Source organism: Capsicum annuum, chromosome 11, assembly GCF_002878395.1.
Source record: "Capsicum annuum cultivar UCD-10X-F1 chromosome 11, UCD10Xv1.1, whole genome shotgun sequence".
Taxonomy (NCBI): domain Eukaryota; kingdom Viridiplantae; phylum Streptophyta; class Magnoliopsida; order Solanales; family Solanaceae; genus Capsicum; species Capsicum annuum.
The window spans coordinates 119,018,969-119,091,057 of NC_061121.1; the positions used below are offsets into that span (position 1 = coordinate 119,018,969).

At 36.1% G+C, this 72,089-nt stretch overlaps 1 protein-coding gene across 2 annotated transcripts; it reads left to right on the plus strand.

The window, feature by feature from the left end:
* The first annotated feature begins 18,451 nt into the window (after positions 1–18,451).
* LOC107847528 (sodium/proton antiporter 1) lies at positions 18,452–36,354 on the plus strand. Of its 2 annotated transcripts, XM_016691827.2 has the most exons (10): positions 18,452–18,864; positions 19,744–19,920; positions 20,014–20,142; positions 25,238–25,414; positions 26,663–26,769; positions 29,066–29,186; positions 34,348–34,409; positions 34,506–34,808; positions 35,603–35,897; positions 35,977–36,354. In XM_016691827.2, the coding sequence occupies exons 1-10, from the start codon at positions 18,673–18,675 to the stop codon at positions 36,094–36,096; spliced, it is 1,683 nt and encodes a 560-aa protein (XP_016547313.2). In that variant the 5' UTR covers positions 18,452–18,672; the 3' UTR covers positions 36,097–36,354. The 2 variants fall into 2 exon arrangements, with proteins under 2 accessions (XP_016547313.2, XP_016547314.2); XM_016691828.2 differs by lacking the exons at positions 26,663–26,769; positions 29,066–29,186 and having other exon boundaries at positions 18,496–18,864.
* The last annotated feature ends 35,735 nt before the right edge of the window (positions 36,355–72,089 follow it).

Genomic DNA, 72,089 nt, shown 5'->3' on the forward strand with positions numbered 1-72,089 from the left:
AAAACTAGCCTGCATCGCGGTGAGGTGCAAACTTTGGAAAATCAAGTCCCATTATAAAAGGAACACGTTAAATCAATTGAAAACACCTTGCACGACTTTGAAACGTGGAAAAGGGTAGTAAAAACTTCAATTAGGGTTTTTATTCTTTTACTTTAGATTTTTAATATATTGTATCTTGTATTCAATTAACTTTATTACGACTATGTCCATGAGAGGATAATAGACCATTTTTGGGGTTAAGGCCAAGAACATGTTTACTTTCACTTTGAATTGAGTTTGTTTGGATTTCTTATCATATTTGATTGTTTTTTTATCCCTTTTTTTAACTATTTTAAGGATTTTCGACCCTTAAAAAACATATTTTGTCGACCTTGTGAACTCGGGAGGGGGAATAGGAAGATAGAATGTGGGAATAAATTGAACAAGATTCTTATTCTTTTATGAAATAAATAATTTGAATTAGCATCTAGGATCGGAATATACCTAGAAGCCTTGCTTGGTTCACATGTAGGATGATATCTTAATGCATATAAATAGATTATTACATCCCCGCTCAACGATGCAGTTGTAATGACTAGTTAGGAGAACGTTAGAGGCCGGGAGACCATGATCATACGATAAACCCTATGAATCAACAACAAAGATAAGTAATCTAATGAATGAATTTCAATAGAGTGGTATTATTGTTCATAGTGCTTTAACCCCGGGTTTCCATCCATTGATTGTCCAAGCACTTTACTTTTACCCATTATTTACTTTACATTTAGTTATCATCATCAAAATCTCTTGGTTTTGAATTGTATCAATTTAATCTCAATTGTTAAACTAGAACTGGATAGTTGTTAACATAAGCCAGTGTGGGATCGATATTGGGCTTTATTTAAGGACATTGTATTACTTGGTGAGACCACATACACTTGTGTGTGCGCTTGGGCGCAACAGTGAGGGACTGCAAAAGTTGAAGAAAAACTCAAAATTTAAAATCTTTGAATTTTCCTTTAATTTTTACATCCCTATAGCTTATACTCAGTATCAACAAGTCCAATATGAAAACATACTACTATAATTATTTTTGAATACAAATACCATGCAAACTTTATGGATTCCCTTACCGTTTCAATTTTGAACTTCTATTTCAATCATGATCATATAGTTTAATTTGAGAACAATGTACCACTTTAGAATTTTAGGCTAATTCAAGGCTTCTATATACAATTTTTTTTATTTCTATATATTTTTCATGAAAATATACATACCAACTCACGTATTCAAGATTAGCGTAAGATAAAACTATTAAGAGCGAAAAATATTACCATTTTTTGAAGAACCAGAAGTGAAATATGAAAAAGTGAAGTGAAACCCAAGCTTGAATGTGTACTTAGTGATTTTGGATAAGTTGGTACTGAGAACAACTAACGTTTTAGCCTTTACTCAAGTGTAGGGAAGTGAGGTAGTTTGAATTTTAAGAGGAAAGAAGGAATTTTGAGTTTTTGTAGGGTTCTTGACCATATGGGGCTTAAATAAGCAAGAGGGGTTGGTTTAGGTTTAGGTAGGGTCGAGGTGGGCCCATATTTCTAAAGAAAACTAGGCCCAAAAAATTGCCACTTATGGCACCACCTATGGACCGTAGGTGGGCCACTTTTTCAGCCTTTTTCCTGTTCTCTAGACTAGTTTTTCTGACACTTATTGAACTACTTAAGAAGTCGTAAGTGGTATTTATGTCCTCATTATTGTGTTCACAAGTTCAAGTCCAGAAAATTCCTCAAAAGTCCTAGAAATTCCATCTTTTCATTTAACGCACAACTTACCTAGCCCACGTGGGATTTATGACCTTCATGAGTTGGTCACAAAGTCCCCTTACTTGGAATATCATGAATAAAGCAGTGTTTTACAATATTCCAGGTTGTTTCTCATTCTACTGTACCTACAAAACTGAAAAACAAATGTGAACACTAAAATAGGGGGTTGCTTCTAACCCAGCGCTTAATCTAATGTCACAACACGACGTGTCTAAGTTAGTTACTCAGACTTCACTAACAAGTCCATGGGTTGCCTCCCATGCAGCTCTTGATTTAACGTCATAGCACGACGTGGGTATCTTGACTACTTAGAATTCATCAAGGTACCCAAAGGAATAACCTCCAGGATCATCAATACAATGGATAATTAACACCACCCTCATGTCAGTTGGCTGCTCCATAGTTCATTGGGCATTGAATGTGACTTCTTCATTATTAACTCTAAACATGAGCTCCCCTTTTTCCATATCTACCATCGCTCTACCTATGGACATGAAAAGTATTACCGATATGATGGGCATTTTGAAGTGGACCTCACAATCCAAAACTATGAAGTCAGTCAGAAAAATGAAGTTATCATCTTTTACCAACGCATATGATATGTCTATTGGTTCTTTACTGTGTGGTATGCCATCAATAACTACATAGTAGTTGGCACTAGAGGGATTAAGCCCAATTACTTAAATGCAGCCGGCGACATCAAATTGATGTTGGCTCCCAAGTCACATAATATTTTGGCAAATCTGAATGTCCCTATAATAATGGGATCATGAATGTGCCAGGATCACCCATCTTCTGGGCTAGAGACTTATAAGTGACTGCAATGCAATGGTGCAATCCACCAACTTCCTTAAAACTAGCTTCTCATTTCTTTTTCACCAATTCTTTCATAAACCTGGCATACCCAGGCATCTGCTCTAAAGCCTCAAGGAGAGAGATGTTCAAACTCAAATCTTTCAGCATCTCAATGAATCTCTTGAACTTCCTTTCCTCTTTTTTCTATTTCAGTCTTTGAGGAAAAGGTGAGGGAGATCATGGAATTTGATTCACTATGAACTCACAAACCTTTCCCTTACCTTTATCCTCACCAACACTAACACCAACGCCTGTCGCCCTATCTGACTCCATGGCAAGTGTCTCATCAACTATAGTACTATCATTCTTTGACACATCCACAGTAAGATACGGGGGACCAATAGTAGACTTACCACTTCAAGTGATAATAGCGAGATAATGAACATCATTCCTTGGATTCTAAAGTGTGTTTCTCGGAAGTGTACCCCACTTCTTCTGATTTAAAGTAGCAGACATTTGCCCCAAATGTGTCTCCAACTGCTTGACTACAGTTACATGGGAGTCAACCTTCTGTGTCAGACCTAAGATATCAAACTTAATGACACAACCTAACTGGGGGCCTTTTGATAGTAGGCGAACCAAGTCCGACCAGGATCGGAGACCATCCCGGTAACCCAACCAACCTCCAGCCGCCTGCCCTGACTAGGCTAAATTTCGAGCATGAAACAAGGTTGTGTAACAGCCACATGAGGACATTAAGATAGGATCAAAATCATGACCGACCCAACCAAGTCCAACCATCTCATACCAACAATCCAACCATACCAAACCAAACTAATACCAAACAAAGGCTATAAACCAGGCCATAACCAAATAAGTTCCAAAACATAATATGATTAATCCCAAAATGAAATATGATGGAACAGTGAGAAATCATATCGAATGATGTCATCCCCAATTCCAATGCCAATATTAAGGACGACAACAATACTGATCTCACTCATTCCAACCCATAGCATTACCACAAAGCCTCGAGCTAAAAGAGTAAGAATATCTGGTTGGGACATGCCTCCAACCATATCCAAAACCAATATCCAGAAATAAACCAAAATGTCTAAAAATGTCTATAACATGAAATGGAGCCTTTCGGTATATTGGAAGCTCTCCACTTCATTCCAACATCTATCCCTGATTTAATTAGTATGTAGGAGGAGTAGAATGGCTGGTTTCTCCATAGCATGGGAATACAGCCGCTAGTAGAAGGGTTAGCGGGTGAACACAAGTATGATGTCAGGATAAGGATAAAATAATATCATTTATAAAATCAAGTAAAACCATTCATATGTACATAACCATACATATATATATATATAACCAAGTAGGGAAAGGGAATCGGGTTTAGCATGCATTTAAAACCTTTACCTAGGTTGTGTAGCTTTGCAGTCCTAAACTACCCACAGGCTATATGGGTTCAGCTCCCCCTGTTGAAAAAAACCCAATGCGTGAAGCCTCACGGCTAGGGAAGAAAACCTGGGATGAATAGTACATCCCCTAAAATATAGTGTGACATCATACACACAGTCACGAAGACCAACCTCACATCGACAAATATGAGTTTCCAGTTTTGGTTCCCCCGAGACCTCCACCTTCCACAGCTTTGCTACACATCCTGCCATTATTGCCCAATTAAAACCATTACCAAGCAACAAACCAATCCATTTACCATTTATTAACCAAGGCTATTTAGTAGTGGTATCGTCATACCAACCATACTTACAAGTACTATCCATAGCCAACTATATATAGGTTTAAGGGAACTTCCAAGTGCCCTTCCATTTAACATATTAAACTACTTAGGGGATTCCATGTACCCAAAAAAACATAAAATTTTGCCATTTACCTTTCCAAACCATTTAAACCATGCATAATTCCTTTACCAAGTTTTAAAACAAGCAAGTGTTCTATTAAAACTACTCCATTTTAATGAAAGAATTATTATAGGCATTTTGTCAATTATATTGGGGGCATAAAATAACCAAAACCAATTCCAATTACCATTAAACCATTCCCATGAAATCCAACTATTCAAAACCACCATTAATGCACATAAAGCATAATTAAAACCATGGAAAACCATAATCAATCATTTAATATCAAAACCCTCAATTCATATTTAAAAACAGACATCATACAATTAATAAAGTCATGAAAACATTCATAAAACCGTGCTTCTAGTTAGAATTAACAATGAAGGAAGAGAACATGCTTTAGACAAAGATGATGATAGAAAGAAATCACCAAGACAGGCCCTAAATTAATCTGCTACATGAAACGTTAGCTTCCCTTGCCCAAAAGTTTTTGAAAGAATTATAGAGTGTAAAGAAGAGTTTCTAAGTGTTAATGAATGGAATAATAGGGTAAATAACCTTCCAAGTAGGTTATAAGTCGTGGGACCTTATTAGAATAAGTGGGAAAAAGTCCAAAATACCCCCACTTAAGTTGCACCAAAATCCCATCATAGGGGTACGACTGGCCCTCATGAGTCGTACCCTTCCAATAAAAGTGGTACCCTCCTCTTGTATCCTAGCCTCAACCTAGGGACCCAACACTATCAAGCATACGACTCATCCAACCAAGTTATATCCAAGGCATACAATTCTTACCCTTCATTCGTATCCCTAGTAGATTTAAACCCAAGGAAGATTTAGACATAGTTCACCATACGAGTTGCTCGTACAACTCGTACCTTGGTTCATAGATCATGGTGAGCCACTCATACTCAAATCAAACCTAAGTAACTAAGTCTAAGATTAAGCTAAGGAACCAAATGATCTGTAACCACCAATGCCACTGGTACCCTTAAGTCGTATCTATTCCAATAACCAAAATTCCTTCCACCAACCAACATTGCTCATACGACTGGACCTCATCTTTCATACCCCAACATACAACTCGTACCCTTGAGTTGTATTAGGTTCAGAGACCAGAATTCTAGGAAATTTTCTAAGATCCAGAAACCAAGGTATTTTAGTCTCCCCCACTAGGAACAATTCCTTCCAAAATGACGGACAAGGTAGGGGTAATCATACGCATGAGTCATTTGTATTATCAAATATATTTCAATCTTTAAACAAGTTTGAAAACAAAGAGCCAAATATATTAATCTTTCATTTACCAACTCTGAAAATAAAGATATGTTGAAGACACATACCTTCCGCAAAAATCCTTGAAGCAGAAAACAAATGCAGATATTTCAACTTTATATCTTCCTCCGCTTCCCATGTATTATCTTTCACCTTATAGTTCTACCACAGAACCTTAACGAAAGCCACATCCTTGGCCCATAACCAACAAACCTACCTATCTAAGATCTCAACGAGACCTTTTAAAAATATAGAGAGTCTAAGATACTTAATCCTTTTAAGGGAACAATCGAAAAAGGATCACCAATGTACTTCTTCAACATAGAAACATGAAAGACCGGATGAACCAAGCTCAAGCTAGAAGGCAACTCCAGCTCATAAGAAATATTACTAACTTTCTACAAAATCTTATAAGGACCAATATACCAGGGAATGATCTTCCCCTTCTTACCAAACTACACTACCCCTTTTAGGGGAGATACCTTAAGAAAAACCTTATCCCCAACCTCAAACTCTATATCTCTAAGCCTAACATCTTCATTGGACTTTTGGTGACTTTAGGCAGCCTTAAGCCTCACCCAAATCACCTTCACCTTCTCTATAGCCTGGTAAAACAAGTCGGGACCAAACATGTCCGCCTCACCAAGCTCAAACCAACCAATAGGAGATCTACACCTCCTACCATACAATGCCTTAAAAGGGCCATACCAATACTAGAATGATGGCTATTATTGTAAGAAAACTCCACCAAAGGTAGATGCTCAACCCAATTGCCACCAAAATCAATCACATAACCCCAAAGAATATCCTCCAATATCTAAATAGTTCTTTCCGAATGACCATCTGTCTGCAGGTGGAAAGCAGTACTCAGGCTAACCTTAGTTCCCAATCCTTTTCTAAAAGATTGCCAGAAGTGAGATGTAAACTGCGTGCTAGGATCATAAATAATTGAAATAGGCACCCCATCTATCTTCACAATCTCCTGAAGATACAGACTCATACAATTCTCCACCGAGAAAGTAGTCTATACTAGTAAAAATTGAGCAGAATTAGTCATCCTATCCATGATGACCCAAATCAAATTATATTGATTCTAAGATCGAAAAAGACCAGTAACAAAGTCCAAATTAATCACTTCCCACTTTCATTCAGGCAAGTCAATTTCTTGATACAACCCTCCTGGCCTCATGTGCTCAACCTTAACCTATTGACACACCATACACTTGGCTACAAAATCAGCCACATCCCTCTTCATGCCATTCCACCAATAGATCTCCTTGAGATCATAATATATCTTAGTCGAGCTGCGATAAACAACATAGCATAACTCATGCGCCTTAACCAAAATCCTTTCTCGCAAACCAATAACATCAAGAACAAACAACCTCCCTTAGTACCGTAAAGTACCATCACCACTGATCTCAAACACCACTACCTTTTGCCCACCAACGTCACTCTTGATATTCATCAAGATAGGATCTAGCACTTGATTCTCCATAATCTCCGCACTAAGAGATAATCAAACCACTTCTTGCACCACCATACCACCATTCTTAGAGTCCAAGAGGCAAACTTCGTGATTACCCAAGCGGTGAATATTCTTCACAAATTCTTACTTTCCTTCCTCCACATAAGCTAAAGTCTCTATGGATAACTTTCTAAGAGCATCAGCAACCACGTTAGTCTTACCTGGGTGGTAGTGGAGACTCATATCATAGTTCTTGAGAAGCTTAAGCCATCTCCTATACCTAAGGTTAAGCTCCCTCTGAGTGAACACATACTGTACACTCTTATGATTAGAAAAGATATCCACGTGAACACCATACAAATAATACCACCATATTTTCAAAGCAAACACAATCGTTAACAACTCCAAATCATTAGTAGGATAATTTCTCTCACGCACTTTCAATTGTTAAGAAGCATAGGCAATCACCTTTCCATGCTACATCAACATACAATCGAACCTTACTCGAGATGCATCACAATAAACCATGAACCCATCATTGCCTTTTGGAAAATTTAGAATTGGAGTCGAAGTTAACTTATCCTTTAACTTCTTAAAACTCCCATCACAAGCATCTGACAAAGAAAACTTAACTTTTTTCTGAGTTAACTTAGTCAAACAAGAAGCTATCAATGAAAATCTTTCCATATACCACCTATAATACCCAGCTACACCCAAGAAGCTATAAAATTTGGATGGAGTTATGGGTCTAGGACACCTCTTCATCACAGTAACCTTTTGTGGATCCACCATGATCCCTTTACTAAAAATAATATGACCCAAGAAAGTTACAACATTCAACCAACTACACCCCCAAATATGTTTGATAAAATGCCTTTAATAATATTTTTAATATTATATTGGTTTTTCAATGGAACTTTTACATGGTTTAAATTTGGTAATGGAACCTTAAATTATTTGAATGGTTTAAATGGATTCGAAAGGCCTTGCTGGCCACAGTTTGTTTAATTGGAAATCATGAGGGTTACATAGAATCCCTTAAACCTATATATAGTTGTCTATGGATAAAACTTGAAAGTATAGTCGGTATAATAATAGCACTGCTAATGGCCTTGGTTAATAAATGGTAAATAGATTGTTTGGCGGCTTGGTAATGGTTTTAGTTGGTCAATAATGGTGGGGTATGTAGCAATGACGTGGAAGGTGGATGTCCCAAGGTGACCAAAACTAGAAACTCATATTTGCAGATGTGAGGTTTGGTCTTAGTGACAGTGTAACTAATGTCACACGTTATATTTGGGGGATGTATAGTCATTCTAGGTTTTCTTCCCTGGTCGTGCGGCTTTACGTACTAGGGCCCTTTCAGCGGGGAAGATGAACTCACATATCCTATGGGTGGTTTAGTACGACAAAGTTACACAGCCTAGGTAAGGGTTTTAATGGCATGCTAAACCTAATTTTCTTTCCCAGTATGAATATATATATATATATATATATGTATGATTTGTGTGCATATGGATGGTTTTACTTGGTTTTATAAATGACATTATTTTATTCTTATCTTGAGTTCACGCTAGCGATCACTCGCTAACCCTTCTTTGGGCGGCTGTATACCCACACTATATAGGAAATAATTATTCTACTCCTCCTACATAATGATTGACTCAGGGATAGTTGTTGGATTAAAATAGTGAGCTTTCATCTTTACAAAAGGCTCCATTTCATGTTATGGATATTTTCAGATATTTTGATTTATTTCTGGATATTGGTTTTGGCTATGGTTAGGGTATGTCCCAACTAGATATTCTTACTCTTTTGGTTAGAGGCTTTGTGGTACTGCTATGGGTTAGAATGGGCTAGATCAGTATTGGTGTCGGTCTTAATATTGACATAAAAATTGGGGCAGACATCATTGGACATAATTTCTCACTATTCCATTGTATTTTATTTTGGGATTAATATTATTATTTTTTGAATCTCATTTGGTTTTAGCATGGTTTATGGACCTTGGTGTGGTATTGGTTTGGCTTGGTGGTTTTGTTGGTGGGATTTGGTGGATTGGATAACTTAGTAGGGTTGGTCTAGTAATAGACCTATTCTAAAGTCAATCCTGGTCTATTTATGCTATCTTGTTATATGTTTAAAATTCAATTAAATCAAGGTATGCTGATGGTGGTTGGGTTGGATAATAGGGTATGGTCCCCAATCCTAGTTAGACTTGGGATGCCCATTACAATAAGGCCTATGGTTGGGGTGTGTCTAGTTTGTATTGGAGATTTAGGTTCATGGTCAATTGGGAATCCACAAAGACGTGTCGAATAGAGTCTCTTTGGGGGGTATGTAGCCTATCACACTCATAATAGAAAAGATATAAGGCAGTTAGGAATGTTTTACTTTCTTGGTATTTTATTTTCAAGCTTGGAGTCTAAGTCCTGGAATTCTTCTCTAATCTTTGGTTGCTCACTTTTCATATCATGGCTCGATGATCTGGAACATAAAAAAAGTCTTTAGTCCCATCTGGTGACAATATTGATGGGTTATATCCTATGTCTAGAGTTCGTTTTGATCTCAGGGTCCTATCCTCAATAGTTTTGAAGTTCCTCCGATTGCTATTAGTCCTCCTTAGGGTGAGGTTACTAATGCAAAATTTTGCCAGTCTATTCATACTATTGCTAAATTAGTTAATGGTTAGCTGAGCGGGATGCGTCTGGTGGATTGTCTACTGAGGCCATAAGGGTTACTCAATTTATGAAACTAAATCCTCGTACTTTTACTAGTGTGAAGGTAGAGGGGGATCCTCAGGGTTTCTTGGATGGAATGGAAAAAATAACCAGGGTAATGCAGGCTACTAATATAGAAGGTGTAAACTTTACAGATTATCAGCTCAAGGATGTTGTGTACCAATAGTATGAAAAGTGGGATAGAGATAGAGGTGATGTGGAGGAGATGCCTTCTCTAGTGCTTTTTTAGATATTTTCTTTTCTTAAAAGCTGAGAGAAGCAAAAATGGAGGAGTTTGTGAATCTTAAGCAAGGGAGAATGTCTGTCAAGAAATATGCCTTAAAGTTTCATCAATTGTCAAGGTATACTCCTGATTTGGTAATTGACATGAGAGCAAGCATGAGAAAGTTTGTTTTTGGGTTGAATCATAATTTGATCATAGAAAGCAAGTCTACTTTACTGATTAAAGATATGGATATTTTTAGGTTGAATATTTATATGCAACAAGTATAGGATGAGAAAAGAAAATAGGCAGAGTCTGAAGATCGACAGTCTAAGAGGAGAGGGATTTCTGATCAGAGAGGTGCTCAGACTCAGGGTAGTTAGGATGGCGGAAAATTGGAAAAAAATAAAGTAGAGAGTTCTGGATCCTTCTCTACTACTAGTGCTTATTATCCAAAGTAGTCGGTTGACAGGCGTCATCATGGTGGTGATAATTTTTGGGCATAGGGTGCCTAATCTCAGGCGAGTAGGGGTCAATCGATTTCTTTATGCTCTCTTTTTCAGTTTTGTGGTCATTCTCATTAGTGTTATTGTGATGAAGGAAGGGATAAATGCTTCAAGTATGGCCAGGTAGACCATCGTCTCAGAGATTATCTAGTTAATAAGGTTGCTACAGGAGCAAATAAGGTACTAGTGGCTTCATCTTCTCCTCCTGCACCCAGTGGTGCCGCTTCTTCTTCTGTTATTGCTCCTTTTTTTAGTGTTGGTCGAAATAGGTTGTATGCTTTGGCATCTTGATAAGAATCTGTGGCATCACCTAATTTCGTTACTAGTATATTATAACTTTTTTCTCATGACGTGTATTGTCTACTTGATCTGGGGTCCACTCTTTCTTATGTGACCCCATTTGTGGCTGTATGTATTGGTTTTGATCTGAAGGATATTTTGGATCCTTTTTTATTTCTACCCCGGTAGGTGACTCGGTTATTGTTGAAAGAGTCTATAGGGGGTGTGGTATCTATTGGTGGTAGGCAGACTTTGATGGATTTATTTGAACTTGATATGGTAAATTTTGATATTATTCTGGGAATGGATTGGTTACACTTTTGTTACGCGTCCTTGGATTGTCGGACCTATAAGGTTGCCTTTAGGTTCCTTGGTAAACTAATTATAGAGTGGGGGGGTGGTTCCCTAGCTCATAGGGAAGGTTTATTTCTTATCTTAGAGCTTAGAGGTTAATCTCTAAAGGTTGCCTTTATCACTTGGTCCGAGTTAAAGATTCTAACTCGGAAGGTCCTTCTTTACAGTCAGTCCCGGTGGTAAATGATTTTCCTGAGGTCTTTCCAGATGATCATCTTGATGTTTCTCCAGATAGGGAAATGGAGTTTGGTATTGATTTGGTTTCGGACACTTGTCCAATATCTATTCCTCCATATAGAATAGCTCCGAATGAGTTGAGAAAACTCAAGGAGCAACTTAAGGATCTTCTGGATAAGGGGTTTATTCATCCTAGTGTATCCCCGTGGGTGCACCGATGTTGTTTGTGTGCAAGAACGATGGTTCCCTTCAGATGTGCATTGAATACAGGCAGTTGAATAAGGTGACGATCAAGAACAAGTATCCTCTCCTGAAGATAGATAATTTTTTTGATTAGTTGTAAGGTGCCAAGTTCTTTTCTAAGATTGATCTTCGTTCTAAGATTAGGGAGGTGGATATCCCTAAGATGGCTTTTCGTACTCGGTATAGGCATTTTGAGTTTTTGGTAATGTCGTTTGGATTGACTAATGCCCCGGTGGCATTTATGGACTTGATGAATAGGTTTTTCAGGCAGTTCTTGGATCTCTTCTTTATTGTATTTATTGATGACATTCTATTTTATTCCAAAAGTGAGGGGGATTATGCTAATCACCTCTGTGTGGTATTGCAAACCTTGAAAGAACAATAGTTATATGCCAAGTTCTCCAAGTGTGATTTTTGGGTGAACGTTGTGACTTTTCTTGGTCATATTATTCCTAGCGAGGAAACAATGGTGGATCCGCAGAAGGTGGCTGTGGTTAAGAGGTGGCCCAACCCGCAACTCCAGTCGATATTCAGAGCTTCTTGGGCTTGGCTTGGTATTATAAACGGTTTATGGAAGACTTTTTGTCGATAGCTGCTCCTTTGACTAAGTTGACACAAAAAAGGTTAAGTTTTTTTTTTTAGATACTTTTGATGGGAGTTTCGAGAAGTTGAAAGATAGGCTGACTTTGTCTCTAATTATAACTTTGCTGAAAGGAAATAATGGGCTGATGGTCTATTGTAATTCATCTCAAATAGGTTTGGGTTGTATTTTGATGCAGCATGGGAAGGTACATGAGAGGAATTATCATACTCATGATTTGGAGCTGTTGGCGGTTGTGTTTGCTTTGAAAATATGGCGGCATTATTTATATAGTGTATACGTAGACATTTTTTCTCATCATAAGAGTCTACAGTAAGTGTTCACTTAGAAGGAGCTCAATCTCAAGCAAAGAAGATGGTTGGAGCTTCTCAAGGACTATGACATGAGTCTTCACTATCGTCCAGATAAGTTTAACGTGGTTGCTGATGCTCTTAGCAGGTTATCCATGGGGAGTTTAGCTCATGTGGAGGAAGGAAAATAGGAGTTGGTGAAGTATATTCACCGCTTAGCTAATCTTAGAGTTTGTCTTTTAGACTCCAAGGATGGAGATATAATGGTACAAGAAATGGTTCGATCATCTCTTGGTGCAGATATTAAGAATAAGTAAGTGCTAAATCCTCTCTTGATGAAAATCAAGGGTGATGTTGGTTTGCAAAAGGTGATGGTGTTTGAGATCAGTGGTGACGGTACGTTATGGTACCAAGGAAGGTTGTGTGTTCCTGATGTAGATGGTTTGCGACAAAGGATTTTAGCTGAGGCGCATAAGTCACGCTATATTGTATATCTCGGCTCAACAAAGATGTATCATAATCTCAAGAATATGTATTAGTGGAAAGGTATAAAGAGGGATGTGGCTGATTTTTTGGCCAAGTGTTTGGTGTGTCAACAAGTTAAAGTTGAGCACATGAAACCTCATAGATTATATCAAGAGATTATTTTCCCCTAATAGAAATGAGAGGTAATAAATATGGATTTTGTTATCGGTCTTCCTCGATCTCAAAATTAATATGATTTGATTTGGGTTATCGTGGATAGAATGATAAAGTTTGTCACTTCTTGCCAATGAGGACTACCTTCTTGGCGGAGGATTATGTGAAGTTATATATTCAGGAGATTCTGAAGCAGCATGGGGTACCTGTTTTGATTATTTTTTATCGTGGTACACAGTTTACGTCTTATTTTTTATGGTGCTTTCAGAAGGGATTGGGTACTAACGTGAGTTTGAGTACTGTTTTTAATTTACAGATGAATGAACAAGTAGAGAGAACTATTTAGATGTTGGAGGATATGATTCAAGTATGTGTGGTTGATTATGGTGGCAATTGGGTTGAGCATCTACCTTTGGTAGAGGTTGCTTGCAACAATAGCTATCATTCTAGTATTGGTATGGCTCCTTTTGAGGCATTGTATGGTAGGAGGTGTTGATCTCCTATTGGTTGGTTTTGAGCTTGGTGAGGCAGATATGTTCGGTCTGGATTTGGTCTATCAAATTATGGAAAAGGTGAAGGTGATTTAGGATAGGCTTATGGCTGCCCAAAGTCACTAAAAGTCCTATACAAATATTAGGTATAGAGACTTGGAGTTTAAGGTTGGAGATAAGGTTTTCCTCATGGTATCTCCCATGAAGGGAGTAGTATGATTTGGTAAGAAGGGAAAGCTCAGTCCACGGTGTGTTGGTCCTTATGAAATTCTGCGAAGGGTTGGTAATAATTCTTATCAGTTGGAGTTACCTTTTATTTTGAGCTCGGTTCATCCGGTATTTCATGTGTCTATGTTGAGGAAGTGTCTTGGTGATCCTTCTTCGATTGTTCCTTTGGAGGATTGGGTATCTCAGACTCTCTGTCTTATGAAGAGGTCCCGATTAAGATCTTGGATAGGCAGGTTCTTAGGTTGCGAACCAAGGATGTGGCTTCGGTTAAGGTTCTATAGCGGAATCACAAGGTGGAAGAAGCTACATTAGAAGCGGAGGAGGACATAAAGTCTAAGTACTCACATCTGTTTTCTGCTTTTGGGATTCATACGGAAGGTATTGTCTTCAACACATCTTTATTTTCTGATTTTGTTAAAGGAAAGATCAATATCTTTGCCTCTTTGTTTTCAAACTTTGTTAAATATTAAAAATATATTTGATCATGTAAATGACTCGTGTGTGTTGTTACCCCAACCTTATCCGTTATTTGGGGGTGAATGTTCCTAATGGGAGAGACTGAAACACCCTGATTTCTGGACCTTAGAAAATTTTCTGAAATTCTGGTCTCTAGACTCAATACTACTTATGGTACGAGCTGTATATTGGTGTACAAGTGGTATGGTCCAATCGTAACCAGTGTTGGTTAATGGGATGGATTTTAGTCACTGGAATAGGTACGACTTGTGTGGTACGAGTCGTATTGACGGATACAGATTGTTCGGTTCATTCACTTAACCTTAGACTTGGTAACTTAAGTTGGATCTGAGTACGAGTGGCTCACCAGGAGTTGTAAGTTAGGGTATGAGTCGTACCCAGGACTCATATGGTGGACAATATTCAAACCTTCTGTGATTCTATCTTGCCAAGGATACGGGTGAAGAGTACGGATCGTATATTGTTAATACGACTTGGGTAGGATGAGTTATACATTGGGCAGTGTTGGGTCCAAGGGTTAAGGCTGAGGATACGAGTGGTAGATACTACTTGTATCAAAGGGTACGACTCATGAGGTTCAATCGTACCCTGTGATGGAATTTTGTGCAACTTAAGTGGGGGTATTCTGGATATTTCTTCACTTACCCTAATAAGGTTCCACGACTTCTAACTCACTTGGGAGGCTATTTATCCTATTATTCTATTCATTAACACTTAGAAACTCTTTCTAAACACTCTATAATTCTCTTAAAAGCTTTTAGGCAAGGAAGCTATAGTTTAAACTAGAGGACTAAATTGGGGGTCTTGTTGGTGGTTTCTCTCCGTATACTTTATCAATTAAGGCATGTTCTCTTCTTTCATTGTTAGTTTTAATTAAAGGCATGATTTTATATAACGTTTTTATGATTTGAATGCTGCATCATTTTGGATTTTCAAATATGATTTGGGGTTTATTGTTATAAATGATTTGTTATAGTTTTTTCATGTTTTAATTACACTTTATATGCATTAATGGTGGTTTTGGATAATTGGTTTCAGGGGAATGGTTCTTTAGTAATGGATTTTGGTTTTCAAAATACTATGCCCCCAATGTGTTTGATAAAATGCCTTTAACAATGTTTTCACTATTATATTGGTTTTCAATGAAACTTACTCATGGTTTAAATTTGGTAATGGAATCCTAAATGATATGAATGGTTTAAATGGTTTTAAGTGGATTGGAAAGGCCTTGGTGGCCAAGGTTTTGGTTAATTGGAAATCATGGAGGGTACATGGAATCCCTTAAACATATATATGGTTGGCTATGGACAAAACTTGCAAGTATAGTTGGTATGACGATACCACTACTAATGGACTTGGTTAATTAATGGTAAATAAATTGGTTGGTTGCTTGGTAATGGTTTTAAGTAGGCAATAATAGCGGGGTGTGTAGTAAAGCCGTGGAAGGTGGAGGTCCCAGGGGGACCAAAACTGGAAACTCATATTTGCCAATATGAGGTTTGGTCTTGGTGACCGTGTACTTGATGTCACACTTTATATATCCCAAGTTTTCTTCCCTGATCGTGTAGCTTCACGCACTAGGGCCCTTTCAATAGGGGGAGCTGAACCCATATCGTCCATGGGTGGTTTAGGACGGCAAAGCTACCAACCCAGGTAAAGATTTTAATGGCACGCTAAACCCGGTTCCCTTTTCCTGGCATGCATATATATATTATAGTTTGTGTGTATATGGATGGTTTTACTTGGTTTTATAAATGGCATTATTTTATTCTTATCTTTTGTTTATGCTAGCGATCACTCGCTAACCCATCTTTGGGCGGCTGTGTACCCACGCTATGCAGGAACCAGACGTTCTAATCCTCCTACATAGTGATTGACTCGGGGATCGCTGTTGGATTGAAGTGGTTAGCTTCCATCTTTCTGGAAGGCACCATTTTATGTTATGGATATTTTCAGACATTTTGATTTATTTTTGGATATTAGTTTTGGCTATGGTTGGGGGCATGCCCCAACCGAATATTTATACTCTTTTGGTTAGAGGTTTTGTGGTATTGCTATGGCTTGGAATGGGTGGGATCGGTATTGGTGTTGGCCTTAATATTGACATTGGAATTGGGGCCGACATCATTGGAGATAATTTTTCACTGTTCCATCGTATTTCATTTTGGGATTAGTAATATTATGTTTTGGATCTCATTTGGTTTTAGCCTGGTTTATAGCCCTTGGTTCGGTATTTATTTGGCTTGGTCGTTTGGTTGGTGGGGTTTGGTGGACGGGATGACTTAGTAGGGTTGGTCTAGTAATGGACATATTCTAAAGTCAGTCCTTGTCCAGTTATGCTATCTCGTTATATATTTGGAATTCAGTCGACTCAAGGTATGCTGATGGTGGTTGGGTTGGGTAACAAGGGGTGGTCCCCGGTCCTGATTGGACTTGAGATGTCCATTACGATAAGGCCCCCAGTCGGGTCATGTCACAATCCCAACGGTGGTATCTTAGTTTAGTGAGGATCATTCCTTGATTGGGAGATTGACGACATAACTCACGAGATCTCCTTATATCGATCCCAGTTCTTTGTCTAGCTTGTCTACACTGGTAATGATTTTTGACCTAACATCAATCAACCTTGATCCTAGTTACAAACTTCAAACACGTGACACCATTAGAGTACTGTTGAGGGTAGCCTTTTTCAGAGGGCAGAGTAACCTTTTTATACTGCATCACTAGCTTTTTTGCCCATTAAATAAGCCTTGCACGAGAAAAAAAGGCATCTCATCTTCACTTGTAAGCTTACACCGTTGAAAAGCTTTGTAATAGAAAGAATTCACTATCTTCATATTTCTTGTTAGTCTGACTTGTCATCATTTTTACTCGTGTTCTTATTCTTGTTCTTTGTAGAATTTATGCTCTCTCATTTATTATTGTTTTATGAATTTAGCCCGAAAAGAAAAAGTTTGATCATCATAATACACTTTTCTTTAACCCCATTTTTTCGAATTTAAATGTTATGATGTTTTTGGCACACCAATATGTTACACAAGATTTTGGGCCAGCACTGCTCCATATATTTGACTTATTTTGCCAAATACTCCGCATCTCTTCGTTCATTTTTATTTATCTATTATTAATTAAACACATAACTCAAAAATAATAAATAATAGTATAAATAAATAATAAGATAATGTTATTATATTATTTTAAATACAATATAATAAATTTAATATTTTAAAAAATACATTAGATAATAAATAGTATTTAATAGCAAATATAAATTAGAAATAAAAGGATATTAATACATATCTTAAGAAATAATAAATAATATATTAATTTTACTATATTACTTATTTTTTAAATATACTAAATTTATTATTTTAGAAAATGCATTTGATTACAAATAGTACTTAATAATAAAATTTGGGTTGATTCGCCTATCTTGTGTATCTTTAATTTCTCTTGAGTAATAAAAACACAAAATTGGTTTACAAAAATATTCAATAATAAGTGTAAAATAGACATAACAGGTAAATTGTGCATCTATTTTTATAAGTATAGATGGACGGACAGTATATATTTTAACTAAAAATAGAATTCCCTTGTGTCATTTTTTGAATTTCGTAAAGGATAATTTGACACTCACGCATGCAGTTTTGTAGTTAGGAGCGGACCCACATGTTAGGGTGGGATGCACGTGCACCCAGTAAATTCAGAAAAAATTGTGTATACATACATGCATATACCTTAACAAACTATTATATAAATTATGTGCATCTTAAAGAATATAATAGTACTTTGGATGCGCTGGTTTTCAATGTTATTTCCCGCAAATGTGACTTGGGATTGAATCCAAGTTCAAGTCTCCGTTTTTTTATTTTTTATGTTATTAATTTTTAACAGGTAAAGTAATAGTGTGGAATCAAACTTGCAACCTCTTTACTTACACAACAACACATCATTAACCACCGGATTACTTCACTAATTTTTCTATAAAAAGTTAAGATTTATATATTACCCTAAAACTTATATTTAACCTATATATTTATACTTTCATCATTACTTTAAGTTTTTACTAATCAATCAAGCACGAGACTATCCCTCGATACTCAAGACTTAGGATAAATGTGCACCCACACTCTTCAACTCTTGGTTTGCCTCTGTCTGCAGTAGCAGAGAAAGATAGAGGAGAGATATTAGTGTGTGATTACCAAAGTCCCGATTTCTTCCTCCTAAGAAAATACGAAAATGTCTATGTTTCTTGCAATCAAAAGCCTTTGCGTTTTTCCATGTAACAGTCATTTCAAGAACCACCAAATTGGAGTGTCTCCTGCACCAACACATCTGCCTCAAACTTGTTTTTCAAGATTCAGAGATGGACCCAGATACCGCTATTGCGTCCTGGCCAAAGCCGAAGACAAAGCTATAGAAAATTCGGAGGTAAAGTATCTGATTTTTATCACTTAAGCATTTTGTATACAGAGGAATTAGTTAGATGAAATGGAAGTGACTGGAGGGGAATGATTGTAGTTGATTTATCTGCCCAAGTTTAACTATTTTGGGATTCGGATGTAATAGATTCATCCTTATTTAGTATTGGAACAAAATGGAGCTGTATTGAGGGAAATGATTACATATATTTCATATTCAACCCAACTAGATTGAGATTGTGGCACGGTTGACTATTTTGCTTGATTGTTCTTGATAATGAACCAGTTAAGCGGAAATACTTGGAGTATCTCTTTGCAACCATTGGGATTTTACAAATTGGGAATGCAAGCTCCATATCTGATTTTGATACATCATAAAAGTTTTGTGTCTATCTCATTGGGTTATGTATTTTTCTATGTTCAGTATGTAGCCTAATTCCTTATTTTATATTTCTCCTTTCTTAGTCAATAAATTGATTTTAGTTTCCACAGCAGCTACACATTTAAAGGATTTGGATTCGCTGGGTTAGAATATAACTAGCTTAATAGAACTTTTGGTCTCAGGACCTATTGCATTTGATGAACTTAACCGGAGTTAAGGTTTGAGGCCTTAAGAGTAAGTTGTTAGATTCACTTTCAGCATCTCTCTACATTTGGACAGGACCTCATGGCTTAATAGTTTCACCTTGAGAGTACGTCTCAGCTTCAATTCCAAAGTATGGATGGATAGCCTATAGCTATACTTTGTTAGTATTTCTTGCATTATTCCATAAGCTGATGGTGTGAATAATAGTTCCCACCAAAATTATAATGGTAAAAGAAGACAACGGAAAATGAAAGGAAGTGCAGTGGCTCATACTCACTTTACTAAGAGTTAAGTTTGCTTCAGGAACTAACCACATCATCAGGAAGATGTGATCCTTTATGTTCAGTTGATATAACAAGCTCACAAGAATTTGAAGCTACTTACCAGCCAAAGACAGATTTACTGAAGGCCTTTGCAGTTCTTGCTGCTGCTGTCACTGGTACAGTAGCAATAAATCAATCATGGGTGGCTGCAAATCAGGTGTTCTAACTGGAGCCTGATATTTTTATTTCAGGCATACTAATGAATTAATCTTCAAAAATTTCATTGCTTTGATCAAATCTCATGCTTCAGGATATTGCAATGGCGTTATTGTTTGGAGTAGGATATATGGGCATCATATTTGAAGAGTCTCTTGCATTCAACAAAAGTGGAGTAGGACTTCTGATGGCCGTGAGTTTATGGGTCGTTCGAAGCATTGGGGTAAGGCCTGAGTTTATGTGTCATTACTCTAGTTTACACTGCGTTGACTATTGAATGTTTAATAGAGTGAAAGTAAGCTGGATCAATAATAGGAAGGTTTGTTTAGTCTTATTGAAAGCAAACTTCTTACACCTTTTTTTAACCCTTCAACGCGCTCTTTATGACAACTTGATTTAAGTGAAACTTCTTTTGAATTTATCTTGTTTTGTTGATCTTCATGCTAGCTTTACTATTGCTGTATCGTGAGCCGATTTTAAATTAGATCGCTGCTTTATCATCCTGTATGCTTTGTGGAGCTCCCCCTTCTCCCTCTAATAAACAAAGCAAAATTTACAGTTGAAACTGGAAGGTCCAGTGCATCTACTAGTTCCTTAAAATGTTGCTCCTACTTAAGCCATCTAAAAGTTAAACTGAAATCCATTTTTTAAAAATATTCGTAGCATTTGCATCTCAAAAGTTGAAGGGGCTAGTTCTTGAGAAATTAGAGGGAGAAGAGAAGAGAATTCGAGAATTTGTGTCTTGATTATTCCCTCAAGCTAGTGGGATTAAATAGTGTTACAGAGAACGTAAATAAAGAAGAAAACTAGTAAGAATAATATTCTAAGTGCCTAATTGGTAGGATTCCAATGAAAGGAAGTGCAGTGGCTCGTACTCACTTTACTAAGAGTTAAGTTTGCTTCAGGAACTAACATCATCAGGAAGTTTGGCAAACTCAACTTGTCTCGCTTTGAGATGATCAATAGCTCCATCTGAACCTACTTTAACTGTGAATACCCAATGACAACCTTCGTGATTTTACCTTTAGGTAAAGGAATAATCTCTCAAGTACCATTATCATGCAAAGCAGTCATTTCTTCAATCATAGCTTGACGCCAACCTGGATGAACCAATGCTTCGGCCACAATCTTAAGAACTTTGACAATGGATAAGCTAGTAATAAAGGCATGATATGAAGGTGACAAACTATGATAGCTTAAATAAGTATAATAGAAGCTTGATTGGCAGTAGTTCTAGTACCTTTGCAAAGAGCAATGGGAAAAACATCTAATGAGTTCTTGATCGAAGTAGGAGACATTGTTGGAGTAGGTAATGAGTCACCAAGAATGTTTTGTGTACCTATATCAGAGTTGGAAATACTAACTGGATTAGCAGGCTCAGGAGGAGGCTGCGGTCGTCGAGAATTAGACCTTAAGAAAGGGAGGTAAAGCTTGGAGTTAAATAGTTGGAATTGGAAGAACGATTATTATGGTCTTTTGATTTTCTGTATTAGGAAAAATACGGTGAAGACTCAAAGAAGGTAACATCTGTTGAGATCAAGTACTTATTAGTAGAGGGGTCAAAGCAAAACGAGAATACCCGAGAACGATACATTTAAAAGCCTTGTGTTGAAGTTTGTCTTTTCCAGAGGTAAGGTTATGAACGAAACAAGTGCAACCAAACACACGTGGAGCAACGGGAAACAAATTATGGTTCGGATAGAGGATTGAGTATGGATTCTTATATTGCAAAACACAGGAAGGCATATGATTAATTAAATAACAGGCAGTGATAACGACATCACCCCAAAAACGTAATGGGACATGATTGTGAATAAGCAATGTCCTAGCTGTTTCAATTAGGTGTCTGCTCGTGTGCTCATCAACTCCATTTTGTTAAGGTGTGCACAAGAAGACAAGTGCAATATGCCATGAGATGACATAAAAGATGAGAAAGGGGCAGAGAAATATTGTCGAGCATTATCACTAATTAACTTCTTAATGGAAGTACCAAATTGATTGTGAATTTCAACAAAATTTCCTCAAGATGGAGAATATCTTAGATCTATTTTTCATTAAGAATAGCCACGTGCACCGAGAATATTTACCAATGAAAGTCACAAAAGAATGAAAACCAAGGAAGAGGTGGCACGACTTGGACCCCGTATATTAGAATGAACAATTTCAAACATAGAGGTGGCCTTATTATGGACACACTTTGGGAAAGAGGAACGAGTGTGCTTTCCAAGCTTACATGATTCACATTCTAAGAAAGATGGACTTGATAACCTGGGAACCATCTTCTGTAATTTCAAGAGACTCGGATGACCTAGTTGATTATGGAGCAATTTAGAGAAAGAAGTGGAAGTGAAAGCAACATATGGTTGTGGGGTGCATAGCAAGTACAATCCCTATGACATGTCCTTTTCCAATTATTTGTCTCGTTTTTCGGTCCTGTAGAAGAACAAAATCATCAAGTAAGGCTACATCACATTTTGGTTTTTGGTTAATTTGCTAATGGAAATAAGATCATACGGATTAGGTACAAAAAAAACTAATTTTGAAGATATGGAAGGCAGACGGTGAGCTATACCTATCCCTTTTCTATTGTTTTTGATCCATTAACCAAAGTCACAGTAGAGAGGATAAAAGGGGTAGTAAGAGAAGAGAGTATTTTGTTTACCAGAAATATGGTCCGAAGCACCAGAATCAAGAATCCATTGTTCCTGAGATCTATGTTGCTTGGACTCGGTGGCTTTGCCGCCGAACCCGTCTCGACACGAGACTGGCGCAGGTGCGGACGCTTCCTCCATCTTCGATTTGGTCAAACGATTTCAGACTTGTTGACCAAATTCAAGAGGAAATTTGAGGGGAAACACTGGATAGGCCGGCGACTTACCTAAAAAAATTCCGACCAACGACTACACTGGCGAATTGTGAAGTTACAAAACAGAAACGACGTTGTCGATATGCCTTGTCGAAGTGCGGATGATCCGCGACGACGACCGTGTAGGAAGAAACAGTAACTGTTTCTTGGCGACGGCGTTGGCATATGTATTTTTCAGTGACGGCGTTGACGTATGTACTTCTCAGAGTTGGTCATTATGTCGGTTCACTAACCAGTTTTATTTAATTGCATTATATCTAAAAAATTTAAAAAATAAAAACAGTAATGTAAATATGCAACAGTTTTTGTTTTTAATAAAAATATTTAATATACATGTGGTTTTATATTGTGTTTTTGATAAAAAATTCACTACAGTTATGAGTTATGTCGGCTTACACATGCCGAGCAGCATAAGTTTACTGCATGTCGGTTCTTGTGTTTTTTTATTTTAACTTTTTTTGATGGCATCCCGGTGCATAAAGCTGCCGCTATACGCGGTGTCCGGGGAAGGATCCCACCACAAGGGTGTATCGTACGCAGTCTTACCTTGCATTTCTGCTAGAGGCTGTTTATCAATAACATTGTCTAAAATTGTCTTCATCAATAACATTATAAATAGAACCTCTATATCTATAATATTTAATTTTTTTTTGCCGAATCCCCACACCCGCATTCACACATTGATTCGCATCCCCGAATCTTAAAATCTATATTTTGACGAATCCGACTCTCGGGTCCGTACCCGTTTCGGATACCCGCACCTGAGTCCGAGCAACTTAGCCTAAAATGCAGACTGTGTGACATAAGCAAAAGAGTTACCAGGTTGCATTGTACAAGCAGTTGATGAAGTTGATGATTGTTTCCTTTATGCTTTGTACTGTGGGTAGTCAATATAGTCTGTTGCAGTTTTAGGATGGTCATTATCGTGTGGAGGCATGATTTATGATAAAAAAGATGTAGAAACCACCTGCAGAGATTTTTATTATTTCTGCGATTCTGTTCTATAGAATCTGTTTCTGCAACTCTTTTCTGCCGAATTTGTTTTTGCAATTCTGTTTTGCATAATCTGTTTTGAGAAAAAAGAGAAAAATTAGGGAAAGAAGGGCTCTGATACCATGAGAAATTAGAGGGAGAGGAGAAAAGAATTTGAGAATTTGTGTCTTGATTATTCCCTCAAGCTAGTGCGATTAAATAGTGTTACAGAGAATGTAAATAAGGACAAAAACTAGTAAGTGTATTACACAATATTCTAAGTGCCTAATTGTTGGGATTTGAGGATATTCCCACATATACACTATTTAAATGTAGAGATATTCTCATAGTTAAATTATATAGTAATGATATCATATTTAATAGTTCTAAACTTTCCAACAGCCATCTCACTCAACATCTGATGTGGCCCCACATTTCTCCCAAAGTGTATATGTTTTCATATTTCAACATACATAGATATTTCCTAAGTTGGTCTGACCTTTACTTTTGGTGCCGCACCCTTGTATATACGACGTGGATGTGGGATCCATACCTGATTTGATCAACTGAATTTGGATATGTTGACCACAATCATCGGATAAATTTTGGAAAGGTACAATGATTTATGTAATCAAAACAAAACCTAAGGTGAAATTAAAGAAAATGGAATAGCTTATGTATAGAAAATTCTACAAAAGTCTTTTTCCTTTTATCTCCTTATGGATTCCCCAACTGTTCAATATTTTCTCCTCGGAATACCTTATAAGTTTTCCACATAATGTCCCATAATTTAGACATATAACTCTAATTTTCCAGATATTTCAATTATTTGTAACTGAACCCCCGTACTTGTACCAGGATCAATACCCATGAATCTTAAAATTTTAGACCATGAAGGATCCTACCTCTAGATCCGCACCCATATCGGACACCCACACTCGAGTCTAAGCAACTTTGGATATTTCTACTGTATGTTGTTGTGTCATTCATACTAGTGTTCAAGGAAAAATGTACTCACTGGAGATTAGTAGCAATCAGGCACGCCCTGTCCAAAGTGGGTCACTAATCCATCTGTATTCTTGCTATTATTTTGGAAATTTGTTTCCTATGCTCATGCTACTCTTTAGTTATTTGCAGTTTTGGCAGTAATTACATGACTACAAACGTTGGTGTGCTAAGCTGCAACTCCGATCATTCATATGATAGCATTAAATGAATGCTTTTGTAAACAACCAAATAATTTTGTGCAAGGGTTCTATATATGAACTATGTGAACTCTGCATTACCATAGTGGAAAAGTAGCTGTACATGTAAACAAATTTTGTGACATACATGAAATTAAATAATACTCATAGAGATTGAACAGCCATTGAAACCAGCTCTAGGATGATGTCTTTATTAGAATAATAGAATTTGGAGCCAATGAGACTTTTTATTTTCCATTCAAGTGGTGTTTTACAGTCTTTCATGTCCTTGGCAGGCCCCTTCAAATGACATCGCTCTTTCCCAATTGTCACATGCGACTGCTGAAGTTAGTGAAATAGTGTTCTTTTTGCTTGGTGCGATGACCATTGTTGAGATAGTTGATGCTCATCAGGGATTTAAGCTGGTTACTGACAACATCACTACTCGCAAGCCAAAAACTCTGCTTTGGGTGGTTAGTGATTCATTAATCTTTACTGTTTCAAATTACTCTCCACTCTGTTTAGTTAAGCAGTTATTTGTTTTTTCTCTGAATATGGAGATTCTGTAATATCTTGCTTTTGGTCTAACAAAAACAGATAGTGGTCTTATTTTGCATGAAATTCGTTATTTGATTGAAAATGTCTATATACTCTTCAAACTATATGATTAATTTAAAAGAATCCTCGTAAATCAAAGACTGACAGAATAAGTACTAATACAAGTGGATAATGATGGAAGGACACCACTTCTCCTACCGATTTAGCCATCTATGAGTCCCATGTTTCGTTCCAACATATTCAGTTGTAGTATTCTTTTCTGAAATGTATGATAGAATGTAAGGCATCTAACATTTTTTTTTTGGAATCAAGGCATCTAACATTTCTTCTATTGGAAAAGTCATCATTTAGGAATTGACAATTTCTCAAAGTAGGAACTGCTCATTCTTTCTTCAATGCCGAGATGCACAGTCTGTCAAAGAGAATCTTTTAGGAATTGACAATTTCTCAAAGTACGAACTGCTCATTCTTTCCTCAATGCAGAGATGCACAGTTCTGTCAAAGAGCATCTTTTAGGAATTTACAATTTCTCAAAGTAGGAACTGCTCATTCTTTCTTCAATGCAGAGATGCACAGTTTTGTCAAAGAGCATCTTTTAGGAATTGACAATTTCTCAAAGTAGGAATTGCTCTTTCTTTCTTCAATGCAGAGATGCACGGTCCTGTCAAAGAGGGTTTGCTATTTGATGGCTATTACTCTTAATAGTCTTTGTTGTACGTATTTATATAATTGGCTTCTAAGGTCCTTTAAATCATAATGTTCTTTTGTGAAATGCATGTTCTTAGACAGGAATTGTCCATGCTAGGATGCTTGGGATCTTACATTCATTTATTTTAAGAATTGACAATTTCTCAAATTAGCTGTATATTATTTACTTGATATGCTGGTCCTCAGTAGTCTGCATTGTGAGTGTTTTGCTCTTAATTTGATTTCGCTTATGGATATTGTAGGATTGTATAACACACAGCAGATGGGGGTGGTATAAATTATCCTCACTAGATGAAGGGCATGACATACATATATGAATTACTCACTGAAGGCCACACATGAAAACAATGACTCAATAATATGATTTACCTGAGAGTCAAGATTGTTTCAACATTTTTGTATGCTTTTTGTTTCCTTCTGTCTTCGTTAACTTTCTAATGCAATGGAAATTTCAGGTAGGTTTCGTGACATTCTTCCTCAGTTCAATCCTTGATAATTTGACTTCTACTATTGTGATGGTTTCCTTACTGAGGAAACTGGCACCACCTTCTGAATACCGAAAGTAAGTGCCAGGCGCTTTGGGCCTTATCTGTTACAACCTCTAGTAGGAGCAAAGATATTAAGATTTGCTCTCATATTTGGTTTAATCTTATTTGATCGTGTAACATGAATCTTGATTTCCAAAAGTCTCAAAAGGTTTTGAAATTCGAATTAGGGAGAAGATCAGAAGGAACTGGGGATGTACACGTGTAGTTAGATGTCTATAAGAGAAATGAAAAGCCCAGATGCTGTCAGGATGCAACTTTCAAGTACCTCAAGGTCCTTCTATTACAATTTGTGGGGAAGTCTATTATGAGAATATGTTGAATTATATTTATGAATTATGATTGAATAAAACAGTGGAGGCACCAAGATTGTGGCCTAGTGGTTCAATGAAGTTGGGTTGAGCACCATGAGGTGTCAGGTTCAATTCCCAAGACAGAGAAACACTAGGTGACTTCTTCCCATCTTTTCTAACCTTGGTAGAGTGTTACCTGGTACCTGTTGCTGGTAGGAAGGTGGCAGGTATCCCATGGAATTATTCAAGGTGCACGCAAGCTGGCTTGGACGCCACGGTTATCGAAAAGAAAAACAGTGGAGTGGTTGTATGTGATGCAATGTTTTAAAAACATTAAGTAGCTTTTCACCACAGCTATATTGATTCGTGTCTTCTAGAACTTTACTCTTATTTTTTGAGGAAATAAATCATGTTTGCATTTAGTATAGACTAGATTCTCTAGTATCTCAGGCTATATTATTTATTTTGAGTAATTTCCTTGAATTCTGAACCATTTCTAGCTCTTGTTTGCTCAGCCTTAAAAGCTGAATCTGGTATTCAAATTAACAATCTTCATACTGTGAAAATTGTGGATCTTCCAGCCCCTTATACCATAAATCTTAATTTCTAGGGATAGGCCCAAGAAACTTCTCCTGAGATAAATATTGACAAGGCAAAATACATAGACAGACCTCTGAACTTTTTAACTTTTTCCGTATTGGCTCCTCAATTAGACTATGTGCCTGTTGAACCCTTTAGTCATTCACAAGTTGTGCCCAATTAAGCACAAATTGCACAATTCCAGATTAGGTTCAGCGCATGAAATCACTTGCCATACGACATGGAAACAATAACCAATGATAAAATTACATGTCATCAAAGAAAAAAAAATCAAAGAAAATTTTTTTTAAAAAAAAGAAAAATAATTATATTTTTTTTTGCCTTCTTCCTCTGGTCTTCCAGAGGGATGGCCTTGGCTCAGCGGTAAGCTTGCTTACCGTGGTGTGCCAGGGTCGGGGGTTCAAAATGCCCCTCCAGCGAAGCTGGGGTGAGGGCGCGTAGGTCAGGCCCGGAGTGGTTCCCCCCTCCCCGACACCTACGGAGTAGGTATGAACCTGGTCGTCCCCCTTCCTCTGGTCTTCCAACATTAAAGCTCACTTTCACTCCATTTTTTCGCAAAACAACACCCAACAACCATTAAAGGAGAAAAAGAGTTACAATACAACACACACTCATATACAACAACAAACAACAATAACAATTTTTTTTTTTTTAAAAGAAAAATAATTTCATCTTTTTGCCTTCTTCCTCTAGTCTTCACCATTAAAGCTCACCTTCACTCCTCTATTTTTCCACCTACACAATACCCAACAACCATTCGAGGAAGAAAAAGAGTAACAATACAACACACACTCATATACAACAACAATAACAATTTTTTTTTTCAAAAAAAGAAAATTAATTCCAATTTTTTTCCTTCTTCTTCCTCTAGTCTTCCACCATTAAAGCTCGGCTTCGTTTGTTTCTATTTCCGAATAGTAAAATTGATTATTGTAATCCTACTCCTTCGTTGATAAAATCGAAAGATTAGTTTGTTAGTGTATTAAATCGGAAGATTGGTTTGTTAATGTTGATAAAATCCAACATTCAAATTTTAATGTTAAATTTGATGTTTTGGGAAATTTTACCTTCAATTGATAAGAGGCAAAAGAATAATTAACAAAAAAATAAATAAGCGTAAATTATGGCTTTTCACTCTCCTAGTGGAGAATGTATTGCACATGCCATGTCATTTCAACAACTGTGTTAAATTAACACACTTTAAGAAGGATTTAAGGGTTCAATAGGAACATGAATTAATTGAGGTGCCAATACGGAAAAATTCAAAAAGTTCAGGGACCTGCGTATGTATTTTCCCTATTGATAATTTATAATTACTTTGCTTTACTAGACCACTAGTTTCTTGCTTTGTACTTTTTTCTAAAGGTTCCATTGTCTTTACTATAAGAAGTATATAATATGTTACTTATTTGTTTCCCAGGCTTCTTGGGGCTGTTGTTGTTATAGCAGCAAATGCTGGTGGAGCATGGACTCCCATAGGCGATGTTACAACTACCATGCTCTGGATACATGGCCAAATATCCACTTTACCAACAATGAAGGTGTTTGAATTTTTGTATCTCACTGCTTCTAATTTCCATGCACATCTTTCCTTGTGTCATGATGACGGAAACAATCTATAGAGAAGAAGGGAGGGAATTATCAAATAAGCACTGGGTGGTTGTCATTTGGTATAGATTCCAATATTTTAAGATGATTCGTCTACAATGCAATGATATTCGTTACACTGTTAATGTCATTTTGAATGGTATACTCTGCCTGAAAACATGCTTGCATTGGCTTTGGTGGAAACTATAACTACATTCAAGATTAAGGAATTCCCATTTAAGTTTAAATGGATATATATTTGACACTATGGACGAAAGTAGTGCTGAAATGAATGAAAAAAGCGAACAACTTTATCTGCATTTTGTCAAACTGCACTTTTTTATGGAACAAAGTATGCATGATGAAAAGAAATATGTAACTTTTCAGTGATAGAAGATGGTTTATTTCAATGCTACCGTTGGTTCTATCCACCGCTCATATTTGTTTAAAACAAAAACACTTTTCGCTTACTTATATTTGGTTAATTAATATGGGCGGTGGTTAGACCAACTTTGTCTTATTGGGCGAAGTGTTGACCAGTCAAGACCTCTCATATTCAAATGATGAAAGTGACGGAGATGAGGATGCCACAATGAATCTGTGGATTTACTAGGAAATATAGGACTAAAAATGAGGTTTTTTGAGATAAGGTGGGATTGGATTCAGTGGAAGTCGAGATGCAGGAAGCGAGGTTGAGATGGTTCGGATATGTGATGAGGAGATGCACGGATGTCCCAGTGTGGAGGTGTGAGAGGTTGTCTAGGGATGGATTCAGAAGAGGCAGAGATAGGCCGAATAAACATTGGAGAGAGGTGATTTGGCATAACATGAGTAGCTGCAAATTACTAAGGGCATGACTTTAGATAGGAAGAAGTAGAAGAGGCGAATTAGGGTAGAAGGTTATTAGGACAGAGTAGGTAGGTAGGACTTTATTTTGTTATTTGTGCTAGTAGTCATAGGGCTAGTCTTGTTCTGGTTGTGTTATCATTTGTTGTATTACTTGGTGATAGTCTTGTTTATGTATTATTTGGTGTATTAATACCTATTGTTTCTTGTTCATTTACTATTTCTTTTATAGCCTGTTTTTGTGTTGAGTCAAAGGTCTATCAGAAACCATCTCTTTATCTCACCTCTGAGATAATGGTATGTACTGCGTACACTTACCCTCCCCAGATCTCACTTTGTGGGAATATACTGGGTATGCTGTTGTTGTATTAATCTCTACACTGTGCTCTTTAACTTATTGGAATTATCACTCTGTCAGTTCATGACTAAACCTTTATAATAGTCCTCACTTAAGAACTTGTGAGAAATAATGGACAAAAAAATATTATTGAATTATGTGTTTGCATAATTATATCGAGACCCTATTTATAGACACCATAGAACAATCCTTTTCTGAATAGGATTTTTATATACTATTCCTATTTCTACTCATATTCTAACATTCCCCCTCAAGCTGGTGCATACAAATCATATGTACCTAGCTTGTTACAAATGTAATTAATACAAGGACTGGTGAGAGACTTGGTAAAGATATCTGTAAGTTGATCACTTGACTTCACAAATTTTGTAACAATATCTCCTGAGAGTATCTTTTCTCTCACAAAGTGACAATCAATCTCTATGTGTTTAGTCCTCTCATGAAACACTGGTTTTGATGCGATATGAAGGGTGGCTTGATTATCACACACAAGTTCCATCTTACTGGTTTCTCTAAATTTTAGGTCTCTCAACAAGTGTTTAATCTAAACTAGCTCACAAGTTGCTACAACCATTGCTTGATATTTTGTTTCCGCACTAGATCGAGCAACCACACTCTGGTTCTTACTCTTCCAAGACACCAAATTACCTCTTACTAAAATACAATATTCGAAGGCAGAACGTCTATCGGGGGGTGATCCTGCCCAATTAGCATTTGTGTATCCAATGATATGCTTGTGACCTCCATCTTCAAAGAGTAGTCCTTTACCTGGAGCTGACTTTATATATTGTAGAATGTGAACAACTGCATCCTCATGACTATCACAGGGGAAGTCATAAACTGACTTAAAACACTCACAGGAAAGGCTATGTCAGGTTTAGTCACAGTGAGATAATACAACTTTCCAACCAACCGCCTATACCTTTCAGGATCACTTAGTGACGCCCCCTGTCCTGGCAGAAGTTTAGCATTTGGATCCATAGGAGTGTCAATGGGTCTACATCCCATCATTCATATCTCCTCAAGAGTGTCTAAGGCATATTTGCGTTGAGAAATAACAATACCTGATCTGGATTGAGCAACCTCAATACCTAAAAAATATTTCAGTCTGCCAAAATCTTTAGTCTGGAAATGCTGAAAGAGATGTTGCTTCGATATAATAATACCATCTTCATCATTGTCGGTGATAATGATATCAACATAAACCGCCAAATAAATATACAGATTTGGTTGAGAATGTCGATAAAACACTGAGTGATCTGCTCCACTATGGATCATGCCAAATTGTTGAATTACTGTGCTAAACTTTCCAAACCAAGCTCGAGGGGACTATTTCAAACCATAAAGTGGCCTGTGCAATCGACATACAAGGCTACTAGACTTCCCCTGAGCAACAAAACTAGGTGGTTGCTCCATATAGACTTCGTCCTCAAGATCACCTTGTAGAAAAGCATTCTTAATATCCAACTAATAAAGAGGTCAATGATGAACGACAAAAACGAATAGGAAAAGACGGACATATGCTATTTTAGCCACTAGAGAGAGTGTCATTATAATCAAGTCCAAATATTTGTGTGTATCCTTTAGCAACAAGGCGAGCCTTAAGCCGATCAACCTAATCATCAGGACTAACTTTGACTGCATAAACCCAACGACAACCAACAGTAGATTTACCTGCAGGAAGGGAAACAAGCTCCCAAGTACCACGTGCATATAAAGCAGACATCTCATCTATCATAGCCTGCTTCTTTTCGGAATAAGAAAGTGCTTCACCTATAGTTTTAAGGATGTAAACAGAGGACAAAGATAATATAAAAGTATAATGGGTGATGATAAACAAGGATAACTCAAGAAAGTATAATGCGGGTTAGCATTACGAGTGGAACACATACCTTTTTGAAGTGCAACTGATTGGCTAGGAGAAGGCAAGTCCGCAGTAGGAGCAGTGTCCGACGCATGACATGAATCATCTGGGACCAATGGTGGACGCGGACGACGATGATAAGTCAGAATTGTTGGCACTGCAACTGGAGATGTAGAAGTAACTATTGATTTCTCAAAAGTTGGTTCGGGTAAGTCTGGAGATATGGGTAAGACCAAGGATTGTGCGGGTAAGACTGGAGATACGGGTAAGACCTCAGAGATATCAGGATGATCAGAAGATGTATAATAAGGTTGAGATTAAAAAAAGGTGACATCGGCGGACATAAAGTAGCGAAGAAGATTCGATGTAACAACGGTGCCCTTTTTGAACTCGAGAGTAACCAAGAAAGACACATTTGAGAGCACGGGGGGCTAATTTATCTTTTTAAAGTGTAATTGATTGGCTTGGAGAAGGTAAGTCCGAGTAGGAGCATTGTCCGACGCATGACATGAATCATCTGGGACTAATGGTGGATGCGGACGACGATGATAAGTCAGAAGTGGTGGCACTATAACTGGAGATGCAGAAGTAACCGTTGATTTCCCAAAGGTTGGTTCGGGTAAGTCTGGAGATATGGGTAAGGATGGAGATACGGGTAAGACCTAAGAGATATCAGGAGGATCAGAAGATGTATAATAAGGTTGAGATTCAAAAAAAGTGACATCGGCGGACATAAAGTAGTGACGAAGATTCGTTGTAACATCGATGCCCTTTTTGAACTCGAGAGTAACCAAGAAAGACACATTTGAGAGCACGGGGGGCTAATTTATCTTTCCCTAGGGCTAAGTTATGAACAAAACACGTGCTTCCAAAAACACGAGGGGGGATAGATTAGAGATATGACTGAGGAAATAGTATGGAATGGAGAACCTGATTCTGAATCGAAGATGATGGCATCCTATTAATGGGATAGCAAGATGCAAGGACTGCATCGCCCCAAAAACGCAGCGGAACACGGGATTCAATGATTAGATGGACATGATGTCTGGTGAATAATTTCTTGGTGAGTCATAAACTCCTGAAATTGGGAGGATACGTATTCTAAGGCATTATCACTACGAAAAGTACGAATAGAGACACAAAATTGATTTTGTATTTCAGTACAAAAACTTTTGAATATAGAATATAACTCAGTACTATCTTTTATTAGGAAAACCCAAGTGCATCGTGAAAAATCATCAATGAAACTAACAAAGTAATGAAATCATAAGGGTGAATTGGCTCTACTAGGACCCCAAATATCAGAATGAACTAATGAGAAACTAGACTCTGAACGACCCTCAATACTACGTGAAAATGTAGCACGGTGTGTTTCCCAAGTTGACACGACTCACAATCTAATGTGGATAAACTAGGCAAACTAGACACCATCTTTTGCAACTTAGATAGACTCGGGTGTTCTAAACGTTTGTGAATAAGGTCTGGAGGGACTGTGATGGAGCATGATGTGAAGGAACGTCGACTCCAACAGAAAAGGAACAACTCAAAAAATTCGACCGGAGAAAATATCATGCGCCGGCGCATGATACTGATCTCGCCGGATTTTCAAAATTGCAGCAGGTGCGTGGTAGCGCGTGGCTTATATTTTTTCGGTGGTTTTGGTCGAGTTTATTTTGCCCGACCTTTCTGATCCTCTTGGTGATGTTGTATTTTGCATACAACCCACAAAACATATAATGACACAAATTAGTTACCGGAAATTAATGCACGGTGACTGAGGTTTTTTTTTTTTTTTTTTTAAGTTTCTCACCAATGCACTGATACCATGTGAGAAATAATGGACAAAAAAATATTATTGAATTGCTTGTTTGCATAATTACATCGAGACCCTATTTATATACACTATAGTATAATCCTTTTCCGAGTGGGATTTTTATATACTATTCATATTTCTACTCATATTCTAACAGACCTCTTTACTTCAGTTGCCAACTAAGTCTCTATTCCAGTTCTGCTAACAGGTGCAATGCACTTTATTTTTTTGCAGGGCTTATTTTTACCATCAGTAGTTTCTCTGGCTGTTCCTTTGGCTCTGCTGTCCCTTACAAGGTATATTCATAGACCTGAAGAGCTTCTTGAATTTTGGAAATATTTCAAGAATTAGAATAGGGATGAAACTATATGAGATATTATTTCTGTGTTCAGTGAAGTGAATGGGAAAGGAGAAAATTCCGCTGATGTTCTGGCATCCGAACAGATGGCTCCTCGAGGACAACTAGTTTTCGCGGTAGGACTTGGGACTTTGGTGTTTGTACCAGTTTTCAAGGCCTTGACTGGTCTACCACCATACATGGGTATGCTGCTTGGACTGGGAGTTCTCTGGATAATCACAGATGCGATTCATTATGGAGAATCTGAAAGACAGCGGCTGAAAGTACCACAGGCTTTATCACGCATTGACACTCAAGGAGCTCTGTTCTTCCTTGGAATTTTATTGTCCGTTAGCAGGTATATCAGAATCCTTTGGGTTTATTAATCCTTGCAGCAGCATGGCAATCAAAAAGTGCACGCAGAACTCTTTTCTTGACAGAATAGGTTCATACATCATAACCCTTAAATCATTCTAAACCAGATGTTGAGAACTAACTCTGTTAGAAAATCTGCAACCCAGGCCATTTGGCATTATATCATTTCATAGTCTTGATTAACATGGATAACCACTATAAATGCCATATACCCTATAAATGCAACATACCCAGTAAAACCCCACAAGTGAGTTCTGGGGAGGGTAAAGTGTATGCAGACCTTACCACTACCTAGGGGAGGTAGACAGGCTGTACCCGAAAGACCTTCGGCTAAAGTGTAGTAAATTCAGGTACAAAGAAGAGGAAAACAGTAATATGACAACTAACATGGGAACCGTGTAAAATCTACCAGAAAAACAATAATCAACCACAAAATAGTGCAATAATTGAAACACAATAAACAACAATGATAGATATCTACGGCTAAACTCTAAGCTAACATACTACGGAGCATGATAGCACTAGTACCCCACTAACCTTATACTCTAATGCGTGTCCTCCACATCTCCCTATCTAAGGTTATGTCATGCGCCATGTGATATCTAATCACCTCAACCCAATACTTCGTTGGCCTACCTCTACTCCTCTTCGTTCCTACTATATACATCTTTCTGTTGTGCTCATGCATTGTGCGACTATCAACCATCATCCATGTCCATCTGAATTAGATAACATCGCATGACTGGTTGTTCTGGCATACTAACATCTTTTCCATAGCCTCGAATCAGCAGGTATTCTGCGAGAATTGGCAAATTACCTTGATGCCCATATACCAAGTAGTGAACTCATTGCAAGCTCAATCGGGGTTGTGTCTGCAATCATAGACAATGTTCCCCTGGTTGCAGCCACCATGGGAATGTATGACCTATCTTCCTTTCCCCAAGATTCTGAGTTCTGGCAGCTTGTAGCATATTGTGCCGGTACTGGTGGATCCATGCTAGTAATTGGTTCAGCAGCTGGAGTAGCGTTTATGGGAATGGAGAAGGTCGACTTCTTTTGGTATATGAGAAAGGTACATGTGCTGCAGCCTGCTATTTTGATGCTCCGCTTTAAACATTTCTGCTTCAATATTTGTCGCTCTATCTCTGCAGGTTAGTGGGTCTGCTTTTGCTGGTTATGCTGCGGGCATTGCTGCCTATCTTGCAGTACATAATCTCGCCATCTCACTCCCTACAGCTCTGGCTCAAGTTCCTTTTCTTAATGGATCTTAATACCATTTGGATGACTGAGTAAATATGATGGTTTATGTATTTTGTGCATCAAGTAATGAGCTAAATATATGAATACAAATCCAGAACCTTTAGCGGCGGAGATGAAAATGCCATATAGCAAATTCTTTTGAACTACCAGTGTGTTGGCCTGGCCTGGGTTAGGGATTAAAGCCCCTTGATGTAATTCATTGATTCTAATTATTGACTAATGTAATGTTTCTCAACTATGAGAATGCATTAATAATTAACTGCTAGAAACCTAGTCCTCCCCACTCACTTTTTCTCTTATTTCTTTTTGCATGAAATGTGAAGTTTTTAAAGCTTTCTAGTTAGTTACTTCGACCGGGAGTTAGTTTCCTTCTATTTTGATTACAATCCAAATGCAGGTTATTTACAGCTCATGGGGAGAACAAGGAAATGCTCTTGCTCCTTTATGGCCAAAATAATGGTACCTGATAAACAAACTTCTTTCTTGCTTAGCAAGCATGCCTGCCTTCCAAGCTAACATCTACTTCAAACGATCCGGAATGAGGGGCTCCATTCTTAATCTCTCCTGAATCAGAAATACCACTTGGATTCCACATTTGACGATCTGAAGCTTCGGATCTTCTTATCTTCTGATCTTTTAATATCGTGAGCGCTTGTATGTACCTGGTTAATTACTATGAATAAATGACGGCCAACATTTGGATGCTTGTAGGCCTTTGGTTCAGCGGGTAGGAGGTAGCTTGATGTGTGAGTTCGACCTATGTCATAGTTAGAACCTAGGCAAATGTTGGTATTTAAGTAATAAATGATTGAGTGAGCATATTATCCCTGAGGGCAAGTTGGCACATGGTTTTAAGCTCGATGGATAATAGGCTCACCCCTGTATGATATATATCTAACTCGGCTCTTGCTGCTGAACCAAAGGTCTACAATTATCTTGATGTTGGCTAAGCTTTTTGTATTCATAGTAATTAACTAGCAGTATAAAAGCCCTAGGGAAATTAAAAGACTGGAAGAAGATAAGAACCTGAGGTTCTTGGTGGAGCAGGCTTTGTCTTACCGAGCACAATTGAGGGTTTTTTGACGAATGTCGTTCTAATTTTGACTGCTTGGCCAGTTCTTCCATTTCAAATGTGAGCTTCTTTGCAGTAGATTTGGGAGTTGAAATTTTAAAAATAAAATTATTATTTTGTTGGCAAATTTCTTTTAGATATGCATGTCTGAAATTAGCTAATTTTAACATGTGTTTCAATCATTGACTAAACTCAGTCATACATGAAAAAAGGGTGAAATTACACAAGGTATCCCAAAGTGTGTGGTCTTAATTTTTGTTCCCATAGAAAAAGTCTCTAACAACTAACAAATATTTTTTTGACCATTTACTCCACAAGTATTTTTAAGGAAAAATTAAATAAATCAGCACCTTAAGTTTTCAATATTACTTAAAATCCCATCCTACTAAATTTATTACAAAATTCCTACTAAACACATTCTTTATCAGATAAATTACTATATATTGTTGAACACAACACACTTTTATTTCATTAACTTAATTATTCAAAATTAATTGAAGGTTAGTTTGTTATCAGTTGATGCTTTTGTATATTAGTTTAGAAATTGAAGAAATCGTTTTTCAATTTTATGTTCTTTAATCATTTTAACGACATTAATGGATTTGGGACCATCTTTTAGTTTGAGTTTTACTCAATTGCATTCAACAACTTCTACTAATATTGGTGTTGGGTTTGTTCCTGGTCGATTCAATTATGAAGAAAGTGATTTTTATGAAAAATATCCAAGTATCGAAACGATCCTATAATGATGAAGAAGTTACGGGATGCTGCTAGTGGTAAAGGAAAAAAAGTCTGCTGTTGCTATTTCAAAGAGAAGAAGAAAGAAAGTTGTGAAAAAAGATCAATTACCAAAAGTATGTTATTTAAGTATTTGATAGATGAATTTCTCCAACATACATTATAATTATATATCATAATAGAAAATGTAACAAATGTTAATGTTAATATTGAACTTGATACATAATTATGAAGTTACTGTGACATTGTTGCATTCTGATACATCATAAAATTTACATGTGATTTTTCTTCTTTACATACCTGATACATTCAGTGTACTGTGTTTGATACATAGATTTAAGGTTAATGAGTCCTTGCATGCTTTATGATACATAATACAACATATATGTGATTTTGGTTCAATTTATACTTGATACATTTAATATACTTATTATGATACATAGATCTAATTTTGTCGGGATTTTAGATTTATATGATAAATTCTAAAATTTGCATGTGATTTTAGTTTGTTTACACCTGATACATTCAGCATATTGAGTATGATACATAGGTATGAGATATATCATTATTTCTGATACATAGTGAATTTTAAAGTTGATTTGTATTTTTGTTCCATCTGATACATTCAAATTTGTGAGTATCAGATATACATATAATGTTAAGAATTGTATTATAAAAATAAATATATCTTTATTATTCTTTGTAACTGTTATAATATATTCACTGTTTCTTAATGAAAGGGATGAAATATGTGATCAAAATTTTTCACCTCATCCACTGAGGTTTGGTATTTCGTGCAACCGTAACTTTGCTATCGATGTTGAGAACTATGTGGGTAAAAAAGTACTCAATATGTTTAAGGAGACATACTTTGGTGTATTTATTGATATGCCCAAATCAAATTTTCAAGGCCAAATAACCAAAGGCTTGTTGATGCTTGAATTTCTATAAGATGACCCCAATGAATTTCATGTATATGTGAAACGAACAGTGCTGAAATTTACTCTTTTTGAATTTACTCTCATTAGTGGTTTGAATTTCATCGCAATCACTGAAGAGTTTCAGTATCCCACTTCAGAGCCCTCTTTGTTATTGACAAAGTATTTTTCTCAGGCAAAAAATAAAATCTTGGTTGAACGATTTAAGATGAAAAATTTCGACAATATTCAGGATGCACTGCGGATGATCATATTGTTTTTCATTCATATGTATTTTTTATCTGAATCTGATGATGTATCTGTTAGTTTTTTAGAATTCAAGATGGTCGAGAGTGGCTCATATGAATATTATCCGTGGAAAAAGATTGCTTTCAGCAAGTTAATGAATTCATTGAGACTTCATTGAAAAACAACTTTATCGTTTAGGAGGAATGTCACACGTTCTCAACGTGTGAATGTACGAATGTTGTTTTAAAGTAGATAGATGTATTTCTTATCGTACTGGTAATCGTATACCTTCCTTATGTGTGATGCATGTGCGTGTTCAAATAGACTATATTCATGAATGAAATGTTTAGCAAGGTAATTTTTAGTTATGTTCAATCATTTTTGGCGTTTTATGTTGCATACATGAAAGTTTAATTTATGTTTTCATTATATATTTTTTTGTAAGTAAATGCTAAAGCATGTAACTCATTCATAAAGTAATATATTTGTAGAGCATACATCTATCATATCAGTGCCTTCATCAAAATAGTTTTTTTCACTATTCTCTGATACATTACAGTATTTGTATGATACATGATACATAACTATTAAATGTATGATACATTACTAGCTGTTAAGTAAAATAATATTACATTATTGCTCTTATTTTCATATTTCTAATGTTGTTATTTTTTTCAACCTTAATTATAGTTTGTGTATATCAACCTAAGTCCTACGGTAGATGAGCTGAATAGTCTCCAATTATCAAATCATACTGGTATGGATTGGAATGATTCCGTCAATTCAACTTTATCATCCACATTTCGTGGCCAGTAGAAAAAAATTGATCATGAAGCAACGATGACAGCAGATTTGTTACATCTAGATGATTTTGATGATTTTACTACCACGTCAATGCTCGATATGCTAACAAAGTCAAAATACTATGTCTGATAGATCATTGGCTCCACCTTTAAAAAGAAAAAAGAAAGAACCCGAGCTAAAATAATCTGTGACTGTTCCAAAAAAGATTAAAGCTCCATCATTTATCAAAAAAATTAATGTATTACCTTCGAGCACATCAAAATCCTTTATTGACCCAATTAATGAATAAGCTCAACATGAACCATCTCTAATGGACTGTGGCGAATCAACACTATCAGTTGTCTCACATATGTGTGTCTACACAGAAAATTAATGTGTCTAAAGTCACGCATCATGAACAATTTTTGCTTAAAGTTGATATAGATACAATAGAATTATTTGTCAAGACATATGTAAGTGCTACATGTATTTTTATAGTTAAAATAGGCTAACTTGACATATCTAATATACTTTGTTTACTTATGAAGGTTGACAAAAGATTTAATCACATTGAGACATTGATAAAAGAGCAATATGAAGAGATGATGTCAGCTGCGAAAGAGAAACATGATGCTCCTCAAAAAGTAATTTTTAATTTGATCACCTTGAATTTACTATACAATTATTCTATTAAAAATATATGATTTTTAGGTTGTTAATGAAATTGACAGTTCAAATAGAGATTTGACAAAGAATGAGACAAATGGTGATGAATTAGGCACTCCGAAAGAACAACCGAAGAATATACCAGACAAGGTAAACCAATTAAAAATTTAAAAATGTATATTGTATATTATTTTCATAATATAATGTAATTTTGTGTATCAGAATGATGATGCAAATATTGGCTCTAGTGGATATCGAAAGTTGAATGAAAAAACTAATGTTGAGCCTTCTTAGAAATTCATTTTTCATGATTCAGCTATACCGACAGAGACCATTGGAGTTCAACATGAACAGAAGATACGCTTAAAAATCTGTTTTGTGGAATGTATGTTATTAATTGGAAAAATCTATCTGTTAAATAGGTTATGCATGATATATAATATAACTGACACATTCATGACACAAAGTTTGATATACCGATCAAATGTATAAAAAATATTGTATTATTTTATGACACATAACAACATTTGAGTATAAAATGAGTTCTTTTAAGACCGACTTCATAGATATAATGTTACATATCTTTCAGTCTATATATGTGATATGGATTCTTACACCTAAAATTTTTTAATATTTTTTGTAAGCTGTATCTAATAATATTTCTTTTTTCAGGAGCCTTGAACTGAAATTTTAACTGTTGCATTTCAGAAATTCATTGACAACATCATACTTGGACTTTCCACACCAACCATTGCAATACAATTTGTTGAGATTTCATATAAAGTAAATCTTCCTAATCCATCTTTATCGACAAACAACATTAAATTTTAAAATGAACCGCGGGTACGCATAACACACAGGGTGTGGATTGTATATTATTAATTAGAAATATCTATTTGTTAAAACGGTTATGCATGACATATAATTCATCTGATACAATTATATCAAAAAATTTATATTATTTTATGATATATAATAACATTTGAGTATAAAATAGGCTCTTTCAAGACCGAATTTATATATATAATGTTACAGTTCTTTTAGTCTATATATGTGATATAATGTCTAATTGTACGCTTTATCTAATAATATTTCTTTTTTAGGAGTCTTGCATTGAAATTTTGACTACTGCATTTCAGGAATCTATTGATAACATCGTAGCTGGAATTTCAACACCTCTATTGATAACATCGTAGCTGGAATTTCAACACCAGCTGTTGCAATGCAGTCTATTGAGCTTTCACAGAAATTAAATCTCCCTGATCCATCTTCACCGACAGACAACATTGAAGTTCAAAATAAATCACAGGTATGCATAACACATGGGGTGTGGAGTGTATGTTATTAATTAGGAATATCAATTTGTTAAAGAGGTTATGCATGACATATATTTCACCTGATACATTAAATACATAATTTATTCTAAATTTCTAAATTGTATCAGAAAATGTGTACTATTTTATGATACATAATATTTTTTTTGAATGTAATGGGTTATTTTAAGCCCGGATACATAGAAATAAGGACTAGAAATAATGCTAAAGATGTATTGGACCATATATGTCATATGAGTTCTCTTACATCTAACTAATTTTTAAATTTTTGGTACGTTGTATCTAATAATTTTCATCTTTCAGGAGTCTAGCATTGAGATTTTGAGTGCTGCGATTCAGGAATTCATAGATAACATCATAGGTGAAACTTTCAAACCAGTCAGCAATGTCGCTCAAGTCTGTTAGTCCCCAAAAAACTAATGACAATGAATGCCACATTCATGATAGTCAGTTTCCATCAAATTATTCAGACGCCCACTTTGGTAAACATGATCACATAAAAACATCTGTACCAAGGATCAATAAGCGAACTAAGATATTCATGTCTCATATTTGACTAAATTTGATTTTAGTTGTAAAGGCAAGGAAACCGCCACAGATGATTTTCCTCGAAAGCATTTCTTTGATGGTTATCTTATATCTCAAGATGGGCCGATTGAATTAATCGAAGAATACTCTGAATGAATTATCGAAGGATTATAAAGTTTCATGAAAAAAAGTAAGATATGTAACTTTTTTTCTTACTATCTTGTAATATTAAGATTATAAAGTATTGAAACTTATCATTATTACTCTTATAGGAACTTGTAGGAAAACCACTGCAGAGCTAATAAATCTGGACTTGATTTCAATTTGTTGGATATTGTTGTTGCACATCCCGATATAAAGAACTAGTTTTACACAATGTCCCAGACCAACACCTGCTGGAACAATGAGGTATTATAATATCAATACATATAAATAAAATAAATTATTTTTTTATACATAACTGTATATTATGATACATTCTGATATATAAGTTAGTATAATGTATCATGTAACTATGGAGTTGTGTTGTTATGATAATTCATAAATTACATGTGGGATGTGTTATGTCAATGATGTTAGAATCATTTTATGCAACTTCTTTCAATAGGGTATAACTGTCATATACATATATAAATAATGTAACTGTCATTCTCTATTTTTATTTGTCAATTGATATGAAAATGAGATTCAATTTGTTGAAATCATTAATTGATTTATGTTGTTATTTGGAGTAGCATGTAGATTTTATTTTCTACTACCTTCGAAAGAAATCAGAGTAACAAATGGATCAGGAGTACAAATACACTATCGTGAATTGGTTGTTCAAAACATATATTGATGCCACATACAAATGGTATTTTCAAGACGCAGCACGCGATGCTCTATCTAGTCAAGATGATTATAAAAGGCTGTAAATTGTTGCAAGCTATGAAGAGTCACTGATAAATAGCATAAAAGGTTTAACATACTGCTACTTTGCCTTGGCACTTGATCAATGATGTATATGTTCCTGTAAACTGTGATGAGAAATTTTACTGGGTACTAGCTATGATATCTCTAAAGAAAAGATGTATCCGGGGGTATGACTCAATATTATCACTGAAAAATCAAGAGCCATCACCTGAGATCCACAAATTGTCTGTGATGCTGCCAACCTACCTTTGTGATAGTGAATTTCTGGAAAACATTAAACATACGGTATGGTCAAGTCTCGAAGCATACACCAATATAATGAGCCAAGGCATCGGTGTTGTGAACTAATATCATTTGATGTTGAATACGTAGAAGATATTGCACAATAAGTCAATGAAAGTTTGTAAGTATCTCTTCACAATTTTATATATGTACAAAGAGTTCAACTCATTTCTATTATTAAATATTTTTTTAACTATAGGATTACTCATGTTTAGGGACTGTGGAGTGTTTGTGACAAATTTTGCTGAGTTTCTTAATGATCGAATGCTGATTCTCTCATCACATGTTGATGTTGAATATCATCAAAAGAGATATGCTGTGATGCAGAATATCATAAAAAAAGATATGCACTCCTATGGAATAATGTAGTCAAAAGGGCTAGAAAAATTTATGTTAGTGGCCATGATGATCCGCCAAGACCACGGCCAATTTATGTTCCTCTGACCGATGATTCTACTATTGTTTCCATAGAGTATATACTAAGTTGCGTAGCTATGCTCTGAATAATGTTTAGGGTACTGTCTTACTGGCCCCTATTATTGTAATTTCAAAAACTAAGTTTAATACTGTTGTTTTTTGTTGAAGAAAATTATTAAATCAATTAAAGTTTGTGAGATGTTTTAATCAACATTTACTTTTATTTTGTTCAACACATGCAAATCTATAATATATATTGAATTAAATTGTTGAATAGTACTTCAAAATGTTTCAGTTCTTAGTTGAAATTTAGCAAGTACTTTATTTGGTTTCAAAATAATATAATTATATTGGAAATTTTTTAGATTTATTAGACTACTATCATTACATACAATAAATTCTTGTACTTTGAATTTTCAAAAAAAAAAAAAAACGTTCACATACATTATACATACTAAATAGTCATATATCATATAAACCATAATGTTATAATAGACAACTACAAATGTAAATGGATGTAAAGTTAAGTATCATAAATAATTTTACAAGTAATACATGCAATGTATCATATTTCAAGTCACATTATATCATAATTCCGGCATTAATTAATTGTCAGTTTAAAATTTTTATACCATTTTACATATTATTTTCTAAAGTTGTGTATAGTATTAAATTTTTGCATCAGTTTGATGTTTACCAGTGATGTATCATAATGCTAGTTCTGATGAACAAAATCACGTTAACATGAAAAACCTTTCATGATGAAGTTGTTGTCTCATTTGAATAGCCAAAAAAACTTATGTAAGGTGATATATTACTTAAGAAATACTTTTAAACATTAAATTAATTATAAAAGGATTAAAAAATGTTAAATCATAAAAAACAAACAATCATTCAACTTAAATATTATTCAAAAATTATTCAACAATAGCCAAATCAAAATCAAACTATCATAGACCAATTTAAGATAGTACATCAAATCATGTAATGTATCATGAAACTTAAAATTATTTCTCCTCTAAAAAGAAGTTACACGTACGTCTGTTGTGACCTTTGACACAACCCGAAATTGGGCCTTGTCGTATGGGCATCTCAAGCTCAACAAGGACTAGAGATCGCCTTGTTAACCCAACCTAACCATCATATCAATCCACCAGCGTCGGATGATCTCCGAACATACAATCAAGATATAGAAAAAAAGATTAGCAATCATTACTTAAGAAATGTCTAATCTAACCATTAATATCAACATTCTAAACAACATACCCAAGTCCATAGTCATCCACAAGTCTCTACCAATCCAATGTTTATAATATGTTGGGACATGCCTCAGACAATAGCCAAAAATCAAGTCTAATATAAGTCTATGACATAAGATAGAAAGACTATGAAATGTATACCTTACAAAGTATGGAAGCTCACTACCTCAAAGTCAACACATGATCCGCTCGAGCACCTAGTCACTGTGTAAGAAAAGAAGAAGAAGCTCCAACCCCTGTGTCGCAAGTGGACACAACGTCCGGAGACAGTTAGTGATTGGAGTGCTAGCATGTAACTCAAGGGTAAGGATAAAATAGTTTCACTATTCAATACTAAGTCAAACTATCATAAATCACCACATTCATACACATAACATGTAGATATATGTAAATACATAAAGTGCCAAAAATATAACAAGGCCATCGCATGTATTTCAAAGAACCCAATCATGAACCATAAAGTGGAGGATTCTAACCTTCCACCCGTGTAGTTTATATAAAGCAAGAGGACCCTAACCCTAAACCAGCTTATCATGCATGTGGACTGTAACCACAAACCTTTTTCTAGACAAGTGGACTCTAACCACAAGCCATATTGTTAGACAAGTGGACTCTAGCCACTAACCATCTTATCAAACAAGTGGACTGTAACCACAAACCATCTTATTACGCAAGTGAACTTTAACCATAAGCCATCCTATCCATTACTAGTCGACATTGGGAATTTAACTCTTTGTCCATGCATTCACATCCTCTTAATTCAACATTTAATGACTTAAACCCACTTAGCCATTTCAGCATCACAACTATAGTTCAACACATATATAACCACAAGATTTTTATGAATCATTTATCAATCAATCACCTTAATAAGACAATGCCTTAGTTTTAATTTCCATTCAAGTCAAATTATGGTGATCAAGACCTTTATCAAACCATTCATTAGCATTCTTACACCAAGCTTTAGTTCAAACACAATTCAATTTCATGCTTAGAGAATCAAACCCTTTTTAACTAAACCAACCACCAAGGTCACCAATTATCTCATTAAAGGGCTAACAAGGCCTTTTCAAGGACATTTACCAATTATTCTTTCTAATTAAGCCATTACCTTATTTCAAATCCCTATCAACATGTGCCTAGTTATTTCTAGTAGACATTTTCACAAACACCTTGAGGGCATACCTTTACTATGATCAAAGCCCTAGTGAAAACCACCAATATTAGGGTTACCCATGACCTACTTGTTAAAGTACAATCAATAAGCACTCACATGTTCCAATCATAACCAATAAACATGTATAAATACAAGTTCAAACAAGAGTAAACATTACCCATCACTGCACATCAAAACCTTCAACATTTGTTTCAAAAATCACCATTAAAGATTCATAAAAAATGTTTAAATAATATGATATTTGAAAAATAATAATAAGAGAATAGTCACATGCCTTATACAAGATGATTCATGGAAAGATTCTTGACCCTTTTAGCCTTTAGATAAACACTCTTGAAACCCTAGCCTCCAATCTTGTTGAAGAAGTTTTGAAAGTGTTTTAGAATGTTTATGAGCTTGTATATGCCAATAATGAAGTGCTAAATGAGGTTATAAGTCGTGGGTTATAAGGGTTTAGGGGTGGAAAATATCTAAAATACCCTCAACTTATAAGCTAAAAAGTTAGCCTAGGAAGGTATGACTCACCTTCTTTCCGTACCCTAGGGTACGAGTGGTACCCTAAATCATACCGTAGGATTTACCATGGAACCCTAAACTATTCAACACACAACCATGCTAAGATAGCTCATACCATAGGGTATGAATGGTACCATAAACCATACCTTATGCCGTACCTTGGACAGATTTATCTAGGCTAAGCATATGACATCATACGACTAGGCAACATATGACCCTTACCCTAACATATGACTTGGGAGAGGTTAAACCGTAGCTTGGACAGAATGTAACCCATACTACATTGCCTAAAATTTGAGTGAGAGGACCCCAAGTCCTATACTAGGGTATGACTAGTACCCTTGAGTCGTACCTTGCCCAGAAACTTCAACTAAGGGAACTTTTCTAAGGGTCCAAAGCCTAGGTGCTTCAATTCTCCCCCACTTGGATCATTCATCTTCGAATGATGAGTAAGGCAAGCACAAGAATGATTTTACACATTATTACATATCAAGATAATCTTTAACCAAATTAAAACACAAAAACATACAACAAGGATAAGACACATGCCATGATCACTATCAATCAACCATTCATTCAATTGACTTTGGGATTCAAACCCGTCGTCTATCAAAATACTTGCTCAATTTAAAGTTCAGGGACTTAAATATTGCTTATCAAAGACACAAATCAAGTCAAGAAGATTAACACATACCTTAAGAAGGGTTTTCAGAATGGGGAACAAATGTGGATACTTGGACTTTATGTCCTCTTTTGCCTCCCAAGTGGCTTCCTCAAACTTTTAGTTTCTCTATAGAACCTTCACCGGAGCCACCACTTTCATTTGAATCTAGCAAACTTGTTGATCCATGATCCTCACTGGTACCTCCTTATAGAACAAAAAGTTCAAAATACCAACATTCTCTAAGGGAATAACTAATGAAGGGTCACCTATACATTTCTATAACATAGACACATGGAATACCGAATGGATGGAGCTCAAACTAGAAGGCAACTCCAACTCATATACAACATTACCGGCCCTCTTCAAAATCAAATATGGACAAACATATCAGTGACTAAGCTTCACCTTCTTACCAAATCACATCAGTCTCTTCATGGGAGATACCTTCAAGAATACACAATCACCTACATTAAACTCTAAATCCCTATGCCTCACATCCGCATAGGGCTTATGGCGACTTTGGGCGGCTTTTAACCTACCCCAAATTACCTACATTCTCCAAGGCTTGGTGAACTAAATCAGGGCCAAGAAACTTACCCTCACTAACTTCATACCACCCAATAGGAGAACGACATCTTCTACCATACAACGCCTTAAAAGGAGCCATGCCAATGCTAGAATGATAGACATTGTTATAGGCGAATTCAATCAAAGGCAAATGGTCATACCAAATACCACCATAGTCAATCACACAAGCACACAACATATATTCTAATCTTTAGATAGTCCTCTTCACTTATCCATCCATCTGAAGGTTCAAATCGATACTAAGGCACACTTTAGTACACAAACCTTTGTGAAATAACTTCCAAAAATGAGATAAGAATGGAGTACCACGATCTGAGATAATAGAAACCATAGCACCATGCAACTTCATGATCTCAGCAAGATATTAGTTAGCATAATCTTCTGCAGAATAACTAGTCCTCACAGACAAGAAGTGGGCGGACTTGGTCATTCTATCCACAATGACCCAAATAGAATCACATTGATTCTGAGACCAAGGAAGATAGGTGATAAAATCCATATTAATCACTTTCCACTTCCATTTGGGCAACTCTATTTCTTAATTCAAACCACCGGGTCTCAAGTGCTCAATTTTCGCTTGTTTCCACACTATACACTTAGCTACATAGCTAGCCACATCTCGATTTATATCATTCCACCAATAAAACTCCCTAATATCATGATACATCTTTGTAGAATCAAAATGAATAGCATATCGAGATCCATGAACCTACGCCATAATCCTTTCCCTCAATCTATCAACATCGAGAACATATAGCCTACCTTGGTACCTCAATATACCATCACTATAAATCACAAAATCAATAACCTTTTGTTGACCCACATTGCTCTTAATCTTCATCAAATCAGGATCTAATATTCTCTTTTCCTTTACCTCAACAACAAAAGACGACTATGCTACCAGATGCACAAAAAGATATATGTAAATACATCAAGTTCCAAAAAGATAACAAGGCCATAGCTTGCATTTCATAGCACCCAATCATGAACCATGAAGCGGAGGACTCTAACCTTCCACCCGCATAGGTTATATCAAGTAAGAGGACTCTAAACCCAAGCCAACATACTGTGCAAGTGGTCTCTAACCACAAGCCTTTTGCTAGACAAGTGGACTCTAACCACAAGCCATATTGTTAGACAAATGGACTCTAGCCATTAGCCATCTTATCAAACAAGTGGACTCTAACCACAAGCCATCTTATTACGCAAGTGGACTTTAACCACAAGCTATCGTTTACTTTACTAGTTGACATTGGGAATCTAATCCTATGTCCCTGCATTCCCATCCACTCAATTAAATATTTAAGGACTTTAACCCATTTAGCAGTTCCAGCCATCATAACCACAATTCAACACCATACATCACCACAAGGTCTTTATGAATTATTTGTCAATCAATTATATTAATAGGATAATGACTTAGTTTCAACTACCATTCAAGTTAAATTATGGTCATCAAGACCTTTATCAAAGCATTCATTAACATTCTTACACCAAGTTTTAGTTCAAACATAATTCAAACTCGTGCTTAGGGACTCAAACCCCTTTTAAACTAAACCAACCACCAAGGTCACTGATTATCTAATTAAATGGACAACAAGGCCTTTACAAGGTGATTTACTTATCATTCTTACTTATTAAGCCATTACCTTAATTCAAATAACCTTCAACATATGACTAATTATTTCTAGTATATATTTTCATAAACACCCTGAGGGCATACCTTTACATGACCAAAATCCTAGTAAAAACCATCAGTATTAGCGTTACCCATGACCCAATTCTTAAACCATAATCAATAATCACCCACACATGCCACTTATCACTAAAAACATATATAAACACAAGTTAAAACAAGAGTAAATATTACCCATCAATATACATCAAAACCCTCAAAATTTATTTCAAAACACACAATTAAATATTCATAAACAATATTTAAATAACATGATATTTGAGAAATAATAATAAGGGAAGAGTCACTTGCCTTATACAAGATGATTCATGGAAAGATTCTTGACCCTCTAAGCCTTTAGATAAACACTCTTGAAACCCTAGCCTCCAATCTTGTTAAAGAAGTTTTGAGAGTGTTTTTAAATGTTTTTGACCATATATATATGAAGAATGAAGGAAAAAATAAGATTTTAAGTTGTGGGTTATAAGTGTTTAGGGGTGGGAAATATCTAAAATGCCCTTGGCTTAGAAGTTGAAAAGTGAGCCCAGGAGGGTACGACTCACCCCCTTAACCCACACCCTAGTGTTTGAGTGGTACCCTAAGTCATACCCTAGGCTTCATTATAGACCCCTAAACTTTTCAACATATGACCATACTAAGATAACTCATACCTTAGGGTATGAATAGTACCCTAAACTATATCTTAAGCCACACCTTGGATAGATTCAACTAGAGTAAACATATGACATCATATGACTAGGAAACATATGACCCGTACCCTAACATATGACTTAGAAGCGGCTAAATTATACCTTGAAAAAAATTCAACCCCCACTATACTGCCTAACATACGAGTAAGAGGACCCCAAGTCGTATCCTAGGGTATGAATAATACCCTTGAGTCGTACCTTGACCAGAAACTTCAACTAAGGAAAATTTTCTAAGTGTCCAAAACCTAGGTTTTTTAACCTCCACATCCGTATTTGCCACAGTATTTCATTGTTGACGTTAGTGTTTCATGTGCTTTCTTACACCTCTTCTTCTTCGGCCTCGCAGGTGGTATTTTGTATTTTGGTGGTATGACTTCTTCATCTTCGACATATTGAGAAACATGCCAATATTTCTTATATGGCATGGTTTTTGAGTTAATTTATATTCAAGAATGTAAAAAGTATTTCTTAGAGGAGTTTTGGATTTTTCAGACAAGGGTTGGGGTATGTTTGGATCACGAAACTAGTGGGTCACCGTGATAAGCCCGCATCACGACATTAGTCCCGACCTCATATTGAATGTGTCGCGGTGAGGGATTCCTTTGACCGCGATAAGACCGCATCGCAATGAGGATATTGCATCTAGTTCTTGATTTAAATTATTGAAGGGCAATTAGTTCTTTTCCCCCTCAACCCAAATCATCCATAACTTGACTTGGGGTATCTTTTAGGGTATTATTTTACCTTCTTCTCAAAATCACTCTCAAGAAAATCCTTATCCTTCCCCAAGAACAAATTCAATTCTTATTTCCCCAAGTAATCAAGAATTCAAGCTTCCAAGTTTAAGAACCTTCAAGAAAGCATCAAGAATGGGATTTCTTTCCCAAGTTAAGAAGTTAAAGGTATGTGGATGTTCATCCATGGGTATCTTTCACCTATGGAGCCCAAAAATAACCTGTTTTGGTTTAATTTATGAGTTTATACATGTTTAAGATGAAATAAATCTATGAATCACTTGTTAATTCAATTACAGGTTATGTTTACAAGTGTTTTCAAGTGGAATGAATCATATCAGTTTTTGAGTGTAGCAATCCCCATGTCATAATCAATTAATTTCAGGATAAATACCTAAATTATGAATTTGGCCATGTAATCGTATTGTTTCCTCATATTTAAGATATTCCTATATTCAAGTTTATGATCCCCACATGTTTGATGAAATGTCTATGTTTTGGGTCTTTGAACCATATTACATACTTTGGTATTTAAAGTTTTATATTGTATTTTCTTTTCAATCATTTAGTGCTGGTTGATTTTGAACACCCGATACCTATATGGTTTTACATGATTTTAGAGCTTTCAAGTAATAATTTTAGTTAAACCATGAATATTACCATTTACTCAGTTGATATGGTCATGATGAGCAATGTCAGTTGTTATGTTTAGTGAATTTAGTTTAGTTTCAGTAACGGTGTCAGTTTAGTTAGGAGTATGATTTAGCACCAAGCAAACCTAGAGATAGGGGCTCACCTTCTAGTAGAGGGTGTGACCTTTAGTAGTAATCCTTGGATTCAAAACTACGTAACCAGTGTAGGTTTTAGATGTCTTCTGCAAGTTGAGGGTTTGACCCATATATCACGAGAGTACTTGCCAGTAGAGGCTGACTCCTTAGTTCTTTGGGACACCAGTTTAGTGGATCCACACAACCAGTGTTAGTACCCATGGTACGGTACTGACACTCTTTCAACTAGGGTTATAGGTTAGACCGCGATTAGCTCAAATTGGGGCATGATAGTTACATGATACCTCTCACAGTATCAGTATAGTAATTAGTGTATTCAGTTCAGGCTTGCTTGACCAAGTATACCAACTTTTAGTTATTTAGTTATACAACCTTCAGTTTTTCAAATTATAGATTATCTTAGAATTATGTTATTCTTGGTCTTGCATTCTTAGATATTTCATGTTCACGCATTTATGCTCAGATACCTCATGTTTTTTAGCCAGTCCTCATATCATATACCAGAACATTCAATGTACCGATTGCATACCATTCTTTGTGCTATACATAGGTTCGAACACAGTTTCCTGACCGCTCTTAGACAGCTCAGCATTACCCAGTAGTAGTAGTAGTAAGTCCTCATCCATCGAGGATATGAATTTCTTATTTTAGTTACTTCAGTGCTTTATCATGCTCAATTAGTTGGAGTTAGTTGGGGGTTTGTCCCATCAAATCCTTAGGATGTTTAGAAGCTTTCAAATAATCAACAAGACAGTTAGTTAGTTATTTCAATATTAACAATTGTTCAGATAGATAGTTTAGTTTTTAGTATTTTATCAAATATTTCAGATATGATTTGCTTCAATTCTAGTATTCAGTTTTACAGTATCTTATCAATGCATCTTTTTCTCATGTATTACATTACAGTATTACTCAGTGCTCATAGCAGGTACCAGTTCAGGAGTTAGCTTGTGGTTACTTATGACCGTAAGTACCGTTGTTATAATTAGGGGTAGCCTTGGGTTGTGATAAGTTTGACAATCATGCAGTCTTACCTCTCTAGATACCCCAGTTTCCATAAAGCATATATTGGTGGCCTCAATTTATTCTTTGGTTTCATCTTCATCACTTTAGTCTCCAAAATTTTGGTTCTTCCTGGATGTTCTTCTGTTTAATTCTGGACAGTTTTGTTTGAAGTGTTCGGGCTTTCCATAGTAATAATAGCGTTCATCATTTCTAGTGGAATCATCATTTTTGTCTCCTTAAGATCTTTACTATCTTTGTCTTATGATTTTCCTTACTCTATGATTTATGAGAGCCATTTCTTCACTATTAGCATCTTCCAGAATGTCCACTTCTTTGGTTAGAGCAATATTGGAGGTTACTGGTTTCTTTGTCTCTTCTTTATGGTACCTATTTATATAATTACGTTCATATGCAATGAGGTTACCTCATGGTTCATTGTATGTCATCTTGTAAAGATCTCTATCTTCCAGAATGGTAGCCTTAGTTTCCTAAATTTTTGGGAGATTCCAGACTAGCTTCTAGACTTGCAGGCTGTGTGGATAGATCAACCCAAGTGATTTTAGTTCACATACGATCTTGCTGAATATGGTAAATAGTATTTTAATGTTCTCATTTTCTTTTATTTTAACAACTCGTATTCATTGACCAAGGTAACGATCTTTGGCTTTTTAACATTTGTGGTTCCTTCATAGGTTACCTCTAATTTATCCCATATCTCTTTTGTAGACTCACAGGTTGATGTCTTTTTTTATCCTTCTCCACTTACTGCACAAAGAAGTAAACTTATAGCACATGCATTATTTTGGATACCTCTTTTTGTTCTTTGATGACCTCGAAGCTTTCAAGATTATCTATTTCAGAACTGCTAGATTCTTTGTCTTTGTCCTTTGACTTCTCTTTAAGTCCTGGAATTGGATTTGGACCCTTCTTGATGTTTACCCATGCTTGTAAGTCATTTGATTGGACAAAGATTCTGAACCTTTTTTTCCAGTAGGAGTAATGTTGTCCATTAAAGTATGATGGTCTTGTGGAGGACTGGCCATCCTAGAGAAGAGCACTGGGGATTTGATAGTTTTCCATTTTATCTGTACTCACTTGCGGTTAAGCAACACTATTAGTGAGACCTGCTTTGATACCAATTGAAATTCAAGAGAGGTGAATTGAAATTTTTTTGTGAGTTGACTACTGACTCTTTACAGTTGACTCGCCTGCAGATTAGTACACTTTACAAGGCAGATTCAATTTAAAACAATTAAGAAAATAAGTAATCAAACATAACGTAAGGATACAAATTTATCCTAGGTTGGAACACCAATGTGGTGCCTACTTGCAGTCCCCTTGGGTTTCAATGTTTCCTTAAATCTTTCAATATTGGCTTCAAGTACAATGATGGAAAACAAGTTTCAAAGACTTATTTTGCTCTTTAGATCTTGTGACACAACTTTAATTCATATTACAAATTTGACTCGATTGTATTCTTTGTATAACAATTGTAAGCTAAAGATTACAAAGCCTTATGAGACTAAGATAGAGACACTTTGTGTTTTTTTCTTGAAGTTGTGTGAGTGCTTCAGCCTTTTGTCTCTTTTTTATAGTGTCCACCTTTTTCCTGCCGTTATCTTTTGTGAGAAAGCCCAAGAGATTTATTCTTAATCAATTATTTGAATTGATTCCTTGATTAAGGGATGGGACCATAATATATTTCCATATCAGATATGTCCATACATGGTGCAGTTTCCATAATTATACATGTCCATATCAGATATGTCTATGTAACAATTATGGCCTTCCTTTATTTTGTTTTATGTCCTAATTGATTTGGTCTACCATGATTCTAGGGTTATGATCCTTCTTCCATTTCCAAGATATTTGATTGATTTTCTTTCTATACTATTTGAATGTTGTGGTCCTCCTTTTCATGATTGGATGTTCTTCTATTTTTTTGGAGCTGGCTCTCTTGCTTGCTTCCATGTTGAGTTAGTCTTTTTGATCCTCCATATCTTCCTGTGAGATACCCTTCTATCTTCCAATATCCTGCAAAGGTCTAGTCATTAGTTTGTCATTATTAAAACTTAAAAATAAGAGGCTAACAACAGCCTCGTCTCACCTACTTTTAAACCTCCTAATAGGAGACCTACACCTCCTACCATGGCAATTTTCAAAATGAGCTATTTGAATATTGGAATGATAACTGTTATTGTAAGAAAACTTAATAAGAGGTAAATAGTCAAACCAACTACCCTTAAACTCAATCACACAAGCCCTTAGCATATCCTCCAAAGTTTGAATTGTCTGTTATGCTTGTCCATCTGTTTGAGGGTGGAAAGTGTTGCTAAGGTTCACCTGAGTACCCAAACCTTTCTAAAATGAATGCCAAAAGGGAGAAGAAAACTATGTTCCTTAATTTGAAATAATGGACATAGGCACTCTATGCAATTTGACTATCTCCTGAATGAACAACTTAACATAATCCTCCCCTGAATAGTTAGTCCTCACAGGAAATAAGTGAGAAAACATAGTCATTCTATTCACAATGACCCAAATAGAATCATACTAATTGCGAGATCGTGAAAAACCCATAATTATAACACCCCATAGTCATAACACTCTTTTAATGCATCAAAAATGACCTTTTTGACTTCGTAGTGGTGATAGGTTATGTGTTGACATTGTGAGAGGTGTTAGGGGTATTTTAGGACCTCAAAACTAAGTAGGTGTCGCAAAGTAGGGCTTAGATGATGGCTAGACATGACATTACCATTGCCTAACTTCACTGGAAAGGTTAGGCCATGGATTAAGTGCCACCCAACCTGGGTTAGGCGCCGCCCAACCTGGGTTAGGCCATAGAATGGGCACTACCTACCCCATATTTTGCGACATAGGGGATCCATTTTTGAGTTATTTCCAGGGAAAAAGGTCTTTTGACATTAGATAATCATCCCTAAACATCATTACATAGAATTAAGGCTCCCAAATACATTTAAAACACTATAAAATCCCTAATTCATCTTCTAAAGCACTAGAGAAGAGAAACCAACTTAGGGTTTGCGTATTCAAGCTTAAAGGGTGAATTTTTCACGATTTCTTCATCATTAAGGTACGTAGGGCTATCCTAAATCTCCAGGGCATAGGTTTTATGATTTTAAAAATTTTTAAAGTGATAGAATTATGGTTATAAGAAGGGTTTTGAAAACACTTTGAATACTATGAATCATAACCCATTTTTGAAGAGATAATCATGAATGTTATCCATAGATTTTAAGTATATTCAAATATCTAAACAATATATGATTTTTAGAATTGATATGAGAGCAGAGTGATGAAATTTACCTCTCAATGTGGAATTTGATCGATTTACCATGTTATGGTTGATAAATTTTAAGTCCTAAAGTGTGAATCAAATATTTTACTAACATTCGTGGATTTAACGTTGGTTATGAATTGAAGAGAGGGTTTTTTCTTAATAAAACCATACTATTAGAATTAAACAAAAAAAGTACATGTGATTAAATAATTTTAATGGACACCACATGTTTAATTGTAAATAAGAGAATATGTTTACATAAGATTTCATGTACCTTTGAAATTGAGAACTCTCTTGTGATGTTATGTCTTTTAGGGGTCATTTGCATGTTTTGAATGAGAAAGGCTGTGGAATTGATATGATATGAATGACTTACAAGTCTGGTCATGCCGATACCCCACTATGATATGGCCTTAACAGAATGATAAATAAAGTATTTGTAAGCATGAAATATGTTTATATAAGGCTAAAATTGGGCTTAAAGAGAGTTAGATGGTTACTCAAAGAAAGTATGAGTAGAAGACTCTACGCTGGAAACCCTGCTTTGTGATTTTATGTACCTTGTATTATGTCGTCCCAATTTAGGACTACAGTGTAAGACCCTGCAAAATTCTCTCATAGTCTGAAACCTTAGAGCGTGTTCAGTAAACTGTAAATCTAGCCCTAAAAGGTTGAGAAGTGTCTTCTGAAGTAAGAAATATTTTAAACCATGTAGTATTTCCCTAATATCAAATTTTTGTCATGTAGAGCATTGAATAAGATTTCCATCGATACTAATTTCATCAAAATCCGCCATTGGATGAGAAAGTTATGGCCATTTTACTGAAAGTAGTGGAAACTGCCCAGGTGCGATGTCCAGTTTGATGGACCGTCGAGCTTGTGATGGACCGTCGCCCAGCCCATCGCAACCAAGGCAGTGATGCCCAATTACGACAGCCAGGATGATGGATCATCAAGGCTGTGATAGACCATCGCTAATACTGTCGCATCGAGGCAGTGCATTCTTTTTCTGACTGATGTGTGATGGACGATCCGATAGATCGTCAGACCTAGCGATGGACCGTCACTTTGACCGTCACCTCAAGGAAATCTATTCTTTTCCTAGACAATGTGCGACGGGCGGTCCGACGAACTTTTAAACCTAGAAATGGACCATCGCTTTGACCGTCGTAGCCCCCGTTTAGCATTTTAAACTCATTTTTAAAAAAAGGGCTTTTTGGTCTTTTTCTCACTCTTTTTAGACCCTATTTATATCCGATCAAGGCTCATAATTTCATTCTTCATCTTTAACACCAAAAACTAGGGTTTCTACAAAATCAAACCTTTCTTTCTTCTTCAAAAAAAATCAAGAGAAATTAAGAAATCATGAATCTCTTCAAGAGCCTTCAAGAAAGAGTTTCCTAAGGTATGCAGATGTTGATTCTTGGGTCCTTTTCATCTAAGAAGATCAAGAACCCTTTTCTAAATTTTAAAAATCTTATGTTTATAGGTTTTCATGATTCATGTGAATTGAAATTGATGTTCATGGTATTATTAAGTTTTCATTCATGTTTGTTTACAAGGTTTTCAAGCTTTGACCCTAGTATATGATATTCATGTGATGTTCATGATAAATCCTCTTCAAGTTGCTTGTTAGGTGATGTGTTCATGTCAATTAGGTGTAGAAATTGTTGAATAAGCAAAGCATGCTCCCCATATGTTTGACAAAATGCTTATCTGAAGGAATTAGAGACATTATAGAATGTTGACTAGAAATTACCAATTATGTCCAAGCCCATGCATGCCAAGTGTTTGTTGAAAAGCCTTAGAGAATAGATTGTGACATGTTAGCATGAAATCCCCCAATTATTTGTACTTTAATGCATGATAAGTGTTTAATGCAAGACCTTGTTGAATGGAGTATGAGCCAATAGTATGTCTCCCTATACTATCACATGTTTATGATTTTCAAGTGCTTGCAGTGATGCTTTAGTGAGTGCAATGGTGAATGAATGTCCATGGTATTGATTATTCAAGAATAGTTATGTTTTACTTGTATGTTTTCGAGTCCTGGGGGTATTTATACCTGATAATTTAACTACGGTCTAGAGCCAGTGTCAATTTTCATGATAATCTCAGTCAAGCCATGATTCTCAGAACATAGTGAGTTATAGAACTATGTACTCTCAAATAGATACAGAACGTAAAAAATTTTAGTATTCTTAGTAATCTCTGTGTCACTAGTATTCTAGTCTCAGTTCAATACTCAGCTCAGATCTAGTAGTGATCAAGTGTTCAGTTCAGTCCTTAGTAGTATTCGAGTAATCTATCTCGAGCTCAGTATCATTTAGTCAGATGAAGAGATTCAGTAGTATTCCGTTAGATACGGAACCAGGTGAATTCAGCATAACCTAGTCAGATCAGTCGAGAAACATCGCTCAGTTAAAGTTCAATTGAGAATCAGTTTAGAGTCTTTCAGTTGGGAGTAGGAGCTAGCACCCAGTGAGTGCAGGGATGGCGGTTCCCCATTAGAGAGGCAGGGTCGTTAGGAGAAATCCCTGAACTCCAGAACTATGTAGCTAGCGCAGGATAAAGGAGTCACCTGTTAGAAAAAGTCTTGTCACCCATTAGAAAAAGGCTTGACTACTATACTGCCTTAGTCTTGACTTCCTGTGAGGGTCACCCGTTAGAGAGGCTTGACCAAAGAGGTCTTTACTCGGGGAAGGGTATTGACACCCTTCTAGCTGGGGTTATAGGTTGAACCTCACTAGTGCAGATTCGGAGCATATATGTTAAGTGAGCACTCCTACTGTTACAGTTTCAGTATCAGTCTTCAGAGTAGAACTCAAAAATTAGGACTGTCAGATACAGTCATCTATCTCAGTAAGGAACTCAGATAGTTCCATTGATTCATGGACTACCCACTAGATAGGCATGGTCCCACATAAAGTTATTTAGTATCAGTATTATCATATCCATAGATCACCCATTAGATAGCCTTGATCTTAGTCTCAGATTCAGTTGAGCAATCTCATTATCAGATCCAGAGATCACTCGTTAGAAAGGATTGATCTCAGTCTCAGATTTAGTTGAGTAATCTCATTATCAGATCCAGAGATCACCTATTAGATAGGCTTGATATCAATCTCAGATTTAGTTGAATGATCTTATTATCAGATCTAGAGATCACCCGTTGGATAGGCTTGATCTCATTCTTAGATTTAGTTGATTATTCTTATTATCAGATTTAGAAATCTTCCACTAGATAGGTTTGATCTAAGATATAATCTCTTCTTATCATTGATAGTAGATTCAGGGATCATCCATTAGAGAGGTTTGATATTCAATTCAATCAGTTAAGAGTAGAAAACTTAGAGTGCAGTCATTGATATGTGTAGATTCATTTAATTAGTTTCAGTGTCATTAATTTTTGAGATCACTCACTAGATAAGACTGATGTCATCTTTGGTACTCATTTATCAATATCATAAGATTCAGTTGTTCAGTATCTCAGTATTAGTAGTGAGTTCAGAAGCTAGTAGAGCAGTACCTGAGTTACAGTATTTTGAGTCACGATGATTCCAGTTATGATTTGTGCATTTATGCATGCATTCTCATTCAGTACTCTCATAATTATTGAGTTAAGTAGTTGTTCATGCATAATCCTTTGAATTTAGCCTTACCTTATCTTCAAACTTGGTATATTCCTATACTAACAAATTTGCGCTATGGTGTTTTATTTGATACCATAGTTTCAGAGGCACGAGATCTAGAGTACTCCTAGCAGCCCAGTCCCTATTAGCAGCAGTAGACGTAGCAGTGAGTCTTATTTATTCAAGGATGATACTTAGTTTACTATTGCATCAGATTTGGTTTATTTTTCAGTAAACGAAGTTAGTTAGGGGCATGTCCCATTAACTCCATAGTTCAGACAGTTTAGAGGCTTTTTCGGACAGATGTATCAGTATTTAGTTTTTAGTTTTGAGTTATTTTTTTAGGTGTTTTGAACCTTATGGTCAGTTTTTGTATTTATTATCTATATTATGCAGTGCTCAGGTATAGATATCAGTAGAGGGTTATCTTGTGGTGCTTCGGAATCATGAACACCGTGTGCATTTGGATTCCAGAAAATTGGGTTGTTACAAACTTGTTATCAGAGCCTAAGGTTCAATAGTGTCCTAGGGAGTCTGCAAAGCCCCATCTAGGAGAGTCTTGTGCATGGGTGTGTTGTGTGCCATATTTATGTACAAGAGACTATAAGATGTTTTAGGAGCAGTTTTCCTTCTTTCAGTATTCATATCGTGCGAGTGAGCATGTGCTAAAGTTGATCCTCAATCTAATCCACCTCTTTCTTCCATGTACAGAGTATGCCTTCTCGCGGAGATAATTCCCATAGGGTTGATGACCAGCCACCTCAGCCAGTAGATCCTGAGAATGAGAGTGTGTCACAAGCCAAGTTTTGGATAGGTTTTTAGGTGCTAGCCTAAACTATGACTAATGTTCAGGGTAACCATCATGCTGTGGACCCACCTTAGCAAGATGGGGGTTCAACCACAACCAGAATTAGAGATTTTATAAGAATAAGCCCGCCAAAATTCTTTGGGTCAGTAGAAGGTGAGGACCCATAGCTTTACCTTGAGGAGGTGGGGAATATTACCTTATTATTCATGTTTTTAAGGAGGAGAGTGTAGAGTTAGCATCCTATAAGCTGAAGGATATTGCTCATGATTGGGTTGTGATATGAAAGAAGGGTAGAGAGGAGGATGCAACTCCTGTAACTTGGCAAAAATTTCAGGATACCTTTCTAGATAAATTTTTTCCACTAGAGATGAGAGAGGCTAAGGTAGAAGAGTTCATGAACCTAAGGCAAGGATCTATGACAGTGAAAGAGTATTGTCTTATGTTCAACAAGTTAGCTAAGCATGATCCTGACTTGATAGCTGACCCTAGAGTGAGTATGAGTAAGTTTGTGACTGGTGTGTCCGGGTTAGTGTTGAAAGAGTGTAGGAATGCTATGCTTAATAGAGATATGGACCTTGCCAGACTGGTAATGCACGCACAACAGATTGAGGTAGATAAGACAAAATAAAGAGAGATAGTGATTAAGAGAGCCAGAGCGGACAGTCATGGTTTCTCTCAGGCAGGGTCCTAGGGTGGTATCCGTTCTCATCATAGTCAGAAGTTTTCAGTCCCAGCTCCATCCTCAGCTAGTATACCTGCACCAGAGTTTGGGGCTGTCAGTCAGGATGGGGCACCGGAACTCAAAGCCTAGAGTAGTGCTAGTTGTGTTTGTAACTATTCACTTTGTGGAGAGTGTGGCAAGAGTCACCTAGGTATATTTAGAGTTGGTAGTGATGTGTGCTTTGGGTGTGGTAATCTAAGCCATAGAATACAAGAATGTAGAGTTCTAGCTTAGAGGGGTAGAGAGTTTCATCAGTAGAGTGCCCCTTTCGGTACCAATAGTGGTCAACATCAGAACAGACTTCATGCACTTTAGACCCACCATGATCAAGAAAGGTTCCTTGATATAGATTCGGGTATCTTATGAGTCCTTCATCTTTATGATATGTATTATTAGATCCTTTGCTCCCATTTTGTGCTTATATGTCAGCATGAGTCATGCATTAGTTTTAGATCTCAGACGGTCAATCATGACCCAGTTCGTAGGTGCCCTGTGCATCGCTCCAGTATTTCAGTGAAGTGTGTTTAGAGGGACATAGAGTTCCAAGAGTGAGATACCCCATGATATTGTGATGCTTTCATGTCCTTAAACTCATTCATTTGCATGTTCAGACTCTCCTTATGAAGTTAACATCAGTTACCATTGCATATCCATTCATGCTTTTGAGAGTAAGTACAGTCAGACATTCATGCATTAGATATGCATGTTCAGTAGAAAGAGTTCATCTTTTCAGTATATTCAGTTATGCATTCATGAGAACAGTTCAGTTATGAATCCATGCATTAGATATGCATGTCTATTATGAGAATTCAGCTTATGAGTGGCTTCAGTCGAGTATTCCATGCATCAGATATGTATGTCCAGTATGAGAGCTCAGTATATCAATAGTTCCAGTTGCATAGTCATGTTTTAGATGATCTCGTTCCTTGAGTTAATTCAGTTGATCAATATTCTTAGCCTATCGAGTGACATTTGAGGATGAATGTTTCCAAGGGGGATATATTATAAGACCCCACAAATTTCTCTCATAGTTTGAGCCTTAGAGAGTGTTCGGTGAAGTTTAAATCCGACCCTAAAAGGTTGAGAAGTGTCTTCCCAAGTGAACTATTTTGAACCATGTAGGATTTACCTAATATCAAATTTTTATCATATATATCATTGAACAAGATTTCCATTGATACCAATTTCGTCAAAATCTGGCATCGGACAAGAAAGTTATGTCCATTTTACTGAAAGCAGTCGGAACCGTCCAGGTGCGACGGCCGGGTTGACGGATCGTCAATCTTGTGATGGACCATCGCCTAACCCATTTCAACCAAGGCAGTGATACCCAAGTACAACATCCAGGATGATGGACCGTCAAGGCTATGACGGACCATCGCTGAGATCGTCGCATCAAGGCAGTGTGTTCTTTTTCTCACTAATGTGCGATGGACGATCTGACGAACCGTCAGACCTAGAGACAGACTGTCACTTAGACCATCACCTCAAGGCAGTGTATTCTTTTCCTGGCCAATGTGCGATGGGCGATCCGATGGACCGTCAGACCTAGCAACGGACCATCGCGGCCCCCATTCAAAATTTTTAACTCATTTTTAAAAAAGGGATTTTTGGTCTTTTTTTCACTCTTTTCAGCCTCTATTTATATCTAATCAAGGTACGCAATTTTATTCTTTATCTTTAACAAAAAAAACTAGGGTTTTTATAAAATCAAAACCCTTTTTCTTCTTCAAGAAAAATCAAGAGGAATCAAGAACTCAAGAATCTCTCTGAGAGCCTTCAAAAAAGAATTTCCTAAGGTATGTAGATGTTGATTCTTGGGTCCCTTTCATCGAAGAAACTCAAGAACCTTTTTCTAAATTTCAAAGATCTTATGTTTATGGGTTTTCATGATTCATGTGAATTGAAATAGATGTTCATGCTATTATTGAGCTTTGATTCATGTTTGTTTACAAGGTTTTCAAGCTTTGACCCTAGTATGTTATATTCATGAGATGTTCATGATAAATCCTCTTCAAGTTTCTTGTTAAGCGATGTGTTCATGTCAATTAGGTATAGAAATTATAGAATAAGAAAAGCATGCTCCCCATATGTTTGATAAAATGCTTATGTGAAGGAATTAGAGCCATTATAGCATGTTGACTAGAAATCCCCAATTGTGTGCAAGCCCATGCATACCAAGTGTTTGTTGAAAAGCCTTAGAGAATGAATTGTGACATGTTAGCATGAAATCTTCTAATTATGTGTTCTTTAATGCATGTTAAGCGTTTGATGAAGGACTTTGTTGAATGGAGTATAAGCCAATAGTATGTCTACATATACTATCACATGTTTATGATTTCCAAGTGCTTGCAGTGATGCTTTAGTAAGTGCGATGGTGAATGAATGTCCATGGTCCTGATTATTCAAGAATGGTTATGTTTTACTTTTATGTTTTTGAGTCCTAGGGGTATTTATACCTGACAATTTAGCTGCGGTCTAGAGCCAGTGTCAATTTTCATGATAATCTCAGTCAAGCTATGATTCTCAGAACTTAGTGAGTTATAGAACTATGTACTCTCAGATAGATGTAGAACGTAAGAAATTTTAGTATTCTCAGTAATCTTTGTGTTGCTAGTATTCTAGCCTTAGTTCAGTACTCAACTCAGATATAGTAGTAATCAATTATTCAGTTCAGTCCTCAGTAGTATTCGAGTAATCTATCCCAAAGTCAATATCATTTAGTCAGATGACGAGATTCAGTAGTATTCCATTAGATACGAAACCAAGTGAATTCAGCATAACTCAGTCAGATTAGTCGAGAAACATGGCTCAGTTAAAGTTTAGTTGAGAATTAGTTAAGAGTATTTCAGTTAGGAGTAGGAACTAGCACCGAGCGAGTGTAGGGATGGAGGCTTCTCATTAGAGAGGGAGAGTCATTAGGAACAATTCCTGAACTCCAAAACTATGCAACCAGCGCAGGATGTAGGAGTCATCCATTATAAAAAGGCTTGTCACCTATTAGAAAAAGGCTTAACTATTATACTGCCTTAGGATTGACTTCCTGTGAGGGTCATCCATTAGAGAGGCTTGACTAGATAAGTCTTTACCCGTGGCACGGTATTAGTACCCTTTCAGCTGGGGTAATGGGTTGGACCCCACCTGTGTAGATTTGGGGCATATCGGTTAAGTAAGCACTCCTATAGTTATAGTTTTAGTATCAGTCTTCAGAGTAGAAACCAGTAATTAGTATTGTCAGATACAGTCATTTATATCAGTAATGTACTCAGATAGTTCCATCAATTCATGGATCGCCCGCTAGATAGGCATGGTCCTACATAAAGTTATTCAGTATTAGTATTATTAGATCCAAAGATAACTCGTTAGATAGGCTTGATCTTAGTCTTAGATTCAGTTGAGTAATCTCATTATCAAATCTAGATATCACCCGTTAGATACTTGATTTTAGTCTCTGATTTAGTTGAGCAATCTCATTATCAGATCCAGAGATCACCCATTAGATAGGCTTGATCTCAGTCTCAGATTTAGTTGAGTAATCTTATTATCAGATCTAAAGATCACCTATTAGATAGGCCTGATCTCATTCTCATATTCGGTTGATTATTCTCATTATCAAATTTAGAGATCTTCCACTAGATAGGTATGATATCAGATATAATCTTTTCTTATCATTGATAGTAGATTTAGGGATCATCCGTTAGAGAGGTTTGATTTCTGATTTAATCAGTTGAGAGTAAAAAACTTAGAGTGCAGTCATTGATATGAGTAGATTCATTTAATCAGTTTCAGTATCATCACTTTTTTAGATCACTTGCTAGATAAGACTGATCTCAAATTTGGTACTCAGTTATCAATATTAAAAGATTCAGTTGTTCAGTATCTCAATATTAGTAGTGAGCTTAGATGCTAGTAGAGCAGTACCTGGGTTGCAGTATTTAGAGTCACGATGATTCCAGTTATGATTTATACATTTATGCATGCATTCTCATTCAGTACTCTCATGATTATTCAGTTAAGTAATTGTTCATGCATATGACTTTGCATTTAGCCTTACCTTATCTTCATAGTCAGTACATTCCCGTACTGACGCATTTGTGCTATGGTGTTTTATTTGACACCATAGGTTCAGTGGCATGAGATCCTAAGTACCCCTTGTAGCTCAGTCCCTATCAGCAGCAATAGATGTAGCAGTGAGTCCTCTTTATTCGAGGATGATCCTTAGTTTATTATTGCATCACATTTGGTTTAAGTTTTAGTAGACAAAGTTAGTTGGGGGCATTTCCTAACAACTCCATAGTTCAGAAAATTTAGAGGATTTTCAGATAGATGTATCAGTATTCCATTTTCAATTTTGAGTATTTTTTAGATGTTTTGAACCTTATGGCTAGTTTCCATATTTATTATCTATATTACGCAGTTCTCATGTATAAATACCAGTAGATGGTTAGCTTGTGGTTCTTGGGGATCATGAGCACCATGTGACGTTCCAGTTCCAAAAATTAAGTCGATACATATTGTTAGGAGCCCTGCTTTGTGATCCTGTTCCCAACCATGACATGTTGATTTTATATTGCGATTTTGGCACCCTGCTATGTGATCTTGCATGTTCCCTTTCTTACTGATGCTCCAATTCGCACAAAAAACTTGGATCGAGGGCTTGGCTGCTAAGTTAAGGGAAGATTCGATATAGCCCATTAATTACAGATTATAGGGTGTACCATTTAGCTCAGAAGAGAAATGAAAAGTTGGGTCATGATTTCAAAGAGCTATTTTGAAGCTCATCGAATTATGCCGATGTATTTTCAAATGTTTTATGCTGACATATTTTTTATGAAACTCTCTCACCTATGTCGTATAAAAATATATTTTGTTTTTGGATTGTTCTATGTACCAGTATATTTATATTGACCTCCTATATTTCAGGATCTAAGGCTCAATCTCGGGGTCCAACTAAGCAGTAGGTTGGTTTATTTGAAGTTTGTAGTCGATGAGCCTCCCTTATTTTGGAATGTCTTGTTCTATGAAACGTTGTTATTGATTTTAGTTTATGGTCCAACTAGGGGTGTTGTCCCCATTTTAAAATAATTGTTAGTTGTACTAGAGATTTCATAGACTTATATAGAAGGTTTGAGTTTTATTGAACTTATGTTCGCACAGCTCAGTTGAAATAGTAAAATGACCATGTCTACATTTTTTTTCTGCATTTTTATAATAGATGAATGTTGCATATGATTAAAATTTAAGATGGATCTCGACCTTCATGGTTCGAGATGCCAGTCGTGGCTAGGGCCTCGATTCGAGTCATGAAAAACTTGGTATCAGAGCATGGTTTATGGTCCCAAGGTGTCTACGAAGTTGCATTGAGTAGAGTCCCTTTTATAGGTGTATAGCATGCCATACTTATAAGGAGAAAGCTACGAGGCATTTATGAATGTTCCACTTTTCTTAATATTCTAGATCATGACATTGTGTTGTCCATGTGAAAGTTATCTAAATTCTTTTTCTATTATGATTTTATTTGCTAGTCTTAATGTAGAGGCGATTCAAGTGCAGAAGCTTAGAGTCTAAATAATGTAGTCCTTTCTAATTGAGTTGTAAAATATTTTAAAATTGCACAAGGACTTAAGAGGAGTCTGTTAGTGCTTTAAGGTGTATTGATTTGAGTGTATACCTTTATCCTAATAAAATTATGCTTTTCAGCTTGAGGTATGAAGTGTATTTAGTTTTATTTTAAAACCGTTATTAAAGATGTCATGCTTCGGGGTAATGATGTATGATAAAATATTAGAATATTAATTCCACCCAAGTAGTAGTATATGATAAAGTGTCATAACCTCTGAGCTGTAAGATGGTCCAAAAGTTAGTGATATGAGGTCACAAGCTTAGAAGTCAAAATGAGGGTAACTTTTGAATAAGAAAGCTAGTTTAGTTGTATAACCATTGATTTAGGGATGGGTTACCATTTTATAGTGATAGACTAATGTGGTAGCAATATTTGAAAATCGTATGGTAGTCTGTCAAGGAAATAGCTGGCTATGAATATTATTTATTTAAAAATAGGGAAGGATCTCAGAATGGATAGTTATGGTGATTATAGAAATCATTTGTAGGCTATGAATGGAAAAGGGTAGATCAGTCAATAAGTTATGGGTAGAGACTCATTGGTGTAAATGGAATTTGAAGGTAGTGGGGATGCATACTTGGGTAAGTAAATATGATGTGAGAAAGTAGAATATGTTGATAAGATAGTAATGGGTTGTATTATAAGATTAAGATTGACTATTCCTATTATGTTAGTTTACCCCCTAGATTGTCTTTTCTTTAGTAGTTGTAAACTAGTATTTCGTGTAAGAAGGTATGTAGTGGATTTTGAGGTATAGTGGTGATTCCATAGAAATGATGTGATTGAAGGTAATAGTTAAGTAAAATAAGGTATTTGGGTTGATTTCCCAATTTGATGGGCTAGTATAGTAAGTGCCATGCTTCATCGGTGGTATATGATCGATGCTAGACTATAGGCTTGAACTTTTGATATGGAGTATGGTGGTAGAAATAATGGCTTAAGATTTTTGATGTGGGAATGAATTAGTAGGCTTAATGTGAGATATGAAATGGCTTAAGTTGGCAATTTGTGGAAGAAAGAGCGGATATTGTTATATATATACAAAAGCGGATATTGTTATATATATACACGAGGTCTAGTGTTAAAAATGACAAATTATAGTTGAGTCATTTAGTAGATAAGGGCGTAAGTATATAAAAATAAGTTGCACCCCCAGGTAGTATGTTGTAAGGTAAGGTTTTATGGATATAAGTGTCACGTGTCCCTAGTTCATGTTCTTTAATATTTTAGTATTTAGAATCTTAGGGAGTAGTTGTATGGTGTACTTTAGAGTTGAATTGAAGAAATATAGGTAGGAAATATGCGTCTTTGGAATAGTTGTACAAATTTTGTTAAGTTATAAGTTATGTGATTAGAGGTGTAGTGCTAGTAATCTAAGAAGTTGAAGATAAAGTGTTAAGTGTTTAGAAGCATGGATATATATGCCCATGATAATGTTAGTCATAAGTCGATGAATTTTGGGGTTAGAGAAAGTTATGATTAGTGTCCCTAAAGGGGGATATCCTAAAAAGAATTTAGTGTCTTTACATAAAAAAATTATTGAGGGGAGTCTAGCATTTATGTGTATGGTGATACCCCCCTTTGTGTTGAGAGTTGTGGGTATAGGTTTGATGAGAGGTTATATTCTCAAGTTCAAGAGTGTGAATTTGCTCTAAGGGGCAGATGATGAGTTAAGGTAGTTTCCAATTTTTTCATTGTAACATGTTGCTGGGAAGAGTCATGATAAACCTATTCCTGTTCAAGCAAACTGCTCCTACTTTAATTTAAGAGGTCATTCCACTAACGCCTTATGCCATGTATTCAAGTCATGCTTGTGCCTATGATTCAAGCTCTTTATGCACTTATGTCCATGTTCTAACCTCCAAACTAGAAGCAATAGTGTCTTTCAGTAACCCAAACTTTCAAGTATTCAAGCTCTATGTTGTGATGCTCATGACCCATAGATTCATGTCTTATATCATGCTTGGTTCTAAGAAACTATGCCTTCTATATTTTACCAATACATGCTATGTCGGGTCTAGCCCAAAGAGATAAAATTTATGCAAACTCACAGCCATGTTCAGTTCTTTAATGAGGAATGATAGCTCCAAGTAGAAATCCTTGTCTCAATCATTGACTTTATGAATTCCATCCTTACGGTATACAACTCTCTATTTGTGCACTTATGTTTTCATACTCTGCCCAATTCTAAGAATCCATCTTGTTTTGTGTTTATGCCAGAACAACTCTCTACTCATGATCTAGACATTTGATATATGAAGCACTTCGTGTCTAGTCTATTATATCTTCACCTCAGGTCCCACCTTGAGTAGTGCAATAGTCATATGTTATACTAGAATAGTGTTACTCCATTTTATGATGCTTATGCTCGGGCCCCTCAATGACCCTCTATATGTTAGTATGATGGTGGTTGTGGAAACATAGTAATGTCTTAGGTAGGGGAGTAGATTTTCTTGAATGTGAAAAAATTTGATGTGATTCTCGAGCTAAGGTTATAGGTGAAGGGGGAAAGAAAGAGATGAACTTTCATTACATGAAATAGTTAGAAAGAAGGAATGGTGCAAAAATCTTTGTGAGAGTGATTGAATTTGCTGGTCTTAGTGGGGAGATCCATAAAGTGGGTATAGTAATGATAGGTTTGGATGTATTGATGAAAACGCAAACCAATGTGTTATGTGGTTGTAACTCCTTGATTTCAGGCCCGAGGGTATTGATTATGATGATAGTGTGAAGTAATATTCATAAAGGGATGCAGAGTATGGGGTCCCGTAGCTTAAGCAAGCACCTCTTTTCTCTGAGTTAGGCTTCAACATAGGAGTACTATGCAATTGGATTCAAACTCTTGTGGTTAGATGTGTGATGGGAGAATTTTAAGTTGGAAATAATGATGTATGTTATTTATTGTTTGGGCCATAGAAGAGTAGTGTCTCAAAGTTTAAGTCTTTTCATTATATCTTGTATGGTAGAGAATGCTTCTATTCCTATCTCCTGCAAAATCATATTTCATGATTGTACCGATGTAAATCAGGCGTACTATCGCCAAATAAACACATGCCTTATGTTGTGATGATCATGATCCTTAGAAATCATGTGCAAGGTCATCTTTATGTCAATCCTTATTATCTTATGCTTTGTGCTTATACTTTTCTCTAGTAGTAGTCATGAATCTCTTTTGATGCCTTTACAAATTTGGTTGAGAAAAAATGTTCAATGCGAGGTTACGTTCTCCATTCCATACTTTTAGAGCTTCAACAAGTTCCTACCCATCATTTCGGGATGAATGATCCCAAGGGGGAGATAATGTAACACCCCGTAGTCGTAACACTCTTTTAATGTATCGAAAAGACCTTTTGGACCCCCATCGTGATGGTAGATCATGTGTTGACATTGTGGGAGGTGTAGGGAGTATTGTAGGACCTCAAACTAAGTAGGCATTGATGTTCTGACTTCTGATAGAACATTTTGCATCTTTTTCTTGGGAAAATTGTGTGTTTTCAAGCAACTAAAATTATATTTAATGGTGGATTTTAGTGATTTTAGGTTAAGAAGTTAGCTGAAGCAGAAAACTCAGGAAAACAAGAGAAAAAGGTTGTTGCCGGCCCAAATGGTAGATCGTTAGTCATGCGACGGACTGGCGGGAGGACCATCAGAGCTAAATAAAAGGTTCTAGGTAGAAGACCCATGCGACGGTCTAAGTGGCATACCGTCAAGCTTACGGTGGACCACCAACTTGGCCATCAGGTTTAAACAGAATGCAAGACTTCAGACGACTTATCAATGGACTGTGTGATGGATCGTCGGGCCATAGATGGTCTGCCAAGGTAGTCGTCAAGATTAAACAGAACTTGACATCCTGGGGCTCTCAGCGACGGTGCATGTAACGAACCGTCGGACTCCCGATGGGTTGTCAGTTGGACCGTCAACTTGGATGCGGCATTTTCTGAGTTTACATTTTAAATCTTCTAAACCTGGAGCATATAAATACCCAGTTAGGGTTTTATTAAGGAATATTCTAAATCTTTGATTTTGTTACCTTAGTTTTCCATCTTTGAAGCTCTTTGTAACGTAGCAATTTGTGAATCAAGATGAACTTGTGGATCTAATCATTCCATTGCTATTGAAGTTTCAAGGACTAATTCTTATAAAATTTGTAAGTGAAATCTGAATTTATTAATGAATAATATAAGGATTCTTTCTCTTTGTTCTATGGAGATGAGTGGCTAAGCTCCTATAACTAGGGTTATGGGAGCCTTGATGTGAACAAATGATATGGGTTGTGATTCCAATTGAGTTTCTATAGGTAATTGATATTGCATAAACCCTTCTTCACTTTAATGACTTTTCTTGGTTGTAAACTTGAAAGGTGAGCCCAAGAACATCACTTGTTCGAATAAAAAGGTGCTTGTTGGGAAAAGAAAGAGTTTTACATGGAATCTAGAGGCCTAAACCTTTAGATTAATGGAAAATACCTTAGCATTATTAACCTACATGAGAAAATGGTTGAATAATCAATACATTCTTTAAGTTTGAAAGAATTAAAGGATAGATGATCTATTAAGGTTGAGAAACTAATGGGTAAACAATAGAATTCAGCTACTCTTGCAATTGAAGTTATTGATTGGAACTCAAGAGTGGTTTACAACCCTAACCGTTTAAGCATGTTGGTAACTATGACTCTAGTTTGTTTTAATACCATTGAATTATGACTTGCAGAAAGAATTATTAGTTGGAACAACTCTGTTACAATTATTTAGAATACAATTCATAATCTTAAACCCCTTTTATCCAGGAGCCTTTGATCAACAGTCTGATAACAATCACAATACTTAGTGAACATAGTATTCCCTATGGGATTCAACACCCAACCTAGCCGGGTTCTATATTTGATAGGGCCCGCTTACT

Excerpts from the sequence above, each read along its gene's own strand:
- LOC107847528 (XM_016691827.2), top strand. The coding sequence starts at position 18,673 with ATGTCTATGTTTCTTGCAATCAAAAGCCTTTGCGTTTTTCCATGTAAC. Across the intron at positions 20,143-25,237 it reads GGGTCGTTCGAAGCATTGGG|GCCCCTTCAAATGACATCGC; the intron begins GTAAGGCCTGAG and ends TGTCCTTGGCAG. Across the intron at positions 29,187-34,347 it reads CCACTTTACCAACAATGAAG|GGCTTATTTTTACCATCAGT; the intron begins GTGTTTGAATTT and ends ATTTTTTTGCAG.